A 72,089-nucleotide genomic window follows, 5' to 3' on the forward strand; every position below is an offset into this window, starting at 1 on the left:
GTTTCTCCAATCTCTCCTCATAGCTAATGTCCTCCATACCAGGCAACATCCTGATAAATCTTTTCTGTACTCTCTCCAAAGCCTCCACATCCTTCTGGTGACCAGAATTGAACACTATATTCCAAGTGCGGCCTAACTAAGGTTCTGTAAAGCTGCAAATTTTTAAACTCAATGCCCCGGTCGATGAAGGCAAGCATGCCGTATGCCTTCTTGACTACCTTCTCCACCTGCGTTGCCACTTCCAGTGACCTGTGTACCTGTACACCCAGGTCCCTCTGCCTATCAATACTCTTCAGGGTTCTGCCATTTACTGTATATTTCCTCTCTGTATTAGACCTTCCATAATGTATTGCCTCACATTTGTCTGGATTAAACTCCATCTGCCATCTCTCTGCCCAAGTCTCCAATCAATCTATATCTTGCTGTATCCTCTGACAGTCCTTATCACTATCTGCAAATCCGCCAGCCTTTGTGTCATCCGCAAACTTACAAATCAAACTAGTTACATTTTCCTCCAAATCATTTATATATATTACAAACAGCAAAGGTCCGAGCACTGATCCCTGAGGAACGCCACTTGTCACAGTGCCAAGGTGCCCCCTGGGCATGGGCACTTTGCCTCTTGGGCAGTGCACCCCCCACCGCCCGACCCCCTGGGGGGCCCCGATTACCCCCCTTCACCCCAGAAGAGTCTCCTGTTAGTTCCCCGAAAGTGGGGAGCTACTCTAAACCCCACTGGAGTTAAATTGTACTGGTGGGGTGAGAGATGCTATCGGGCCTGGAGACTTCAGCCCCGGGCACGATAATCACATTTAATGACATTAAACTAAGATTTAAAGTACTTACCTGCTATTTCCACCGGTTTCCTGCGTGGTCCCGACTGCACCAGATTTCCATCACTGGGAGATGTGCGCACGTCGGGAACACGTGCACGAATCCCATGAATCAGTGCATGAGCGAATTTCCTGGCCCGACCCACCAAAATATTCATGGGTCGGAATGGGAGAATCGCCCCCAAGATCTTTACCAAAGCAACAATATCTCAAACGTTGGTCCTTGAAATTGAAATAATAGAATTGTCCCCTAAAGACCCTTTGCAGATATGGACTCCTGCTGAAAGCCCTTCCCCCCTTCTCCTCTTCCTTCTTCTAGAAGCTTGTTCTTCTATCCATGCCTACTCTTCATTCCCTTAGTCATGATCAGATTGAAGGGGAAGAACTACCAGGTCACCCTTGTCTAGGAGCAGCATGTTTCAGCTAAAGCTTTTAGGTGCACAGACAGTTACTTTAGCGCCTGTCAAATCACTCCTTCTGGGTTATTAAACCCTTAGGCAAGCTTCAAAAACATGTACAATTGCACCAGCAGCCACAAGAAACAATACAGGCTGATCTGTAAGTAGATTATGATCCTGTTGAGTAATGCTGGTGAGGAGGGAATACCTGATACTTTCTTACTGTTTTATTTAGTTGTACGATGTGAAGATAAAGTGTAGGCTGGAACGTGACATTTAAAAATACGTCAGTTCTCATGTCAAATCAATATTGCACACTGGCAGTTGCCCTAAATCCACCTCCTTTGCATGCTACCAGTAGTCATTAGGTGTGTGCATGTAAACCTTTTTCCCAAAATGTTGCCTGTTGCGCTTCTCATTGGAAGTGTGCAAGTGTATCCCGGATGCCATTTTCCTGCATTAGGAGCCAGTGAAAAATTTGAAGAAGACTCGTGCTAAATTAATTCATATGGATTAATATAGATTTCATATATTGCATTATTGTTTCAGTTCAAGGATATTATAAAAAATATACATTAAATCAAAGTTGACAGTGCAAATAGTTAAAAACTTACGATAGACTTCACAAAGCAGTGTAGAACCTACCTAAAAAGTATTCTTATCAAAGAGGCTGTGTCACAATACCTGAAAGGGTCAGGTGTGATACAAGGGAGAAGGTCATGAGTTCAAGCCCCGCTCCAGGGCTCAACCACATATCTGAGATGACACATCAGTGCAGCAGTTTTGCAGGAGCTGTCTTTATGATGAGATATTAAACCAATTTGCAGATATGGTGACTAGTGTTTGCCCTGGCCAATATTCAGCTCTGGACCAGCATAATTAAAATGGATTGTGGGGAAAATGTAGCCCAAAAACTGCAGTAGCTTCAGTCCTGGGAACTCTGTTTTGATACAAAATGGTGTCTATGCTGTCTGTTCAAATCATGCCTGATGTCATTTTGGGCATTAGTATGTCTGTAACAAGCATGTCTTGGAAGCATATGTGGAATAGGCAGATCATGACATCTTGTGCAAACATACCATCTCCATTGCCAGAGCTCTGCCTTAGAAATGTACAGGGTCTTGGTGCATTTCTTTGGAATTTAGTTTTCTGTAATCACAGGGGCATTAGTGTCACTTTGAAGATAACTAGGTCCCTGCTAACTTTCTGAAGGCTTTAAATTCCTCTGGTCTGAGTCATGCTAGTCCATCATGTCAGGCTAAAGCCTTTGTCCATTTTTAAAATAAAATAATTTTATAAAGGGGCCGAGAGAGGTTGGGGTCATGGGGGGAGGGAGGCCGACTTGGAGGAATGGAGAGAGGTGAGTGTGTGTGAGAGAGAGAAGTGAGTGCGTGTGTGTACGCGCGTGCGTGTTTGAGAAAGAGAGCAGTGAGTGTGTCTGTGAGAAACAAAGGGAGATGTGTATATGAATGTGTGAGTGAGAGAGGTGAGTGCCTGTGACAGAGAGGTGAGTATATATGTGTTAGAGAGAGAGACGTGTATGTATGTGTTTGTGAGAGAGGGGAGTTGTGTGTGTGAGAAAGGTGAGTGTGTGTCAGATAGGTGAGTGTGTGTGTGAAATAGGTGACTGTGTGTGTGTGTGACAGGTGAGTGTATGTGTGACAGGTGAGTGTGTGTGTGTGTGAAATAGGTGAGCGTGTGTGTGTGAGACAGGTGAGTGTGTGTGTGTGAGAGAGAGATGTGTGTGAGAGGGAGACTGTGAGAGAGATAGGAGTGTGTGTGAGAGAGGTGAGTGTGTGTTTGTGAGAGAGGGGGTAAGTGTGCGTGTGAAAGAGAGGTGGGTGTGTGTGTGAGAGGTGAGTGTGTGTGTGAGAGAGGTGAGTGCGTGTGTGTGAGAGAGGTGAGTGTGTGTGAGAGGTGAGTGTGTGTGTGACAGGTGAGTGTGTGTGTGAAATAGGTGAGCATGTGTGTGTGGGACAGGTGAGTGTGTGTGATGCGCGACAATCAAGCACGAGGTACAAGGCTTCAGCGATTGAAGGCTTTTATTGACAAACAATGGAACTGTCGAGGACCCTACACCAATCCAGACTGGAGGGGTCCCGCCTGAGCAGAGGGTCTTATACCTCTCCCCAGGAGGCGGGGCCCGACCGGGATGTGCCATAACAGCATCCACCACAGGTATATTAATCCCACAGTGTAAACATCCTAACCCAACAACAACATTATAACAACCCCACAGTGGCAACACCCTAACCCAACAGTAACATTGGAATAACCCCACAGTGGTAACCAACGATGGTTCACCACATTCACCCCTCCTTTGAAAACAAAGGCCGGCGGGGTGCGAAAACAGATTACATATATACAAAATCTACAAGTCCAGACGGTCTGGAGGACCGCACCGTCGCTGTGATCTCCTCAACACCGGTTGCGACACCGGAGCAGGTGCTTGCGGTGGCGTTCTCTCCAAAACAGCGTCCGGCTGTCCCCTCGAGGACTCACGGGCCGGTTGACCCTGGTGAAGCGGTGGTGCAGGGGATCCTGGTACTCTCTGTGGTGGCGCCGATCTCCGAGTCTCAGGCAAGCTGTACATGGGAGTATAACTGTTATGCACTGGTCCCGGTGCTGACCGCGCCACGTCTGGGGAAGAAAGAAGTGAAAGGGGGTTCGTGACAGGGGGTATAGGAGCGACAGGAGTTGCTACGTCCCCTGCGGGCGCCAGGTCTCGAATCGAGACCGTGTCCTCTCGCCCGTCAGGATATGCCACATAGGCATACTGAGGGTTGGCGTGGAGGAGTTGGACCGGTTCGACCAAGGGGTCGGACTTGCGAGCCCTCACATGTCGCCGCAGAAGGACGGGTCCTGGGTACGTCAACCAGGCTGGTAAGGAGATCCCCGAGGACGACTTCCGAGGGAATGAGAACATCCTCTCGTGGGGAGTAGCATTGGTTGCCATACACAGGAGGGAGCGAATGGAATGAAGCGCATTTGGAAGGACCTCCTGCCAACGGGAGACTGGAAGGCCCCTGGACTTCAGCGCCAATAGGACAGCCTTCCAGACTGTAGCATTCTCCCTCTCCACCTGTCCGTTACCCCTAGGGTTGTAGCTCGTAGTTCTACTAGAGGCAATCCCGTATGAGAGCAGGAATTGCCTCAAGTCGTTACTCATGAACGACGAGCCCCTGTCGCTATGTATGTAGCAGGGGTACCCGAACAGGGTAAAAAGATCACTGAATGCCTTAATCACTGTGGCAGTCGACGTGTCCGCACAGGGGACAACAAACGGGAACCGGGAGTATTCATCTATGATATTGAGAAAGTACACATTCCGGTCCGTTGAGGGAAGGGGGCCCTTAAAATCCACACTCAGCCTCTCGAAGGGGCGAGTGGCCTTGACCAATTGTGCCCGGTCCTGTCGATAAAAGTGCGGTTTGCATTCCGCGCAAATCCGACAGCTTCTCGTTACTGACCTGACATCCTCCACCGAGTAGGGCAGGTTACGGGCTTTTATGAAGTGGTAGAGCCGAGTGACTCCAGGATGGCACAGGTCATTATGGAGGGCATTCAAGCGGTCCTCCTGCATGATAGCGCATGTTCCGCGCGAGAGGGCATCCGAGGGCTCATTGAGTTTCCCTGGACGATACATAATATCGTAATTATAGGTGGAGAGCTCAATTCTCCACCGCAAGATCTTATCATTCTTGATCTTGCCCCTCTGCGTATTACTGAACATAAACGCCACGGATCGTTGATCCGTGATCAGGGTGAACCGCTTCCCCGCCAGGTAATGGCACCAGTGTCTGATGGCCTCCACAATGGCCTGAGCCTCCTTCTCCACCGCTGAATGCCGAATTTCGGGACCTTGAAGGGTGCGGGAAAAAAACGCGACGGGCCTGCCTGCCTGGTTTAGTGTGGCGGCCAGGGCGAAATCCGATGCATCACTTTCCACCTGAAAAGGGATGGATTCATCCACCGCGTGCATCGTGGCTTTCGCAATGTCGCTTTTCAAAGCCTTGAAGGCCAATTGGGGCTCCGGCGTGAGTGGGAAAGTCGTGGACTTGATGAGTGGACGGGCTTTGTCCGCGTAGTTGGGGACCCACTGCGCATAATAAGAAAAGAAGCCGAGGCATCTCCTCAGTGCTTTTGCGCTAGCGGGCAAGGGAAGTTCAGTAAGGGGGCGCATACGGTCTGGATCAGGGCCGATGACCCCGTTTTCCACCACGTATCCCAGGATGGCTAACCTGCGCGTACGGAATACACACTTCTCCCTGTTATAGGTCAGATTCAGGCGAGACGCAGTGCGCAGAAAGTTCTGGAGGTTTGTGTCATGGTCCTGCTGGTCATGGCCGCAGATGGTGACGTTATCCAGGTACGGGAAGGTAGCCCGCAACCCGTTCTGGTCCACCATTCGGTCCATAGCACGCTGGAAGACCGAGACCCCATTGGTGACACCAAATGGAACCCTAAGAAACTGATATAGATGACCATCCACCTCAAAAGCCGTGTATTGTCGGTCCTCTGGGCGGATGGGGAGTTGGTGGTAGGTGGACTTAAGGTCTATGGTGGAGAACACCCGGTACTGCGCAATCTGATTGACCATATCAGATATGCGCGGGAGAGGATACGCATCCAGCTGCGTATAACGGTTAATGGTCTGACTGTAGTCGATGACCATCCGGGGTTTGTTCCCGCTTTTAACCACCACGACCTGCGCTCTCCACGGACTAGCACTGTGCTGTATGATCCCTTCTTTGAGGAGCCGCTGAACCTCAGATCTGATAAAGATCCGGTCTTCAGCGCTGTAACGCCTACTTTTAGTAGCGATGGGCTTGCAGCCTGGTACCAGATTCTTAAATAAAGAAGGTGTGGTGATCTTTAGTGTGGAAAGATTGCACGCGGGGCGCTTTGGGCAATTTGGAGGCTGCGGCTGATTCCCTACTGCCAGCGAAGGGAGTGGCCCACCGTACTGTAGGATCACACTCTTCATGTGGACCATAAAGTTTAGTCCGAGGAGAATTGGCGCGCAAAGGTGCGGCAACACAAGGAGCCTGTATCGCTCGTAAATTGTGCCCTGCACCTCTAGGGTTACCATACAACGTCCTTGGATCGGTACAGACCGGGACCGTGATGCCATAGAAATTATCTGTTTGGCAGGTAGAACCCGGAGTCCACACCTTTTTGCAGTCTCAGGGTGAATAAAATTCTCGGTGCTCCCACTGTCAAACAGACAATACACAGTACGACCATTTACCTTGATGTTCATCATCGAACAGTCAAGCCTGTGATGCTTTGTCTGGTCCAGAGAGATCGACGCCACCGTTGGCCCTTGGGCGTCACTGCATGCAGCCGAGGTTGATACTGAGGACCCCTGCTGGTCGCTCCTGGTCGTCGTCGACCACGATGGCCGCCCCCATGAATCGCACGTGGGTGAGGGCGCCAAGCGTAGCGACTCCTGGTGGTCATCCTCCTCCTCCGTCAGCCACGATGGCGCCGTCCTGGATTCGCACGTGGTCGGACCTCGTGGGTACTGCGACGCCAAAGGAGATTGTCTCCGCTCTGGAGGGTCACAGGCTGCACTGCCGTTCTTGGGCTTCGATCTGCAGACTTTCGCGTAGTGCCCCTTTTTACCGCACTGACTGCAGATCACCGTTTTAGCTGGACACTGTTGCCGTGGATGCTTGGCTCATCCGCAAAAATAGCACCGCTGGCCGCCTGGAGCTGCCGCCGTCGTCGGGTCGATATGGGAGTGCGAGCCCGTGGGGCGAGGAGGGATTTGTGCTTGCTCCTGCCACGTTGTCTCCACGTGGTCTTTGGGGTACAGAGCCAAGCTTTTCGACGCTGCCTCCAGCATCTCAGCCATCTCCATCGCTTGGGTCAAGTTGAGGTTCCCTTTCTCCAATAGCTTAAGCCGGATGTACGAGGACCCTACCCCTGCTACAAACGCATCTCGGGCAAGGTCGTACATGTACTGCTCAGCCGACACAGCTTTGCAGTCGCAGCCCCTGGCAAGCTGCAAGAGCTCATTGGCGTAGTCCTCCATGGTTTCGCCCGACTGCCGACGTCGTGTAGCGAGGAGGTAACGAGCGTGAATCTCGTTGGGTGGTCTCGTGTATCGTTTTTTCAAGAGCTCGATGGCCCTCGGGTAAGTGGTGGCCGCACGAATCGCGAGATAGACCGTGTCGCTTACCCTCGCGTGGAGGACCTGGAGTCTGTCGTCATCCGTAGTAACTGCTGCAGAGGCTGCCAGGTAGTCCTCGAAACACTTCAGCCAGTGGTCGAAGGTGTTAGAGGCACCGACCGCACGTGGGTCCAGCGTCAGACGCTCTGGTTTCAGCATTTGCTCCATACTCTCTTTACTGTTGTGAGTTTTGTGTTTGTCAATAAAATTGATGCGCGACAATCAAGCACGAGGTACAAGGCTTCAGCGATTGAAGGCTTTTATTGACAAACAATGGAACTATCTAACACGAGTACACCAATCCAGACTGGAGGGGTCCCGCCTGAGCAGAGGGTCTTATACCTCTCCCCAGGAGGCGGGGCCCGACCGGGATGTGCCATAACAGCATCCACCACAGGTATATTAATCCCACAGTGTAAACACCCTAACCCAACAACAACATTATAACAACCCCACAGTGGCAACACCCTAACCCAACAGCAACATTGGAATAACCCCACAGTGGTAACCAACGATGGTTCACCACAGTGTGTGTGTGAGAGAGAGATGTGTGTGAGAGGGAGACTGTGAGAGAGATAGGAGTGTGTGTGAGAGAGAGGTGAGTGTGTGTTTGTGAGAGAGGGTGTAAGTGTGCGTGTGAAAGAGAGGTGGGTGTGTGTGTGAGAGAGGTGAGTGTGTGTGTGAGAGAGGTGAGTGCGTGTGTGTGAGAGAGGTGAGTGTGTGTGTGTGTGAGAGGTGAGTGTGTGTGTGTGAGAGAGAGGTGAGTGTGTGTGAGAGAGGTGAGTGTGTATGTGTGAGAGAAATGAGTGTGTGTGAGAGAGGTGAGCGTGTGTGAGAGAGAGGTGAGCGTGTGTGTGAGAGAGGTGAGCCTGTGTGTGAGAGAGGTGAGCGTGTGTGAGAGGTGAGCGTGTGTGAGAGAGAGGTGAGTGCGTGTGTGTGAGTGAGATGAGTATGTGTGAGAGAGAGGTGAGCGTGTGTGTGAGAGAGAGGTGAGTGCGTGTGTGTGTGAGGTGAGTATGTGTGTGAGAGAGGTGAGCGTGTGTGAGAGAGAGGTGAGCGTGTGTGAGAGAGAGGTGAGCGTGTGTGTGAGAGAGGTGAGTATGTGTGTGAGAGAGGTGAGTGTGTGTGTGAGTGAGGTGAGTGTGTGTGTGAGTGAGGTGAGTATGTGTGTGAGAGAGGTGAGCGTGTGTGAGAGAGAGGTGAGCGTGTGTGAGAGAGAGGTGAGCGTGTGTGTGAGAGAGAGGTGAGTGCGTGTGTGTGAGTGAGGTGAGTATGTGTGTGAGAGAGGTGAGTGTGTGTGTAAGTGAGGTGAGTGTGTGTGTGAGAGAGGTGAGTGTGTGTGTGAGAGAGATGAGTGTGTGCGTGTGTGAGATGTGAGTGTGTGTGTGAGAGAGGTGAGTGTATGTGTGAAAAGAGTGTGAGAAAGAGGTGAGTGTGAGTGAGAGGTGAATGTGTACATGAGAGAGAGGTGAGTGTGTGAGAGAGATAAGTGTGTGTGTGAGCGAGAGAGTGCATATATGTGTGTGAAAGAGGTGAGTGTGTGAGAGAGAGGTGAGTATGCCCTATCCCCATAACCCAATGCATTTACCCAACTCGTCCCCCTGACACTAAGGGGCAATTTAGCATGGCTAATTCACCTAACCTGCACATCTTTGGACTGTGAGAGGAGACCGGAGAACCTGGAGGAAACCCACGTAGACACGGGGAGAATGTCCATACTCAAGCTACCCAAGCCGGGAATCGACCCTAGTTCCCTGGTGCTGTGAGGCAGCAGTGCTAACCACTGTGCCACCGTGCCACCCATATGATGGATTGGTCATGCTAAATTGCCCCTTTGTGTCAGGGGAACGAGCAGGGTAAATATGTGGTTACAAGGATGAGGCCCGGTTAGTGCAGGCTCGATGGGCTGAATGGCCTCCTTCTGTACTGTAGGGATTCTATTCTATTCTGTCATGTTTCTGCTGTCTCATCAGTTAGCTGCACACTCCAAAGTTACAACATATTTAGTCTTATTGCAAGTCAGACACTTCTCCAAACATTCCCAGCTCTTGATGCCGGTAGAACACACCTCCCTTCCCATTTAAGTGACGCAACTGACTTTAAATGACCCCAGTGTCACAAAACATGCCCCTCCCCCATTGAGGCACGCATCAGCACTTAGTTGCGCAGTAAGCACTGCGCTCTGTCCCACGTTAAAATTATTTAAATTAGCAGGTAACACAGAATTTAAAGGCTGCAGGCACCACTTTAAATGGATGTGGGTTAATTGCGTATCACGATCCCAGTGCCTGTTTTCAAACCTCATCTAATTTCCCCCCCCCCCCCCATTTTCCTGTCATGTACATCATTGCTGTTTGTAGGAACTTGCTGGGTGCGATTTAGCTGTCATGTTTCCGATATTACAACTTCAAAAAGTACTTCTTTGGTTGTAATGCGTTTTGGGAAATGCTGAGCTTGTGAAACGGGTTATATAGATGCAAGTTCTTTCTTTATTCAGTCTAGATTTGCAGATGTGGCGACTGTGCAAAGTTGCAACGTGAGTTTTACAATCGCACATTTTGTGTATCTTAAATAGATTTCGCTGTACAACAAAGGAAAGCTGTTAAAAGTAATGAACCAACGGGACAATTAAAGGCCCGAGATTGGTCACAAACTGTGAGAATTAAAATGGATTGATTTCTACGGATTAACTGTAAACTGTGCGGTGAGCAGTGCATTGTTTCAACCTTTGTACTCAGCATCCTAGCACAATAGAGTTTCAGTGTGCTTCATGCTAGGTGTGTGAGCAATACTATTCTCATCTGAAGGGAGAGGATAAACACTGCATTTATGGGCATATTATAAATTAACCACAGGTGCTTAAAAGATGATTTATAACTTGTTTGCAAATGCATTAATGAAAATAATAAAATTGATTTGATTTATGATTTATAATGTCCTCAAACTCTCTGGCAACTATTATTTTACTCCTCATAGACTCTCTGAAATATATAAAGAATTATTTGAATACAGAACCCATAGTCTTCATGCTGTGAAAAATGTGCCGTAATTGAATTCTTAAGATAAAAAATTGAGCTTGTGTCAGGTTATTCACTGCCTAGCATTTATATATACTAAAGCATTTTAATAATATATATGCTGACCAAGAGGGCACCAGGTTTGATTCTCAGTCTTTGCTGAATATCACCTGAACCAGTAACAGGAATTGACCTCACGACTCTTGCATGGATAGGGGAAATTCAGACCATTCACCTCTTATTTCTGCACAGCAATCACTACAATGATGAACGTGTTGTTAGCAGGTGAAGACAGCATCAGACTTGGCTGGGATGCCTCTTGCAGTTGAGCAGCCATTTAGGATCTCACGGTCATGAATAATGACTATTAGGGGAAGTAAATAAAGACCACCAGAACCTGCGCAAACTCCAGCAAATGGTCAATAATTTCAGTAAGAAGTTTAACAACACCAGGTTAAAGTCCAACAGGTTTACTTGGTAGCAAAAGTCACACTGGTGTTGTTAAACTTCTTACTGTGTTTACCCCAGTCCAACGCCGGCATCTCCACACAATAATTTCAGGACAGGGATTGCTTGGGGAAACAGAGAAAAGTGTTGGGAGGAAATAAGCCAAAAAGGCAAACAATCTGTACATAATTTGAGATAAAAAGGATCAGACAAGTATCTTGCATGAATGCCAGAACACACCAGTACCTGACACTTTCAGGACCATGGGAAGAGATTTGTACCAAAAACAACCTTCACAATTTTCCAGCTGACTCAAAACTAAACCGAAAGCAAAATCCTCAAGGCTGACTGTGTCTAAACTTTTGGGAGAGTTGCCAGTTCTTTGGAACTTACTCTACTGAAGGCAGCCTTTCAATTTGGAGCCACTATTTGTACAACCTTAACTTTAGCTCAGATCACAATGTAAAGGGCATCTCATTGACAGCGGTAATGACAGCTATCTGTTACCCAATTGTTCCACCTGTCCTGTCGCAAGAGGCTGCATGTTCAGATGTGTCCTTAAAGTGTGAGGCATAAGTGAAGAAAACGTTTACATTTTCCTCCTGTTTCATAGAATCATAGAAACCCTACAGTGCAGAAAGAGTCCATTTGGCCCATCGAGTCTGCACCGACCACAATCCCACCCAGGCCCTACCCCCATATCCCTACATATTTTACCCACTAATCCCTCTAATCTACGCATCTCAGGACTCTAAGAGGCAATTTTAGCATAGCCAATCAACCTAACCCGTACATCTTTGGACTGTGGGAGGAAACCGGAGCACCCAGAGAAACCTTACATCATAGTAGATATTAATTGCAGAGATCCCTAACGATATGTACTTTCACACATGTTCTGAAACAAGAATAAAATATATTGGCAACAAACAAAAAGTCAGTCAGCCACAAACATTTTAGTGTCTATGTTAAATGCGAACCCTTCTTTAAAACTAAAAAATCCCATCATGTCATATTTCCCAAACTTCCCACAGCCTTATAGATGTTTACATATTCCTTGCTTTGATAAAAACGTTTTTAATTGTTTGACTGATAAGATCTGTTGTACCTTGTCTCCTTATAATTCCTATGTGTATCACCCTCCCCTTTACTTATTGTACTGTTAAGCCTGCTTCTTATTTACAGTCTTAAAGAAAAATGTAAACATGGCTGCTCTCTCCAGAGTCATGACTGACCTGCTGTGTATATACTGTGTTTTGTGTTCTGGTTTCAGATTTTCAGGATCGAAAAGATTGTGCCTTGTCCTATTTCCATGCATGTACTCAATGCGCTAGGTAGCGGACTCTAATTTTACAATTTATAAGGTTTTCATTGAGGGAGCCAGCCTACCACAGATGAGCATTCAAAAAAAATGTAACTTACATTTCAATTTTTCACTTATGCGCCGAATGATATTGCCTCAGTAAAAGGGAATATATAACATGCGTTTTGGTTTTACATCCAGTTTCCAGAGTGAAATAGTGCCATTCAGGATTACAGTGGGTGTTCACTTGTAACTTGCAGACAGCTATCAGGCTGAATTTAATTTTTAGGATAGCGGATTCAAGAATATATGCTCCGAACCATTCTTGAATGATAGAAGATCTGTTTTGGCTGTTTAAATTTATTGCATACTGGATCTATAATCGTGAATTTGTTTTACACACATTGATTTAAGGAAGAGATCTACAGATAGATTAGAAGCCTGTATTACAAATGTTGAACAGCAATACTTGGACACTGTTTTAAAGGTTACGTATGGGCTCTATATTATATCCTTCATTCCACAAGAGAAAATGTGAAGTTCTGAAGATGTGCAGTGAAGTTTGGAGAGCAGGAAGCGCTTAGAGTGCCATTTTTTGCAGGCTTATGTGCCATCAGCAGATTTACTGCCAACGCTACTGCTTTGTGTATGTTGTCTGGGGACTTCGTTTGCGCAGGACTTGGGAGAGGCTGCTCACCTCCAAATGGGAAAACATGCATCAAAGCTGCTCTCACTTCCATAGCGTATTTTAATAAATATCTCAACTTTCTGACAGAGAAAGCTATAGATGACTTAGGTTCCAATACTTACGCGCTATCTATAGATTTGTCCCATAATGTGAAACACTTCGACTAATTTCTGCATACATAGTAACTTAGTTTTGGACAATTGAAATTATACACTATACTCTTTCGCAATCAATTCCTGTCAGGCGTAAAATAAATGAGACCTGGTTTATCTAAAGAAAAACAAGGGCTGTGAGAATAACAGGAATTCTTTTCTCTCTCCCTTCTGGTTTATAGCATGGCTCTGCACCTCTTCAACACATCAAAACAAGGAAGAAACTCTTAGAGAATTTGGCCTGCCTTGTGTTAAGATGGTGTATCTCTGCGCACTGTGACATGGGTTCACTTCTGCTTGCTGGTTATCTGCTTATACTCTCAGGTCTCTTGACTGTAGTAATCACATCCCACACACATTCTGACAGCAACCATGACTCCAGCCAACTTTCAGAGACACAGCCAAGCCTGCAAAAAGATGTCAATGTTCCAAGAGTACAGATGGCATGTTTTAATTAACCCTTTGAGGCTTAGCGGAGTATTTTTAGTACATGCTAAAATATACAAAGGTGTGACTTTTGATTTATTTAAGAAAGTACCCAGGTCAAAACTTAATCTAACACCCAGATTTATCTCCCATCCTTCTCAGTAACACAGTACCATTGCAATTTAACAATAATTCCTTATGAATATCAGATGACAGCACCTATTCATATCTTTGGAAGAAATTCAACGTCATGCATACAATTGCCATGTGCCACAATTGTTCGACTTCACCTAGACTAGAGTAAAGCAAGAGAAACCTGCCACTGTGAGCTGTAAATCACAGTGAATTTGTCTTCCTAAATATCCAAGCTCTATTCTTTAGTGGACCAAAATGGAATCACAGGCTTGTAATGTTTCAAGACTTCATCTTGGAAAAAGCAAGTGTGACAGGGAACTGTGAATTTTTAAGACCTAAGTTCACCTTTCTGTAGTCACAATATTTTCATAGAATCCCTACAGTGCAGAAGGAGGCCATTCAGCCCACCAACTCTGCACCAACAATAATCACACCCAGGCCCCATCCCTGTAATCCCACATATTTACCCTGCTGATCCCTCTAACCTACACTTCCTGGGAGTCTAAGGGGCAATTTAGCATGGCCATTGCACCTAACCCGCACATCTTTGGACTGTGGGAGGAAACCGCAGCACCCGGAGGAAACCCACGCAGACACGTGACCCAAGCCGGGAATCAAACCCAGGTCCCTGGAGCTGTGAGACAGCAGTGCTAACCACTGTGCCACCGTGCCACCCTTTTTCTTGAGTATGTGTGTGCATGTGTATGTGTGTACGTCTGTGTAAGTGTGCAAGTGGGTGTGATTGCAAGTACATTTGTGTGTTGATATAAACATTTATCATCCTTCTTAAAACTTATGAGAGAATCTATCATTTGTGTGTGCTTGACAGTTACAGCATTCAATGGGTTAAAACATTTTCTATTTTCAAACACATCTCTCTTTGGTCAGTCAAGAGGTAGGAAAAGGGGGAACCATCCTTATTGTCTCTCCAATAGTAGAATATTCCTTCCATTACTGTTTCTTCCAGATTATCCATTTCAGAAGCAATGGTCCCTTTTTTAGGTTCCCGCTAATAGGAGTAACCTATTTCTAAGTCTTTACCAATGCAATTCTGAGCCAATTACTAGAAGTGCCCTTTACTTAAAAAAAACTATTTCTTATCAAAGAATCAAAATGTATCCAAATCCTGAACTCATCCACTGTTCCTAGCATGATTCATTACTGTGAGAATATCCAACAGCAAATCAATTATGAATAAAATACATGCAGCACTCAAGGGGTTAAAATATATTTGTAATGTAGATATACCTTTTTATAACATTAACATTTACATTGCCATATTTTAGATCCTTGCAACAGACCATGAGAAGGTCAACTGATGGGCTTAGTCGTGCGGCTCAGAATAAAGCAAGCAGCAAACAGATGGACAAAGTGTAGTTTATTTGATCCGCTACTGTTTGCAAGGAAGTAATTGTCTTATAACCTGGAGAAAACAGAGTGCTACCAGGGGACAAACAAATTAAACACTGCTGGCTGGAACACATATGACTCTGTTTGTGTAATGTAACATGGGCTCTAATCCCAGTAGTCTTTGTTCTCAGTAAACTTTACATTTACCATATGTAACAGACAGTGCAGATGGATTACATTGCTATTGCAACACAATTAGCTAATTTGAGGATGCATCATTTTTTGGAACATTTATTCAGTGTCTTACAATTCATGAGGGTGTGATTTTCTGTATTTGAAATGTTCTGCTTTAAAAACAGTCCCTTCTCCATCTTACCCCGAGATTTTATGGGAAGTGAAAAACAAAAACTACTAGAAATATTCAGTGGGTCAGGCAGCATCTGTGGACTGAGATAGAGTGAACAGTTCTGATGAATGTTTTTGGACCAAACTTTCATGATAAACTTGGGAGTTGCGAGTTGAGCCATTTCCCAGCATTGCTTTTCCGAGTTCTAAATGAACCCATGCGCACATGTTATTTTCCCTCTGAGGAGTTGGGGATGGGGGTTTCTGGGCTTGCCACCTCCTAAAACAGACTCAAGGTGGAAACAGAGGTGGGCAGATGTTGAAGCCAGCAGGTTAGAAGGCCTGCCTTTGTATACTGGGATATTTACCTAGTTTTGTAGATGACTGCTAGGCCACCTAGCCCTCATCAATCAACCTCTAACTCTCCCCACACCCATCCCTCTGTCCTCTCCATATCCCCATGCACCCTCAATGCCCCTTTGCCTCCTCCAGAATGCCAAGCTTCCTTCATGCCCTCTCCCTACCACTCATATCTTCCTTGCCCCCTTCATGTCTCACATGCATCATCCATATCCACTCACCAAGAATCCACTATGGATAGAATTCATGGACCCTATAATATCACAGCAAAGTATTTGAAATGCTCATAAAATAAACAGTCACCAATTCAAACCCCATTTGAAAAAAATCCCACTACCTTTAAGTGCTGATAAATCTGTCAACATAAGAAACAGTCAAAGAGAATCCTCTTCAAAATTCTTTAATCCTATTGATGGGTCATAAAATAGTCAATCAAACAAAGCTCACAGCACCTTCACATCTGTGTAAACAACCTCTGCTCAGCTAAATCCATTAGTTGGGCTTGGAGCTCAGCCAAGCATTGCACAACTGTATAAACAAACCCTCCATAGCTCAATACAATGGCATCTTTGAAGTTGCCTGAACAGATGACTCACCATCAATTCATTTGTCTCAAAGGTTCAACAACAGAAGTCAATTCAGTTATTTCACAGGCTCAACAAACGTCTGGATTTTAAATGAATGGAAAATAAAACTCCAGGGTCTAGATGACACATCAATATCTGATTTTCACTGGAAAAAATACTCTAATGCATCTGAACGCCTGCACAATGTTGGTCAATTTAGCGGTCATTTATCTTTTAAGAACAGAACCCTATGATCAATCACTGAATTAAAAACATACTTAATTTATCATACAGCACCTAATTATGAAATTTGAAATGGGAAAGACCTTTTAAACTCACCTGCCAAAAGATTCCACAACCGGCTTCCCCTAAGTCAGAAGCTGACTGACTGGATGTGTCTTTTTGATTTGATTTGATTTACTATTGTCACATGTATTGTTTCTTGCGTGCTAAACCGACAAAGCATACCGTACATAGAGAAGGAAAGGAGAGGGTGCAGAATGCAGTGTTACAGTCATAGCTAGGGTGTTGAGAAAGATAGAGGGCGGGATTTTACAGCCTTGCTCAAGCAATACTGGAAATCCCCGCCCGAGGTCAATGGACCTTTCCGTTGTCCACCCCTTGCCCTCTCCGATTCCAAGGCGGGCGAGGCGGTAGAATTTGGATGGGAGAGTTTAAAAGAGTTAGAATAGAGTTTTAGAAGCATAGAATGAGAGTAGAAGATAGAATTAGAGGGAACGCTGCGCACAGCTTGCAAGAAGTTGCCACGCTCCGACGCCATCTTGGATCAGTCACATAGCCTTCAGGAATGCATCTGCCATGCTAAAGATCTCAACCTCAGGGAAATTCAAAATTGAGACCATCATTTAAAAGGCTGAACCAGATGTCACTTTGAGAATACATGGGGTCACACCCTGCCATACTTCCCGTGCTGGTCAAAATGGTGTCCAACAGGAATCAGGTGAGAAATTTGAATTTCCGAGCTCCCCACCTCCATTTTCAACCACCCAATTTAGGCTTGCCCAGTGTTGGGAGGGCAACATGTGGCCTATTTAGCCACAGATGCTGCCAGACCTGCTGAATATTTCCAGTATTTATTTTTAATTCAGATTTGTTTTGTTTTTGATGTTACTAGAAGTAGATTCTAACACGTAATATTGCATCTAAATTATAACCGTTGTGATTCAATGCACAGATTGATTAAGTCATCAGAATATTGAATGCCCTTACAATGTTAAAACACAACACCATCTTCTCTGTGATTGATTTTCAATATATTTCTCTGCAATGTAAAATGTACAGTACATATATGAAAAGTTACAGATAGGCTCAAGTAACCAGAACTGTGATGTAATACCTAATTTATATGATTTTCTAACAGACTGTTTGCAATGAATCCTTTACTAAAACTTTCCAAGACAAAAAAATTCCATTTATTTTTCACACTACTGACCTTAGTTGACTAGAACAATGATGTAAGATGAAAAGTTATTAATATATGTGTTAGTACTGTGCATAAGGGCAGCACAGTGGCACAGTGGTTAGTACTGCTGCCTCACAGTGCCAGGGACCCGGGTTCAATTCTGGCCTCGGGTCACTGTCTGTGCGGAGTTTGCACGTTCTCCCGGTGTCTACATGGGATTCCTCCAGGTGCTCTGGTTTCCTCCCACAGTCGGGTTAAGTCAATAGGCCATGCTAAATTGCCCCTTAGTTTCAGGGTAAATTAGCAGGGTAAATACGTGAGGTTATGGGGATAGGGCCTGGTTGGGATTGTTATTGATGCAGACTCGATAGGCTGAATGGTCTGTAGGGATTCTATGATCATCTAAAGATGATCCTTTTGAAAGAATGCTGCACAAATTTCTCAATTTTAAATCAATGTTAAATCAAAGAACAGATGAAGAATAGATGACACATTAATATTTGATTTTCACTGGAGAAAGTACTCAGATGCATCTGAACACTTATACAATGTTAGTCAATTTGGTAGTCACATATCTTTTAAGAACAGAGCCCTGATAATTAAACGCTGAATTAAAAACATTCTTAACTCATCACGCAGCTCAAACAAAGAACAAAGAACAATACAGCACAGGAACAGGCCCTTTGGCCCTCCAAGCCTGCGCCGCTCATGTGCCCATTAGACCATTCTTTTGTATCCTTCTATTCCCAGTCTGTTCATGTGGCTATCTAGATAAGTCTTAAACGATCCCAGCGTGTCCGCCTCAATCACCTTGCTTGGCAGTGCATTCCAGGCCCCCACCACCCTCTGTGTAAAATACGTCCCCCTGACATCTGTGTTGAACTTTGCCCCCCTCACCTTGAACCCGTGACCCCTTGTGTTCGTCACCTCTGACCTGGGAAAAAGTTTCCCACTGTTCACCCTATCGATGCCCTTCATAATTTTATACACCTCTATTAGGTCGCCCCTCATCCTCCGTCTTTCCAGGGAGAACAACCCCAGTTTACCCAATCTCTCCTCATAGCTAAGACCCTCCATACCAGGCAACAGCCTGGTAAACCTTCTCTGTACTCTCTCCAAAGCCTCCACGTCCTTCTGGTAGTGTGGCGACCAGAACTGGACGCAGTATTCCAAATGTGGCCTAACCATCACTCTATACAGCCGCAACATCATATGCCAACTTTTATATTCTATGCCCCGTCCAATAAAGGCAAGCATGCCATATGCCTTCTTCACCACCCTCTCCACCTGTGCTGCCACCTTTAAGGATCTGTGGACTTGTACACCCAGGTCCCTCTGTGTGTCTATACTCCTGATGGTTCTGCCATTTATTGTATAGCTCCCCCTTACATTAGGTCTACCGAAATGCATCACTTCGCATTTATCTGGATTAAATTCCATCTGCCATTTCTCCGCCCAATGTTCCAGGCTATCTATATCCTGCTGTATTCTCTGACAATGTTCATCACTATCCGCAACTCCAGCAATCTTCATGTTGTCCACAAACTTACTGATCACACCAGTTACATCTTCCTCCAAATTATTTATATATATCACAAACAGCAGAGATCCCAGTACAGAGCCCTGCGGAACACCACTAGTCATGATGTGGAGATGCCGGTGTTGGACTGGGGTAAACACAGTAAGAAATTTAACAACACCAGGTTAAACTCCAACAGGTTTATTTGGTAGCAAAAGCCACACAAGCTTTCGGAGCTCCAAGCCCCTTCTTCAGGTGAGTGGGAATTCTGTTCACAAACAGAGCATATAAAGACACAAACTCAATTTACATGAATAATGGTTGGAATGCGAATACTTACAACTAATCAAGTCTTTAAGAAACTTGCTTTGTTTCTTAAAGACTTGATTAGTTGTAAGTATTCGCATTCCAACCATTATTCATGTAAATTGAGTTTGTGTCTTTATATGCTCTGTTTGTGAACAGAATTCCCACTCACCTGAAGAAGGGGCTTGGAGCTCCGAAAGCTTGTGTGGCTTTTGCTACCAAATAAACCTGTTGGACTTTAACCTGGTGTTGTTAAACTTCTTACTGTGAACACCACTAGTCACAGATCTCCAACCGGAAAAAGACCCCTCCACTGCTACCCTCTGTCTTCTATGGCTAAGCCAGTTCTCCACCCATCTAGCTAGCTCACCTTTTATCCCGTGAGATTTAACCTTTTGCACCAGCCTGCCATGAAGGACCTTCTCAAACGCTTTACTAAAATCCATATAGATGACATCCACGGCCCTTCCTTCGTCAATCATTTTTGTCACCTCCTCAAAAAACTCAACCAAATTTGTGAGGCATATCCTCCCTCGTACAAAACCATGCTGTCTATCGCTAATGAGATTATTCAGTTCTAAATGCGCATATATCCTATCTCTAAGAATCTTCTCCAACAACTTCCCTACCACGGACGTCAAGCTCACCGGCCTATAATTACCCGGGTTATCCTTGCTACCCTTCTTAAATAACGGGATCAGATTTGCTATCCTCCAATCCTCTGGGACCTCACCTGTGTCCAGTGAAGAGACAAAGATTTCTGTTAGAGGCCCAGCAATTACATCTCTCGCCTCCCTGAGGAGTCTAGGATAGATGCCATCCGGCCCTGGGGATTTGTCTGTCTTAATGTTTCCTAAAAAACCTAACACTTCCTCCCTTGTAATTGAGACTTTTTCTAACGAGTCAACACATCTCTCTGAGACAATACCAGTCAACATGTCCCTCTCCTTTGTGAATACTGATGCAAAGTATTTATTTAGGATCTCACCTACTTCCTTTGGTTCTAAGCATAATTCCCTCCTTTGTCCCTGAGAGGTCCGATTCTTTCCCAAACAACCCTCTTGTTCCTAACGTATGTATAAAATGCCTTAGGATTCTCCTTAATCCTGTCTGCCAAGAACATTTCGTGACCCCTTTTTGCCCTTCTAAATCTGTGTTTGAGTTCTTTTCTACTTTCTCTGTATTCTTCCAGTGCTCCATCTGTTTTTAGCTGCCTGGACCTCATGTATGCCTCTTTTTTCTTTTTGATTAGACCCACAATTTCACTGGTTATCCACAGCTCTCGAATCCTACCTTTCCTATCCTTCCTCTTTACAGGCACATGCCTGTCCTGCAGTCCTATCAACTGCTCCTTAAAAGACTCTCACATGCCAGATGTGGATTTACCCTCGAACAGCCTCTCCCAATCAACAGCCACCAAATCCTGCCTAATTCGGCTGTAGTTAGCCTTCCCCCAATTCAGTACCTTACCCATAGGACAACACTCATCTTTTTCCATTACTATCCTAAAGTTTACAGAATTGTGGTCACTATTTGCTACATGTTCCCCTACTGCAACTTTGATGACCTGACCGGGCTCATTCCCCAGTACTAGGTCCAGTATAGCCCCCTCTCTAGTTGGACTGTCAACATATTGTTCCAAAGAACCTTCCTGTACACATTTTATAAATTCTTCCCCGTCCAGGCTCCCAGCCCTAAGCGATTTCCAGTCTATGTGAGGGAAATTCAAATCTCCCACTACAACAACCCTATTTTTTCTGCACCTGTCCTGAATCTCCTTACATATCCGTTCCTCAACTTCCCGTGGGCTGTTGGGAGGCCTGTAGTATACCCCCAGCATAGTGACTGCGCCCATCCTGTTTCTGAGCTCCACCCACAGTGATTCGTTACCTGACCCTTCCACATTGTTCACTCTCTGTACCGCTGTAATATGCTCCCTAACCGGCATTGCTACTCCCCCACCTCTCCTCGCCCCTCCTCTGTCTCGCCTAAAACTTATACCCCGGAATATTCAGCTGCCAGTCCTGTCCTTCTTTTAACCAAGTCTCCGTCACTGCAACCACATCCAAGTTCCGCGCAAGCATTAAGGCTCTAAGCTCGTCTGTCTTGCCCGTGACGCTCCTTGCATTGAAGCAGATGCACTCCAGACCTCCAGGCCCACTGAGCTCCAACAGTATTAAAAAGCTCAACACCACCTAGGAAAGAGCAGGCCACTTGATTGGTGCCCTGCCCACCCCCTTAAACATTCGCTCCCTTCTCCAAAGGTGCATCGTGCCAGTAGAATGTACCAACTGCAAGATACACTGCAGCACATCACCAAAGTTCCTTCCAAACCTGCCTATTCCTGTTCCTGGAAGGACAAAGGCAGCACATGTGTCAGAACGCCACAAGTACACCCCCAAGTCACACGTTTTGGAACCATATCGCTGTTCCTTCATTATAACAGGATCAAAATCCTGGAACTCCCTCCCTAACAGCACTTTGGATGTACCCACACCACATGGACTGCAGTGGTTCATGGAGGAGGCTCACCATCACCTTCTGAAGGGCAACCAGGGATGGGCAATGAATTCTGGCCTAGCCAGTGACACTCGCATCACAGGAAAGAATAAAAATAAACAAATCTTTGTTGGCTAATTTTAGGGTAGTATAATGTTGTTGCAGCACTGCCAGCTTCCGGAAGTATGAGCCTTGGGCAGCCAGCTGCAAATCAAATGTAAAAATGCTGGAACTCAATGGGGTGACTGAGCCAGAAGATGTGCTAAAAATTACATCAGGTTGGCTCAGTTAGTAACATTCCAGCGTAAAAGTCTGAACTTGTTAATTGAAGCCATTCAGCTCATAACATTCATTGCAGTACTGAAGGATTGCTATGCTGTTGATGGGGTTGTCTTTTGGAATAGATGTTAAAGCTAGATCCCATCTGTTTCTTCTGGACATCAAAGATCTCTTAACATTAACGCTTAACATTAACTCTTAATGGGCGGCACAGTGGGGCAATGATTAGCACTGGATTAAAGCAAATTATTGCGGATGCTGGAATCTGAAACCAAAAGAGAAATTGCTGGAAAATCTCAGCAGGTCTGGCAGCATCTGTAAGGAGAGACTCTTGACAAAGGGTCACCTGGACTTGAAACATCAGCTCTTTTCTTTCCTTACAGATGCTGCCAGACATGCTGAGATTTTCCAGCATTTTCTCTTTTGGTTTCAGTGGTTAGCACTGCTGCCTCACAGCACCAGGGACATGGGCTTGGGTCACTGTCTGTGCGGAGTCTGCGCGTTCTCCCCATGTCTGTGTGGGTTTCCTCTGGGTGCTCCGGTTTCCTCCCATAGTCCGAAAAACGTGCTGGTTAGGTGCATTGGCCATGCTAAATTCTCCCTCGGTGTACCTGAACAGGCGCCAGAGTGTGGCGACTCGGGGATTTTCACAGTAACTTCATTGCAGTGTTAATGTAAGCCTATTTATGACACTAATAAACAAATGAGTGCAAGAAGAACAATCAATTCTCCCAGTGTCCTGGCCAATGTTTCCCACTTAACCAATAGCACATTGCCCCTTTTTTAAATTTCAATTACTGTTTATGAACCTTGGTCTGCACAGATTGGCTGCTAAATTTACCTACATATGAACAGGAATGCACTTTAAAAGCAATTAGTTGCTTGTAGATCGCAAGGGGAAATAATCAGTTACTATATGGATGCAAGATCATTTTTTCTTTCTTGGCACTGTGCCTGATTGAGTTGAGGCAGTTTAAATTTGGCTTGCAAGATAGCTGTCTGGGACCCAATCTTTCGGACCGCGATTGCACCAGCACAGATCTCACACAATATAAAAATCCCTTTTAAATTTATAAAACATACAGGCGTAGATAGCATTGTCAGCAGTGTTATCATATAGATGCTTAACATTCTGTCATCAAATGCCTCAGTTTCATTTGAAGAGAGACATTAACACAATCAAAACAAGGAGGATAATGCCTCCAATAAAACAGCAGAGAGAAGGACGTGATTTGAGTAGGTTAAGCTTTTGTACAGCAACATTGCCGGTGATAACTTAAGCACAACAGAAAGCAGATCTGCAGTTACCACTATCAATAATATTCCATATGCATAACTCACTTGCAACATCATGCACACATTTCCAAAATGTCACTAACTGATACTTGGCATTTGTAAAAGTTGGGAATTGTTACTGAAGATAAAAAAAGTGAGTGATGTGATTATATATTTCATTTGATATTAATCTGATTTGGTAACCCTGCAAAACAGGTTTTCAAATTCTATAAACAGCAGTAAGTAATGCAATGGATGTTAAAACACAGCATTTAGTAAGCTAATGCTCAGTACCCACAGCAGGAGGTTCAAGCAGGCTTTTGATGAGAAATGAATTGCTGGAAGCAAGGTTTTAATGGCAACTAATTTTACAGATTTGATACTCAGCTCAGCCAACTATCATTTAACTCAACCATGACAAGACAATGAAGATTCTTTCACTAAGTCTTAGAGTTCTTTAATCTAGGACGCAAGCAGAATGCTTCGGGCTACACTGAACTTATGGGTCTTTGAGCTTTCAGCTTCTGTTCTTAACAGAAAGAAAGCTCTTTCTGCACTAACGTAACTTTCATCTGTTAACTCTTTGCTTTGGTGTCAGGATTCCAACTGAAAAGATCACGATTGTCTGTACTTTATTATGGAGTCCATATTAAAGCACATCAAAGGCCATTCAGCCCAATGAGTCCATGCTTGCTCTCAGTAGAACATTCCTGTCAGTCCCTTCCAGAAGTCTATCCCTGTCCTATAGCCATACCAGTCCATTTCCCTCAAGTGCCTATTCAATTTCCATTTGAAATCCTGGATCATTTCTGCTTCCCCCACCTTTGTCAGCAATGATTTTGAACTCATTCCCACTCTGTAAAAATGTTTTTCCGCATATCCTCCCAGCAACTCTATCCCAAAGCATAATTCTGGGCAGAATTTTCCACATCTCCCATCTCCTCGCGGCAGCAGAGGTGGCCCACTATTGGCTGATGATGGGATATTCCAGTCTTGCCGTTGTCAACAGTATTTCTCATTGTTTGCAACCTTGGTGGTGGGGAGTCGCTGTCGGTGGAATCGGAGAATCCTGCTGGTGGGAATGGCTGGAAAATGCCACCCTCTGTGTCCCCTGGTCCTCAGACATTCATCTAATGTGAACAGCTTTCAACTGTCCAGCATAACTTGTTGTGGGGCGGAATCTTACCAAATGAAAACGGCAAAATGTCAGAATCTGACTGAAAACCGACATCTTTCTCTCCAGAGCAACAGGCAGGTTTTCTCGACAGATCTTATGGCATTATTTCAAGGGGTGGGGCCTGAATACGCCAGCAAAGCCAGCTGCACTGATCAAAGGAGAAAAGTAACCTTTTCCCCTCACCCCACCCCTGCAATCAAAGCCGGCATCTCTCCCCTCTGCGATCAATGCCGGCATCATCCCCTCTCTCCCTGCCCCTTCACCCCCCCCCCCGCCTTTCCCCCCCAAAAAAATTATCTTCGGGATCAGAACCCTTTTCCCCCCTCTCAAAACCAGCACTGTTGGCCCCACCATTCCCAAGTCCACTTCTCGCCACCACCATAAATAAATGAGTCAACACCCTTCCCCTCCCCCCCCCACATGAAGCTCCCACTAGGGTCCGCCCCTAGCACTGCTCCCTGGCTCAGGTTGGCACTGCCAGGTTAACATGGTGCCAAATCCTGCTAGGAGGCAGTGCCAGGGCACTGTCTGGTCATGTCCCTCTCCCCTGGGGGCCAGGCTCACCTTTACGCCTCCAGGGGGATCCCCACGACAGGTTCATGTCTGGGTCAATCTATTGTAAACTTCGCCAGCCTGCTGTCACTTCAGACGAGCACCCTTGAAAGGAAGACTTTTATTCAGTGTAATTCTGTCAAGACAATGGCAGCTGCTAACCACAGTAAGAAGTTTAACAACACCAGGTTAAAGTCCAACAGGTTTATTTGGTAGCAAAAGCCACACAAGCTTTCGGAGCTCCAAAAGCTTGTGTGGCTTTTGCTACCAAATAAACCTGTTGGACTTTAACCTGGTGTTGTTAAACTTCTTACTGTGTTTACCCCAGTCCAACGCCGGCATCTCCACATCATAGCTGCTAACCAAACAGATATACCCAAAACCCCTTGTGGAGGACAAAATCATCCCATCTCTTCAACAAAAACAGAAAAATGCTGGAAAATCTCAGCAGGTCTGACAGCATCTGTGGAGAGAGAATAGAGCCAATATTTCGAGTATAGATGACCTTTCATCAGAGTTGAGAGGAGAGAGTCAGCAGAGATTTATACCATGAGGGCAAGGCGGGCTGGTGGAATTGTTCAAGGGGAATGTAAATGAGCATGCAGAAGGCTGAGAGAGTGTTGAAAGTATCCATGAAGTGATCAGAATGTGTGAACGGCAAAACAAAGGCACAGCTTGGTAAAGGACTGCCTGAGGAATGTGGCAGCTGACCTGAAGAAGGAGGGGTGGTGGGGGGAGGGTGGAAAGAAGCAGAGTGATAAAATGGAGAATGAGATGAAATGAAATGAAATAAAATAAATGAAAATGGGAGGCGGGGGGGAGAGTTCATACTCTGAAGTGGTTGAACTCAATGTTCAGTCCGGAAAGCTGTAAAGTGCCTGATCGGAAGATGAGGTGCTGTTTCTCCAGTTTGCGGTGTGGTTTGCTAGAACATTGCAAAAGGAATCTGCAGTATTTTGCGTTTATCACCCGTCTCTTGTTGCTTTCTTATATCTTGGAATGTGTCAAAAGTTTCTGAGATGAGAGATCTAAAATGTGATTACTTGTTCTACAGCAATAACTGCAAGACATGTTAATTAAATTTCTTTCTTGGAACTTACAGACATGAGGTTTAAGAACCGGTTTACTCAGCTCAGAGAAGACGTCAAAGTCATCTGGAAAAACTGCTGAAGAAAGCAATAAGGAATTTCTCTCTCTCTCTCTCTCTCTCTCAGAAGCTAAAACTGTCTCCAGCAAAAAAGCAGTTATCTGAATTTGCCAGGATTTGAAAGGAAATCAGCTAATTTCAAATGCTTACAATGTTCAAGGCCTCAAGGACAAGCTGAGGATTTAATTGTATGGTTCTTTTGAGTTTTATTTGGACTCTAGTTTTTCTTACTTCTAAGATCTGTGTGTATGTGTTGCATCCATTATTTTGTTTCTCGGGTTTAATAATGAATAGAGTTACTTTTTCTTTGACTAAGGAAAATCTTGTTTGATTGGCTCCTTATTAAAAAGTAAATACATCTGGATATGAACAGGCATTTGCAGGGAAAATAAATTTTGGGAAAATAAATTTTGAAAAAATCTTTGTTGTGAGTAACCAAAGTGGCTGAATAAAAAGGAGGGGGGGGGGGGGGCGGGAGCAATTCACACCTGGTTGTAAGAAAAATTGATAGAGATGTTTTACGCAGCTAATAATATCGTTGATGATGCTGATTATCCAGCTGTTAATCAGTGGGGGAAGGAAAAGAGTGATTTTTTTTCCAGAAGCAGGTTCATAGAAACATAGAAACAAAGAAGATTGAAGCAGGAGGAGGCCATTTGGCCCTTCGAGCCTGCTCCGCCATTCATTACAATCATGACTGATTATCCAACTCAATAGCTTTCTCCCAATAACCTTTGATCCCATTTGCCCCAAGTGCTATATCCAGCCACCTTTTGAATGCATTCAATGTTTTGGCATCAACTACTTCCTGTGGTAATTAATTCATCATTCTTTGGGTGAAGAAATGTCTCCTCACCTCTGTCCTAAAAATTCAGCAGTGTTTGAAACACTCAAGAATTTGTTCAGCTCTCCTAAGCTAAGTGACTGCTGGTGGACGTTTTGGCCGGAATTCACCAATTTCGTATGCCCACTACCACTGCCAGAGAATTGGCGCTCAGCCAAATCTCCGTTCACTGCAGCAGGACCAGAAAATCCCAGCTGTTGACATAAGAACATAAGAACTAGGAGCAGGAGGAGGCCATTTGGCCCCTCAAGCCTGCTCCGCCATTCAATAAGATCATGGCTGATCTTTTTGTGGACTCAGCTCCACTTACCCGCCCGCTCACCATAACCCTTAATTCCTTTACTGTTCAAAAATTTATCTATCCTTGCCTTAAAAACATTCAATGAGGTAGCCTCAACTGCTTCATTGGGCAGGGAATTCCACAGATTCACAACCCTTTGTGTGAAGAAACTCCTCCTCAACTCAGTCCTAAATCTGCTCCCCCTTATTTTGAGGCTATGTCCCCTAGTTCTAGTTTCACCCGCCAGTGGAAACAACATCCCTGCTTCTCTCTTATCTATTCCCTTCATAATCTTATATTTCTATAAGATATCCTCTCATTCTTCTGAATTCCAATAAGAATAGCCCCAGTCTACTCAGTCTCTCCTCATAAGCCAACTTCTCAACTCTGGAATCAACCTATGAATCTCCTCTGCACGCCCTCCAGTGCCAGTATACCCTTTCTCAAGTAAGGAGACCAAAACTGTACACAGTACTCCAGGTGTGACCTCACCAGCACCTTATACAACTGCAACATAATCTCACTGTTTTTAAACTCCATCCCTCTAGCAATGAAGGACAAAATTCCATTTGCCTTCTTAATTACCTGCTGCACCTGCAAACCAACTCCTTGAGATTCCTGCACAAGGACACCCAGGTCTCTCTGCACAGCAGCATGCTGCAATTTTTTACCATTTAAATAATAGTCCATTTTGCTGTTATTCCTACCAAAATGGATGACCTCACATTTACCAACATTGTACTCCATCTGCCCGCTCACTTAGATTATCTATATCCCTTTGCAGACTTTCTTCGTCCTCTGCACACTTTGCTCTTCCAGCCATCTTAGTGTCATCTACGAATTTTGACACACTACACTTGGTCCCCAACTCCAAATCATCTATGTAAATCGTAAACAATTGCGGTCCCAACACTGATCCCTGAGGCACACCACTAGTCATTGATCGCCAACCAGAAAAACACCCATTTACCCCCACTCTTTGCTTTCTGTTAGTTAACCAATCCTCTTTCCATGCTAATACATTACCCGTAACACTGTGCACCTTTATCTTATGTAGCAGTCTTTGGTGCAGCACCTTGTCAAATGCCTTCTGGAAATCCAGATACATCACATCCACAGGTTCGCCATTGTCCACTGCCCATCCCCATGTTCTCAAAGAATTCCACCAAATTAGTCAAACATGACCTGACCTTCATGAACCCATGCTGCGTCTTACCAATGGGACAATTTATATCCAGATGTCTCACTATTGGGGCGGCACGGTAGCACAGTGGTTAGCACTGCTGCTTCACAGCTCCAGGGTCCCGGGTTCGATTCCCGGCTCGGGTCACTGTCTGTGTGGAGTTTGCACATTCTCCTCGTGTCTGCGTGGGTTTCCTCCGGGTGCTCCGGTTTCCTCCCACAGTCCAAAGATGTGCGGGTTAGGTTGATTGGCCAGGTTAAAAATTGTCCCTTAGAGTCCTGGGATGCGTAGGTTAGAGGGATTAGCAGGTAAAATATGTGGGGGGAGGGCCTGGGTGGGATTGTGGTCGGTGCAGACTCGATGGGCCGAATGGCCTCCTTCTGCACTGTAGGGTTTCTATGTTTCTATGTTTCTATGTTATTTCTTCCTTGATGATAGATTCAAGCATTTTCCTTACTACAGAAGTTAAGCTAACCGGCCTATAGTTACCTGCCTTTTGTCTACCTCCTTTTTTAAACAGTGGCGTCACATTTGCTGTTTTCCAATCTGCGGGAACTACCCCAGAGTCCAGCGAATTTTGGTAAATTACCACTAGTGCATTTGCTATTTCCCCTGCCATCTCTTTTAGTACCCTGGGATGCATTCCATCAGGGCCAGGAGACTTGTCTACCTTTAGCCCCATTAACTTGCCCAACACTACCTCTTTCGTGATAATGATAGTTTCTAGGTTCTCACCTGTCATAGCCTTCCTGCCATCAATTTTTGGCATGTTATTTGTGTTTTCCACTGTGAAGACCAACACAAAATACTTGTTCATTGCCTCAGCCATTTTCTCATTTCCAGTTATTACATCCCCCTTCTCGTCCTCTAAAGGACCAATGTTTACTTTCGCCACTCTTTTTCGTTTTATATATTTGTAGAAACTTTTACTATCTGTTTTTATATTCTGAGCTAGTTTACTCTCATAATCCATCTTACTTTTCTTTATAGCTTTTTTCATGGCTTTCTGCTGACCTTTAAAGATTTCCCAATTCTCTAGGTTCCCACTAATCTTTGCCACTTTGTGTGCATTTTCTTTCAATTTGATACCCTCCTTTATTTCCTTAGATATCCATGGCTGATTATCTCTTTTTCTACAGTCCTTCCTTATCACTGGTATATACTTTTGCTGAGCTCTGTGAAAGATCGATCTGAAAGTCCTCCACTGTTCCTCAATTATCTCACCATAAAGTTTTTGCTCCCAGTCTACCTCAGCCAACTCCTCCCTCATCCTTTTATAGTCACCTTTGTTTAAGCACAAGACACTGGTATTGGATTTTACCTTCTCACGCTCTGTCTGTATTTTAAATTCAACCATACTGTGATCACTTCTTCCAAGAGGATCCCTAACTGCAAGATCATTAATTATTCCCTTCTCATTACACAGGACCAGATCTAGGATAGCTTGCTCCCTTGTCGGTTCCATTACACACTGTTCAAGGAAGCTATCGCGGATACATTCTGTGAACGCCTCCTCAAGGCTGCCTTGATCGACCTGGTTTGACCAATTGATATGTAGATTAAAATCCCCCATGATAATTGCTGTACCATTTTTAGATGCATCAGTTATTTCTTTGTTTATTCCTCACCCCACCATGATGTCATTATTTGGTGGCCTATAGACTACGCCTATCAGCGACTTTTTCTCCTTACTATTTCTAATTTCCACCCAAATGGATTCGACCTTTTTTTCCATAGAACCTATATCATCTCTCACTACCGCCCTGATATCATCCTTAAATATCAGAGCTACACCACGTCCCTTACCTTCCTGTCGGTCCCTCCGAACAGGTTGATACCCCTGGATATTCAACTCCCAGTCGTGACCATCCTGCAACCATGTCTCTGTAATGGCCACCAAATCGTACTCGTTCGCAATGATTTGTGCTGTCAACTCATTTACCTTGTTTCGAATGCTATGAGCACTCAGATAAAGTGCCCTTATGCTAGTTTTTGTACCTTCTTTTTGAATTCTAACACTTCCATTAATAACATCTCCTGAGTTCTCCTTCCTTTTAACTTTTTTCCTGATTTTTGATGTAGCTGAAACCTTCTCCCCACATTTTGTCCTTGCTCCCTCCCTCTCAGACTCCTTACATAGGTTCCCATCCCCCTGGCATATTAGTTTAAACCCTCCCCAACCGCTCTAGCAAACACTCCCTCCAGGACATCAGTCCCAGTCCTGCCCAGGTGTAACCCGTCCAATTTGTACAGGTCCCACCTCCCCCAGAATCGGTTCCAATGCCCCAGGAATCTGAAACCCTCCCCCTGACACCATCTCTTCAGCCACGTATTTGTCCGATATATCCTCTCATTTCTACTCTGACTAGCACATGGCACCGTTGACGAGGTTGGAGAATTCCGGTCTCTGTGTACGAGCCTGAGCAGTGTCAAAATCCCAAGCCATTGGAGATTGCTGTTGGTTTGGAACCAGAAACCAGTTGCCAGTGAGGACGAGATGGCACAGTGGCACAGTGGTTAGCACTGCTGCCTCACAGTGCCAGGACCCAGATTCGATTCTATGTGGAGTTTGCACATTGTCCCCGTGTCTGCGTGGGTTTCCCCCACAGTCTGAAAGACGTGCTGGTTAGGTAGTTACTGCACACGATTGTCAAAACAGCAGCAGGTCGAGAGGAGTCGGTTAAGATCCAAATGATCTGAAGCAAAAAATATCCATTGTCATTCAAGTAGCATTGGCTGATAAACATGGAAGACAACTCGGATACATCAGTTCGCATGATTTCTGAATCATTATACCGTCACAATGTGAGTCAGCTTTAGCTGGAGAAATCACACACAAAATTACAAAGCTAAGGAGAAGAGTGTTTTGCCTCCAGGCTTATCAATAAGTCCAGGATCATGGCCCCCACATTTCAGACCAAAGACAATGATAATAGAAACCCTAGTAACTTTGCTGTGAGCTGTAGGGTAGGGGGCTGGTGGCCCCTGACTGGCTCTAGATCCCAGACGGGCTGGCCGCTCCTAGGTATGGCTGGTCATCAAAGGCTTTTCTGCACTCCTAAGCTCTAAAGAATATAGCTAGCAAATTACCAGGAAAGAGTCACAACCAGGTTTCCATCCTCTGCTGCGATGCTAAAATTCAGTCTGGTGTTTCAAAATCAAATGACATGGTGAAGACTGCAGGGACCAGTAGATTGATTTGTATAGACTTGCCATGAAGATGAACCAACAAATCCCTCATAAACTGATGATCCTGTAACAAACACACCACTTCACATTGAAGGCCTTTCGTCGACGGAAAGCAGAAAGGGCCCAAGTTGAAATGTAAAGTCCCAGTTAATCAATTAAACTAAATGGTAAGCCAATTAGATTAGAAACAAACATAATTTAAAATCATTATTTGTTAGTGCTTTATTTGTTTTATAAATGATTTCAATGTTTTTGCCAAAAAGAAATCTGCTCCATCGCTAATCTGCTTCTTCACAATAATTACTAAATAGAAAAAGTAAATAGCTGCCTTTACATCCAAAGTACAGGCAAGCAACCATTGATTTCACATTGATTGCTAATGGTTTTCTCGTACGCCTGCCAAGATGGTGCTGGATCTTCAGAGATGTCACATTCACCTGAGCCTATATACACTGGCAAACACTTCACTGTTGTAATGCTGATTAAGATGAAGCTGCATGATTAATCTACCCAGCCTCACTCTGCTTAAATATCTATTATACAGGACAGCATCTTTATACATGTCGCCCTTTCAAAGTGATGGAGCTGCTTTCTATGTTTTTCAGCATCCCTGGTAAATTGTACAGCTTGTTTTTTTTTAAATTGCGTGGCAGACCTCTTTACTTTTACTGGATATGAATTTCATGTGTATTTGCTATCGCAACCATTTTTATATATTTACCTCCGGCAAACACTACATGTGCTTCATTTTTGCTCATCCTATTTATTTCATTTGTAGCTCTGTTTTATTGAGTGGGTTAGCTCATCCTCTGTGTTACCTTGGTACAAAAGTAGGAATCAACGTTGGCTTGGGTTTGTGATACTCTGTACATTTTGCAGATGGTTAGAGTTAAGGAGCAACGCTTCTGCAAAACTAGATTTTTCTCTTAATTCTTGCAGAAAATATCAATCCTTTTTGCAGCGTTTTCCTGCAAACCTGCTCTCATGACTTCTCTGATACAGTGCACTGCAGCATATTAAAACTGTGCCTGTGATTTCCCACACAGTGAGGTCCAGATTTCAAATGTGCCACCTCAGGTGATTGCCATCTGGAGGCCAGGCATTTGAACATGGGGGTGGGATGGGGGGGAGGGGGTGTGCGGGGGGTGCAGGAAATAGGGGGGTGGTGGGTGGGGAACTACGAGACTGATAGCTTTTGGTCCTATAGGAAGCAATGGTGAATTAGAATTCTGGCAAAATCCCACAGGTAGTGTGAATGGAAGCCCAGAAATTTACAGAGCAGCAAATCTACCAAGGGCCACATGTGAAGGGAAGCAGGTCAAACAAAAGCTCAGGCCCATGTTATAGAAACATAGAAACAAGAGGCACGAGTAGATCATTCAGCCCTTCAAGCTGTTTTGATCATATCTGTTCATCAAATTCAATATCCTGATTCCACCTTCCCCCTATATCCCTTGATCCCTTTAGCCCCAAGAGCTATATCTAATTTCTTCTTGAAATATTGGCATCAACTATTTTCTGTGGTAGTGAATTCCACAGATTCACCACCCTCTGCGTGAAGAAATTTCTCCTCACCTCAGTCCTAAAAGGTTTACCCCTTACCCTCAAACTATGATCCCGAGTTCTGGACTTCCCCACCATCAGGAACATTCTTTCTGAATCTACTCTGTCTAATCCTGAGATTTATATTCGCACAGAAGATGACGCAGGACAAAAATAGTGAGAATTATTCTTTAAAACAGGAATTCTTGGAGCGTCTGCACCTCATAATGAACAGCTCTATGTCCAAGTCCCATTGCAGGGCTTCACAGCCACAGGAAGTTTGTTCGTAATGTAGCCAAAGGATTGTTTATCAACCTGTAAATCCTCCCAATATGCCCATGGCAATTAGTAAGACCAGGAGAGTCTCCTGGTCAGCCGTGCTTGATGTGGAATGGTGCCCCTTGAGCTATAGCCTCTGGCAATAGGCTAGCAACCTGCTCCAGCAAAAACTAGCAATGGAAACAGACATAAACATGTGCTTTCTATGTCTCCAGGCATGGGAGGAGAAACATGAAGAAGATCCTTTAAAAGAGGGAAAGTAGCTTGAAAAAGAACAAAGTTCACTGCTGATGCGAACTTTTAAAAATTTAACAACATAGTATAAGTAATTAAATATACTTATTCCCTTGTGCATGCTCTCTAATTTCCTCAAACACATCTGGCAGCAGTATTGAAGGGTCGGTTTAGAATTTTCCAGCTGCATTGCAGCAGCCTATATGTGCACATTGCTTTAGTTAGTGAGATTATGATGTAATGGGGAATAAATTGAAATGGTGTTTGATTAGGTTCTGCTATTTCTTTCTTAAACTTGGCCACATTGCAGCCAAGCTTTGCTACATTCCCAACTAACCAACATCAACATTTGTCCCATTACGCCATTGTGAATGATGAAAACCAGCACACAGTACGAAAACATCCAAATTCAGCCTAACAGCCGACCTCATGCCAATCCTACTCTATAAAAACATTGGCTGGAATTCTCTGGCCGTTCACACCCCGCCACCTCTGCCAGTGCGAACGGTGAAATTGGCGCTCAGCCAAATCTCCACTCACTGTAGCGGGACCGGAAAATCCCAGCTGGCAAGAGAATCCTGCCCATCATCTCAACAGAGTTCCAGTCAATGATTGACTGGAATTATGTGTAGGTTTATACAGGACAGTTCACAAAAGAAATTCTTTCAGGCAGTTGATGGGGTTTGAAAGAAAATGTAAATCATATGTAAATATTTTGTTGCATTGATCTTTAAATAATAAATACTTGTCCAATGTTGATGTCTCCTTTAATTTTAAGTTTATCTTGGATGATTTTTAACTGCTGATTGGATTTAAATGAGGCCTTGGAGTTAATATGCCCCAGGCCTCATCTTTGGAACAGCTGAGGACTTAACTCGTACCACGCAAACCAGTTAAAATCAGGGGCTATGTCTGGAAATGTGAGTGTAAATATGAATTAACAGATAACTTGGGATGAATCAATTCCTAGGCGTGCCGCCTTCAGATTCGGGTTAAGCAAAGTTAGGCGAGGGGGCCCAATTTGCTGCACACTTTTATGTAACACAAGAGGCCTAACAATGCAATCTGTACTATATTTTGAATCCTGCATATTGAGCCATTACAACATTCATTACTCTCTGATAAAAGCAAAATACATGCTGGTAACATGCTGTATGTGTCAGCTGACCAGCTGACCCAGTAGACAATGTAACCAATGGCAAAATGATGTGTTGGTCAGCTGACCAGGTATAAATAGAAAGCAGATGGAACTTGTGTGGCTCAGGGCGTGGCCTAAGCATTGGTGTAATGAAGTTTCTTTATTAAAACGTTGTCTTTCATTTACTTTGTGAAGTTAATTCTTTTACTGCTTGCAACTGAAGTGTCCTTATTGCCAGATGAACACGTACCAATGTGGACCATGATTGCTGGCTCTTCATCCTTCCACTTCAGGGTGCTCTGCTGCTGCTCAGTGGCATCCTTGACGTTGACAACAGGGAGCAAACACGTTGGGTGGGATTCTCTGCTGCCCTCTCCCTCTCTGCGCCCCCGGAGTGTATTTCTCTGGCCCCAAACTCCCGCTCTTCTTGCTGCTTTGAGAGGCCTGAACACCAATCCTTTCTTCCTTCTGAATTCCAATTCTTCCTTGCTACTTTTAAGACCCCTAACTCCCAATCTCTCGCTTTTAAGGTCCGGAACTTCTACTCTCTCATCCTGCTTTTATGCACCCAAATAAATTCCACCAACTGAAGTAGTTAGATTTGAACACATGCCCCTGAACATTAGCCTGGGCCACTGGATTACTAGTCCAGTGACATTAAGTTTAAAATTCATTTATTAGTCACAAGTCAGCTTACATTAACACTACAATGAAGTTACTGTGAAAATCCCCTAGTTGCCACACTCTGACGCCTGTTCGGGTACACTGAGGGAGAATTTAGCATTGCCAATTCACCTAACGTGCATATCTTTGGACTGTGGGAGGAAACCGGAGCACCTGGAGGAAGCCCACACAGACACAGGGAGAACGTGCAAACTCCACACAGAGAGTCACTCAAGCCAGGAATCGAACCCGGGTCCCTGGCACTGTGAGGCAGCAGTGTATCACAACAGTGTATCACCATGCCACATTGCCACTGAGACTAAATGTTTAAACAAAGTTATGCAAGAAAACAATAGAAACATGAAATACTGTTCCTATTGGAAATAATTCTTTAAAATCATTTGACATTTAAGATAATTTTAGATGAGTGTTTTTGTACGTAGGTTGATTTAATAAGATACACTATGATATAAAAATATTAAAGAGGTTTGGATGGGATGATTTGTGAACAAAGCATATTTCAATGATACACGCAGGGCTTATTTCTTGCACTCATTCAAAGTCAACAGGTAGAAAATCAAGCTTACTGGCTCTCGGATGGGTACAGTTGCATAAGAAATATATAATGTACCATGTGGATCCTATGCATTGAAGTAATTCCAAATCATAGAAATCATAGAAATCATAGAAACCCTACAGTGCAGAAGGAGGCCATTCGGCCCATCGAGTCTGCACCGACCACAATCCCACCCAGGCCCTACCCCCACATATTTTACCCGCTAATCCCTCTAATCTACGCATCCCAGGACTCTAAGGGGCAATTTTTAACCTGGCCAATCAACCTAACCCGCACATCTTTGGACTGTGGGAGGAAACCGGAGCACCCGGAGGAAACCCACGCAGGCACGAGGAGAATGTGCAAACTCCACACAGACAGTGACCCGAGCCAGGAATCGAACCTGGGACCCTGGAGCTGTGAAGCTGCAGTGCTAACCACTGTGCTACCGTGCCGCCCTGTCAGAAGGTTTTAAGATTGCAAGGGAGACACAACTAAGCATGGGTATTTGGTCCATTTAGCTCATCCATATTGAACAGGTTCCCCAATAATGCAATTGAATTGGTTCCTCGCTTAAAGAAAATAATCTCAGGGTTTGGATCTTGCCATGCTGCCCAGAAGTCAACCCCACATTTGGTCAATCTTCTGAGAAGAATTTTCTGCCGCCAGCCTTAATTTATGCATTACCGCCTCAGTTTATGCTGAGATTTACCTCTGAGATAGATGATTGTGGGTTGCAGTCTGACTATTTTCTGTTACAAAAATATACTTTGTACATAAAATAGTTGGAAGAAACACTGCAAAGCATTTCAAATTGTTATGGCGGGAAAGGGCAATGATATTCACATTTTTTTACAAAGATTAAAATGCGCTCTGAGTTGCTTCAATACAGTAATGAGAACATTACAAACATTTCAATATTTTCATTACAAAGAGTACAATGATGTTCAAATGTTTTTAAGTTTAAGTTTATTTATTAGTGTCACAAGTAGGCTGACATTAACACTGCAACTAAGTTACTGTGAAAATCACCTAGTTGCCATGCTCCGACGCCTGTTCGGGTACACTGAGGGAGAATTTCACATGGCCAGTGCACTTAACCAGCACATCTTTTGGACTGTGGGAGGAAACTGGAGCACCTGGAGCAAACCTATGCAGACACAGGGAGAACATGCAGACTCCACCCAGGCAGTGACCCAAGCTGGGAATCGAACCCGGGTCCCTGGCGCTGTGAGGCAATAGAGGAGAGACTGAATAGGTCTTTACTCATTGGAATTTAGAAGAATGAGGAGGCATCTTAGAGAAACATATAAAATTATGAAGGGAATAGATGAGATAGAAGCAGGGAAGTTGTTTCCACTGGCGGGTGAAACTAGAACGAGGGGGCATAGCCTCAAAATAAGGGGCAGCAGATTTAGAACATAGAACATTACAGCGCAGTACAGGCCCTTCGGCCCTCGATGTTGCGCCGACCAGTGAAACCAATCTAAAGCCCCTCTAATCTACACTATTCCAATATCATCCATATGTTTATCCAATAACCATTTGAATGCTCTTAATGTTGACGAGTCCACTACTGCTGCAGGCAGGGCATTCCACGCCCTTACTACTCTCTGAGTGAAGAACCTACCTCTAACATCTGTCCTATATCTCTCACCCCTCAATTTAAAGCTATGTCCCCTCGTGCTAGCCATCACCATCCGAGGAAAAAGGCTCTCACTATCCACCCTATCTAATCCTCTGATCATCTTGTATGCCTCTATTAAGTCACCTCTTAACCTTCTTCTCTCTAACAAAAACAACCTCAAGCCCCTCAGCCTTTCCTCATACGATTTTCCCACCATACCAGGCAACATCCTGGTAAATCTCCTCTGCACCCTTTCCAACACTTCCACATCTTTCCTATAATGCGGCGACCAGAACTGTACGCAATACTCCAAATGTGGCCACACCAGAGTTTTGTACAGTTGCAGCATGACCTCCTGGCTCCGAAACTCAATCCCTCTACCAATAAAAGCTAACACACCGTACGCCTTCTTAACAACCCTTTCAACCTGGGTGCCAACTTTCAGGGATCTATGCACATGGACACCCAGATCCCTCTGTTCATCCACACTACCAAGTATCTTACCATTAGCCCAGTACTCTGTATTCCTGTTACTCCTTCCAAAGTGAATCACCTCACACTTTTCCACATTAAACTCCATTTGCCACCTCTCAGCCCAGCTCTGCAGCTTATCTATGTCCCTCTGTAACCTGCCACTTCCCTCCGCACTGTCTACAACTCCACTGACTTTAGTGTTATCTGCAAATTTACTAATCCATCCTTCCACTCCCTCATCCAGGTCATTAATAAAAATGACAAACAGCAGTGGCCCCAAAACAGATCCTTGTGGTACACCACTAGTAACTGAACTCCAGGATGAATATTTCCCATCAACCACCACCCTCTGTTTTCTTACAGCTAGCCAATTCCTGATCCAACCCACTAAATCACCCTCAATCCCATGTGTCCGTATTTTCTGCAAAAGCTTACCATGGGGAATCTTATCAAATGCTTTGCTGAAATCCATATACACCACACCAACCGCTTTACCCTCATCTACCTCTTTGGTCACCTTCTCAAAGAACTCAATAAGGTTTGTGAGGCATGACCTACCCTTCACAAAACCGTGCTGACTATCTCTATCAAATTATTCCTTTCTAGGTGATTATAAATCCTATCTCTTATAATCCTTTCCAATACTTTGCCCACAACAGAAATAAGGCTCACCGGTCTATAATTACCAGGGTTGTCCCTACTCCCCTTCTTGAATGAGGGGACAACATTTGCTATCCTCCAGTCTTCTGGCACTGTTCCTGTAGACAATGATGACACAAAGGTCAAAGCCAAAGGCTCTGCAATCTCCTCTCTAGCCTCCCAGAGAATCCTAGGATAAATCCCATCCGGCCCAGGGGACTTATCTATTTTTACCCTTTCCAGAATTGCTAACCCCTCCTCCTTATGAACATCAATCCCATCCAGTCCAACAACCTGCATCTCAGTACTCCCCTCGACAACACTGTCCCTCTCCAGTGAGAATACCGACGAAAAATATTCATTTAGTGCCTAGGACTATAGACATAGGACTGAGTTGAGGAGGAACTTCTTCACCCAAAGGGTTGTGAATCTATGGAATTCTCTGTCCAGTGAAGCAGTTGAGGCTACCTCGTTGAACATTTTTAAGGCAAAGATAGATAGATTTTTGAACAGTAAAGGAATTAAGGGTAATGGTGAGCGAGTGGGTAAGTGGAGCTGAGTCCACGAAAAGATCAGCCATGATCCAAAGATGTGCGGGTTAGGTTGATTGGCCAGGTTAAAAATTGCCCCTTAGAGTCCTGAGATGTGTAGGTTAGAGGGATTAGTGGGTAAAATGTGTGGGGGTAGGGCCTGGGTGGGATTGTGGTCGGTGCAGACTCGATGGGCCAAATGGCCTCCTTCTGCACTGTAGGGTTTCTATGATTTCTATGATTCTATGATCTTATTGAATGGCGGAGCAGGCTCAAGGGCCAGTTAGCCTACTCCTGCTCCTAATTCTTATGTTCTTATGTTCTAACCACTGTGCCACCGTGCCACCCGGTGGCAAATGATATACATAGGTGATATTGCACTTTGATGCGCCTCAACACAGTTGAATTTATTATATATAGTGAACAATAAGCTTACAATCCAAGGGGTTCCACAACATTACTAGCACCTTGGTCTAAATTGGCTGAAAGGCTTTACTCTTTTCCCATCTTGTCTTGGGAGTGGCTGCACCAAGCTTGAGTGCACCCCTCAGCACGTGGTCCTGGGCTTTGGAATGTGCCAGTCTGCAACACTCAGTCAGGGACAACTCCTTGCACTGCAAGGCCAACATGTTTTGGGCAGACCAAAGAGCGTCTTTCACTGAGTCGATGATCCTCCAGCAACAGCCGATGTTTGTCTTGGAGCGTATCCCTAGGAACAGCCTGTAGAGTACAGAGTCCTGCGTCACAGAGCTGCTCGGGATGAACCTTGACAAAAATTATCTCATGTCTCTCCAGACGTTCTTTGCAAAGGTACATTCCACAAGGAGGTGACACCATTCTCTTCCCCACCATAGTCACTTCGAGGGCAACATGCAGGTGGGGTGAGTCAGAGCATGCAGCAGAGATCTGATGGGGAGGACCTTTCTCATCAGCAGCCCAACTTGATTTTAATGCTTGTCTGAAAATTCTGGCGATGAAGCATTCTGCCAAATGACTTTGATAGTCTGCTCAGGAACCATCCAACCATCTCCTTTTCCCATGGGGCCTCAAGGATGTTATTGCAGACCACTGACTGATGGACTTCTGGTCAAAGATGTTTCACTGCATAAATTTTTCAACAAGAGTACAGCACGGTTGAACTACACAGAGCGTTCTGCAGCAGCGAGGCCAGCCCCATCCTTCACAACACCGGGGACAGGTAGAACTGCAATACATAGTGACACATCAGGTGGAATTTTCCCATCCCCTCTGCCATAGGAATCGTAGTGGAAGTACACAGTCCGTTAACCTCGGGCGGGATTTTTTGGACTTAGGGATGAGCACGGCCAGAAAATCCCACCCATAGTATTTGCACATCGAGGATCTATGCACAGTTTAATGCAGCCATACACAAAGGTGGCCATGAGGATTAGGATGATGCTGGGCATGGTTTTCTGAGTTGCAGCTTGATGGAAGCATATATAACCTAGGCTTCATTACTGTACTAGAGAGGGTTGCATTGTTGGAGATGTTAAACTAAGGTCATAAATTCCTATTCGGGTAGATGCAAAAATCCCAAACGCAGCATTTGATGACACATTCTCCCGGTGTTGCGGTCAACATACATCATTCTACTAACATTCTGATTAAACAGACTAATTGGTAATTTATCTTAATAGCATTTGCTGGGACCTTGTTTGGTGCTTATTTTCTGTATTTGCCTTTATAAGAAAAAGTGATCATTCAAAGGTAATTTGTTGGCTGTGAAGTGCTTTGGGACACCCTGAGGATTAAAAAGAACAATATAAATTTAAATACTGCATGCCCAAATAGATTTGGGCTACCTTGTATTAATTCATATAGGACCCTGAGTGCACTCATCTTCAGCACACATCTTGTTGTGAATCATGTAAAATGAAGGAGAGGTCTGAATTTAATTTAAATGAGGACAATTCAAATTTACCACATTATCCATGTATGCAAATAAGCCTTTAGTTCCGGAGTGATTTTAACACGAGGCTATCTCGGAAACTCAGTGCTCATTATGCAGTATCCACTGGCATACCCTGTGAATCAGGATGAACAAGTTTACACCAGTAACTGAGCCTGCTAACTCTTCCTCAGGAAACATCAAACCACACTCCCATCAGAGCATGTTAAAAAAAAACTACACAGACACTCAGAGCAAGAATGAAACTCTTGCCCCAGATTATGAATTACCTGAAAATGCCAGCCTGTCATCTTTGGTGCTGTAGGCCCTCGATAATTCTAACCACAGCGTTGTCAAGATCTATGCTGATTTGGCCATATTTGCAGCCCTGACAACTGAAGCATGAATCTGTCAAACTAAATAAGGCGATTGCAGACATTCATTTCAAGGTCAAGGCATTATCAGATCTGTGAATTTGTAAGCAACATAAGTGTGATAGTGTCTGGCACCTTTCAAAGATATAGCAAGGTGATTGCTTACTGACAAAGAGAAGGAAAGCTTTAGAACATGGAATAACAGTCTACAAATCACTTCAGAGTGACTGCTGTGTGTAATAGCACGATTGTCGATTGAGACACGTAGTTACTCTCCCTGAAAGATTCTCAGCCAGTCGAGTTCCAGTGCAAAAGCAGAATATACTTTTGCAAGAAGCAATATACTGTTTCAAAAACCATGTTCGTAATTGTTTCTTATAGATCCGTTTTTACTGTATGCTCGTATCTAAGATAATACCACGAATCCACTTTGCAACCTACTGATACGTGAAGGTAATAATAAGCATGCTATTAATGCATGAATATATAATTAACTGAAAATATGGCATGATATATACTCTTTTGTACGATTTTTAACTTCAAACTTCACTCATGTTCCATGTTAAAATCTAATTAGACAGCAGTGAATGAGAAAGTATGTATCATGGCACAACCATTTGTTACTGCTTTGTTACTTGCCCTTTCCGAACACCCTCATTTTTTTTTAGATTTATTCTTTCATGGGATGTGACAATTGTTGCCCATCCCTAACTGCCCTTGAATAGAGTGGCTTATTTGGCCATTTCAGAGGGCAACATTATCAGGGCCAACATTATATAGGCCAATCCATGCAGATTTCTTTCACTTAAGGAGAGCAATTGAACTAGATGGGTTTTAACAACAGTCAATGATGGTTCCATGCTCATGGTCGCCATTACTGAGACGAGCTTCATGGTCCAGATTTATTAATTGAATTTAAATTCCACCAGCTGCAATTGTGGGATTGAAACCCATACCCCCAAGGTTCTGTATTACAAAGCAAGAAGTCTCACAACACCAGGTTAAAGTCCTTTAATCTGGTCTTTAACCTGGTGTTGTGAGACTTCTTACTGTGTTTAACCCAGTCCAACGCCGGCATCTCCACATCTGTATTACAAAGCCAGTGATATTAGCAGTATACGGCCATTTTCCCCTATGGATTCCTTATTTCTTTTCCTCCATTTATGATACACTTTGATGTTATTGTCATTTTTCAACATCAGATAAATTCTTACATTCTATACTGATTAAACTAAAGAGAATATAACTTACCATCATTCTGGACTAGTTTGATGCAGCAAAATCTTAATGTTATTTCAGGATTGAAATTTAATGGGACTTATTTTTAATTAATTCCTGGGACATGGGCGTCGCTGGCTGGCCAGTATTTATTATCCATCCCCAGTTGTCCTTGAACTGAATGGCTTGCTAGGCCATTTCAGAGGGCAATTGAGAGTCAACCACATTGCTGTGGCTCTGGAGTCACGTGTAGGCCAGGCCAGGTAAGGACGGCAGATTTCCTTCCCTAAAGGACATTAGTGAACCAGATGGGTTTTTCCAACAATGGTTTCGTGGTCATCAGTAGATTCTTAATTCCAGATATTTTTTATTTAATTCAAATTCCACCATCTGCTGTGGTAGAATTCGAGCCCAGGTCCCCAGAACATTAGCTGAATTCCTGGATTAATAGTTGAGTGATAGTACCACTCGACCATCAGCTCCCTTTGAATTGACTTGAATCGAATTACTATTATAGTTTCACACTGGTATTATGTGTCTCATTCAAGAGAACAGTTAGAATGTACTGCATGGTGTGTACTTTGTGTCATAAACTACAAATACCATAATCGGAAAAATGAAATTTGAGAACCAAATCTCACAGTGGTTACCTTATTCTATACTGGAACTGAAATATGCATTTAATATTTAGTGAGCCATTTCACAAATGCTGAGATAGATAGAGATGGAAAGTGAAGAAACAGTTGCTCTGGAAATGTGAGCACATTGTGTGCACAGAGAGCAATCCTGAATGAATAGGCCTGAAATGCATGCGATTGTGGGCCTCAGGCCTACACCATGCAACATGGCATCGTCAGGCACCGAAGAAAGATTCAAGATCAGGTCACTGTGGCGGTTGAGTGTGGGGGGGGGGCGAGTGTGGGGGGCTCAAAATCCCAATGGTCTTCCAAATCACAGTGGGGGCCGAGGGGAGATCAAGGTCATAATGAGGGAGCTTATGATTTTATTTATTATTGTCACATGAATTGGGATACAGTGAAAAGTATTGTTTCTTGCGTGCTATACAGACAAAGCATACCGTTCATATAGTACATAGAAGAAAAGAAATGGAGGCTGCAGAATATAGTATCACAGTCTACTAGGGTGCAGAGAAAGATCAGCTTAATATAAGGTAGGTCCATTCAAAACTCTGACGGCAGCAGGGAAGATGCTGTTCTTTAGTCAGTTGGTGGATGATATCAGACTCTTGTATCTTTTTCTTAATGGAAGAAGGTGGACGAGAGAATGTCCGGGATGCGTAGGGTTCTTGATTAAACTGGCTGCTTTTTCCGAGGCAGCGGGAAGTGGAGGCTGGTGGACTGGGCTATGTTCACGACTCTTTGCAGTTTCTTGCGGTCTTGGCCAGAGCAGGAGCCATACCAAGCTGTGATACACAATGGCAAAAACACAATTTTGCCCAGTAATAGCCTTTGTGATTTGCACATGAGGTTACTGAGAGGAGAACTTCTGGTCCTCCTGGCTCTGCATTCAGTTAAGTATACTTTTAAAGCTTACCTTGTTGGTTGCGTGCAGTAAGAAGCGTCTGTTCAGCCATATGTAGACCTGTTTTTCCTGAATGTAATTGGCCCCATGGCATGGACTCTGGCTGCTGATATTTTTTCTCAGCACCAATTGCCTCATTGATCCTAAGCTTTCTGCTGGCCAATATTGGTGGCTTATGAGTCCTAAGGAGGTCAGAAAAACAAATACCCCATCCTTAAATTTCTAAGACAAAAAGAGACCTGGACGCCACTAAAGTAAAGAGGTTAGGACTTCAGAGTCTCAGCTTCAGCCCTGTTTTGAACCCAGGGTATACTTCCACTTTGGGAAAGATTATTTGGTTCTTGATTCAGCCGTTAGATTAATGGCACAAAAACAAAGCTTTGTGAAAGAATGAAGAAATGCAACATTTCAAAGATTCGTGCTACTTTAAACATCTATTAAACTATGAATGCATAATACACTTAGCGATAGAAATCCAATAAAATTTTTCTTTAAGAATTGTGCATTTTTACAAAATTAAATATTTGATTCGCTGAATGTTTGTACACTGGGTATCAGTACAGCTAGTTCAGCAACAAAGTTTAGCAGCCAAAAGAATGTCATGGAAAGGCCCTCAGAGCTAGTGAAATATTCTTTTCACTGCTAAAATACTTTGTATTATATCATAAAAGCAAAATACTGCTGGTGCTGGAGATCTGAAATCGAAACAGCAAATGCTGGGAAAACTCAGCAGGTCTGGCAGCATCTGAGGAGAGATAAACAGAGTTTTAAGTCCAATGTGACTCTTCTTCAGAAGTGAAATTATACCATAAAGTTGATACCAGATGCCGTATTTGAGAATTTTCTAAGCTGTGATATAAGTCAGCCAACGTCCAGTAGGTGGTGCTCATTTGTGTTCCAGTGTCGGACACAATTAAAAATTAAAACACACCTCACAAGAGAAAAAAGGAATCTAACTTCATTAATTAACTCTTTGATTGGTCTAGTCTATTTATAGGAACAGCCATTGATTAGTGATGCCCATATTTGAAGGCTCCAAATTTGCTTTTCTTTTCAAACGGACATTTTCCATCATCTTGCTGAAATTTTCATTGTGCTACATCTGGTTCACAGATGCTTTTATTGACAGACTGCTGCACAGGAGTAGGGGAAGCAAATATACATTTGGGCTGTTGAAAGGATGAAAGATTCCGTGTATGATAAATGCACAGGTCAAGCAGAGTCTCTCTAAATGGAGTGATTAATTTTAGCATTACTGCACAATCATTCACAAAAGGGATGATCAGCAAACTGTTTAATCGTGGAGGCTAACTGGAAAACTGGACTTGCTTTGAGTGTCCTCAACTCCAAGTAGGGAGGCGATGGCCTAATGGTAATATTGCTAGACTTTTAATCCAGAAATTCCACCAAATTTTCTCGGGACCCAGGTTCGAATCCTGCCATGGCAGATGGTAGAATTTGAATTCAATAAAAAAAATGTGGAATTAAGAATCAACTGATGACCATGAAATCATTGTCGGAAAAACCCATCTGGTTCACTAACGTCTTTTAGAGAAGGAAATCTGCCATCCTTACCTGGTCTGGCTTACATGTGACTCCAAAGCCACAGCAATGTGGTTGACTCTCAACTGCCCTCAGGCAACTGGGGATGGACAACAAATGCTGGCCAGCCAGCGACGCCCATGTCCCATGAATTAGTAAAAAAAAAAATTTTAAATGATGAGCATGAAATCATTGTCGAATGTTGGAAAAACCTATTTGGTTCGCTAATGCCCTTTAGGGAAGGAAATCTGCCATCTTTACCTGGTCTGGCCTACATGTGACTCGAGGGCCACAGCAATTTTTTTGACCCTCAACTGCCCTCCAATGGCAACCGGGGATGGGCAATAAATGCTGGCCAGCCAGCGATGCCCATGTTCCAGGAATGAATAAAAAGAAGGTGGAATTCTGAGAGAAATGTCTAACAACCAGTGATATACTTTGCAAGATGATAAGATTTTTAAACCAAAAGAAAGATCCAGAGTGCCTTCATGTTTCTCTTTCATGCTCATTTAGGCTACAGTTATCTTCACTAACTCAGATGTATACTTTAGAATGGTGTTTATGTCTGTTATCAGCAGAAATGGGGAGTTAAAAGTATGAAGGGGTAAATGCGCAGGAGTGAACCTGACACCAAGCACTTTGCAATGTTTCCCTGTGGCATGTCACTTTGAAATACATCAGGAAAATTTGGATTGATATCCTTAGCTTTCCCCTCCAGCTATATGGAGAGACACCTCACCTCTCCTCGGGGAACGATCTTACCGGCCATTCACACCATGCTTCCGCTGCAGCGAGCTCGGAGAATTTGGCGCCCAGCCAAATCACCGTTCACTGCAGCGGGATGGGAAAATCATGCCGGCATAAACGGTGGTAACATTCCAGCTGAGGAATCTTTCATATTAGCCTGATTGAGGTCAGGGGTTAAGAGAGGGAAAAATACAGGTGTAAATCCTTAATTCTACCACTCAGAGGCCCAGTGTTACAACCCAGTGTTACACCAATGAACTTAATTACTGCCCTCCTGCCTAATGAGTTTCCTCTGAAATTGTGAAAGTGTAACAGAAAAAGAATTCAACCTTAAAATCTAATTTACTTCTCTCATGACTCTTCTGGAGGGCTTGCCCTTTAATGATGTCAGAAGATAATTTCAGCCACGGTAGGTACATCAACAGCTTCATCAAATTAAATGGTTTGACAAGAGGGAGGCAGCATCACAATATGAGATATGGATCTGTGATTTTCATCACTGGGTTTTAATAAGGAACCCATTAGCAATGAGATTGTCATAAACTTGGGATTCACTTTAAAGGTAAACATAGAACATCACGGAATAAACACTTCAAAGTACATTTGGTGTTTTCACCCACCTGGGCATGAAATAAAACGGCTAGAGAATTATCCTGTTTGTAGTTAATTAATCTGGTTTTGCTCCAAGGATTCATCCAGTAAGGAAACTCAGAGCTGAATAGAGCCATAGTGGTCATGAGCTAATGCTTGTACTGTATGCTGCGCAGTTTCTTTAACCCATTTGTTTTATTCGTGTTTTTATGTTAAATTTTTCAAAAATGTAGTGCATTGTGCACAGGATTTGTGCCTCATTAACCACACATTATAACTATCTACTGGAAACAACTATTCATTCAGATAATCAAAGTACAGTAGTTGTGGTGTGACAGTTACAGATTTCTGGATATATTATAATATTATTATAATATTATTACAATAGCATATATTGTAATATATTATTATAACATTATTGTTGCAATAGTCACTTGCCCCTTCTATACATGAGTATGTGATTTAATAACATCTACCATGGTCCAGTCATTATGCCCTTAACTGTACCTTATTTAATGTGTTCAACCTGTTTAGTGGAATTTGAATTAAACCAAAGATAAGCCATGATAACCCGAACAAGCTAGTTCTTTTCCATCCTTATTTTAAATACACTGTGGTTCCTGTCTATAAAATTAACTGCAAGGTTATTTTTAAAAAACATTTGACTGCAAGCAGTACAGAGAAGGGGCTTAATTTACACATTTTTTTATTGATGCAATCCTAACATTGCACAGTATAATCTGAAGTTGGAGGAAGGGGGCAGATGTACTTCCAGTAGCTGCTGTTCAGTGAAGCATTTTTAGTGTTAATTTAATAAATAAGGATTATTTGACAATCTTGCGAATGATTTTTCTTTTCGTTGACAAGGGTGTTGAATAAAAGTATAAGTAGATTAATAAGTCAAGGCTGCTGACCTCACATCTCGGTACGTTTACTAAATGATGATCATTGAGTCAGTATTATTTAGGCAGGAGGGCTTTTGCTATGAAAACCAAGTTGTACTAGTTTTTTTTAATCGAATGAGCAAACATATGAATGTATGAAAATGATGGACAGGAAAAGGCCAAGTTATCCATCGAGTCAGTAAAGCGACTGGCCTGGATGGGGTATCCAGATGAGCACTCAGATCCTGTGCAGACCAGCTGGCGGGGGTATTCGCAGACCCCTTTAACTTCTCCTTACTCCAATCTGAGTTGCCTACTGCTTCAAGAAGATGATCATCAACCCTGTACCAAAGAAAAGCCAGGCAGCGTGTCTTAATGACTATTGTCCGGTGGCTCTGACATCCATCATCATGAAATGCTTCAGCAGTTCAGCAGCTATCCATTGTAGGCAGTGTCAGCAGGAACAGTGGCTACTCCCAGCAATGCACCCACCAAAGGACCAGAGTTGGTGAGATATGGCAGGCACAGACATGTTGCAAAATCTAGCTTATACTCTAATGTTCTTAGTAAGTACACAGGCCATGTAAATCAATAGGCAAACTGCGGTCAGACACTCCATACTCTGAAACCAAGCGACAGATGCCTCCCAAAACAACTTTTATGCATTTCACGTTAACTCCCCCTCCCCAAGATGTTTGACACACCAGGAGCCAATTGGTCTCACAGAAGCTCTGTCTTTAACTTGGCCTTGGAATTTCCTCCGAAAAATATGCTTTCACTTGGACATGTTCAACATAGATCCACCTCCAGGGTCTCAACCTCTCCTTCAGATATTCCAGTCCCTTGGATCACAACATTCATTCAAGCTTCATCTTCCACTCTCTTTCAGACACTCAGCCATGCCAACAGAACTCCACTGCTTCATAAGTAAGGAGTCACCAACCTCTGGCTGTGTCCATGGATCTTCTGGCTTTTTGCAAGCCTATTTTGCTTTACGTCTGCTTCCTGCAGTTCTATCTTTCACCTTGGAGCCTTTTCCGCGGCTCCTTGTTCTTTAATTCACTTAATGGGACCTTTACCAAATTCCTGTTCTTTCCCTTTGACTACAAGGTCTTCTTGGGCCCTTTCTCCTGATTCATTCCCTGGTTTTGGCTTTTTCTATAGTTTGGGATATGCTATCTGTCAGATAGCAGATTTCCTTCCCTAAAGGATATTAGTGAACCTAATGGGATTTTCCAACAATCAGCAATGCTTTCATGATCATCAGTAGATTCTGAATTCCAGATATTTAATTGAATTTAAATTCCACCATTTCCCGTGGTGGGATTCGAACCGGGGTCCCCAGAACATCAGCTGAGTTTCTGGATTAATAATCTAGCGATAATACCTCTAAGCCATCGCCTGTGTACCTGCAGGGCTGGTTGGCCACATGCAACCTTGTACAACATAACTATTGCATTAACTGAAGCTATGAATCTCAGAATGAATATAACTCAGAAATTCCAACTTTGTGGGAAGAGCTGTCACATTGACAGGTGACAGTTTAAAAGATATAATTAAAACAAAATTGAAAAGATCTATTAAGTCGCCTGTCATGCAATTTTTCTTTAAAGCGTCAACAATCATAAATCATATTTCTTTTTAAAAATGAAACAAAAATCAGAAAAATAAGTAAGAAAAAAAATCCTGCATTTATATAGTACCTTAAGACCTCTGTAGGGTCCAAAAGGCTTTACATGCAATAAATTCCAGCGATGATTATTGCTTTGGTAAAAGAAAGAGCTATTTTACATAAAGCAGGATCCTACTAATAGCCAGTTAATCTGTGTTTAGTTGAGGAAAGAATGATGTGAAGGACTTTGTGAGAACTCCCTGCGCTTCTTCAAATAGTGCCATGAAATCATTAACTTTGTTTTCAGGAGGCAGATGAGACTTCAGTTTAAAGTCTCATCCAATAACAGCATCTCTAAAAGATCTAGTACGCCATCTGTGCTCCACCGAATTGTTAGTCCAGGTATAAGCTCAAGTCCTGGAGTGGGGCTTGAAGTGGAGATGCCGGCGTTGGACTGGGGTAAACACAGTAAGAAGTCTCACAACACCAGGTTAAAGTCCAACAGGTTTATTTGGTAGCAAAATCCACGAGCTTTCGGAGCGCTGCCCCTTCTTCAGGTGAGTGGGAGTTTTGTTCACAAACAGGGCATATAAAGACACAAACTCAATTTACAAAATAATGATTGGAATGCGAGTGTTTATAGGTAATCAAGTCTTAAAGGTACAAACAATGTGAGTGGAGAGAGCATTAAGCACAGGTTAAAGAGATGTGTATTGTCTCCAGACAGGACAGTTAGTGAGATTTTGCAAACCCAGGCAAGTCGTTATGGGGGGTTACAGATAGTGTGACATGAACCCAAGATCCCGGTTGAGGCCGTCCTCATGTGTGCGGAACTTGGCTATCAGTCTCTGCTCAGCGACTCTGCGCTGTCGTGTGTCGTGAAGGCGGCCTTGGAGGACGCTTACCCGAAGATCAGAGGCCGAATGCCCGTGACCGCTGAAGTGTTCCCCAACAGGAAGAGAACACTCTTGCCTGGTGATTGTCGAGCAGTGTTCATTCATCCGTTGTCATAGCGTCTGTATGGTCTCCCCAATGTCCCATGCCTCGGGACATCCTTTCCTGCAGCATAACAGGTAGACAACGTTGGCCGAGTTGCAAGAGTATGTACCGTGTACCTGGTGGATGGTGTTCTCACGGGAGATGATGGCATCCATGTCAATGATCTGGCATGTCTTGCAGAGGTTGCTGTGGCAGGGTTGTGTGGTGTCGTGGTCACTGTTCTCCTGAAGGCTGGGTAGGTTGCTGTGGACAATGGTCTGTTTGAGGTTGTGCAGCTGTTTGAAAGCAAGAAGTGGGGGTGTGGGGATAGCCTTGGCGAGATGTTCGTCTTCATTAATGACATGTTGAAGGCTACGGAGAAGATGTTGTAGCTTCTCCGTTCTGGGGAAGTACTGGACGACGAAGGGGACTCTGTTCACTGTGACCTGTGTTTGTCTTCTGAGGAGGTCGGTGCGGTTTTTTGCTGTGGCGCGTCGGAACTGTCGATCGATGAGTCGAGTGCCATATCCTGTTCTTATGAGGGCATCTTTCAGCGTCTGGAGGTGTCTGTTGCGATCCTCCACATCCGAGCAGATCCTGTGTTTACGGAGGGCTTGTCCGTAGGGGCTTCTTTAACGTGTTTAGGGTGGAAGCTGGAGAAGTGGAGCATCGTGAGGTTATCCGTGGGCTTGCGGTACAGTGAGGTGCTGAGGTGACCGTCCTTAATGGAGATGCGTGTGTCCAAGAATGCAACGTTGTCTACCTGATACGCTGCAGGAAAGGATGTCCCGAGGCAGGGTACATTGGGGAGACCATGCAGACGCTACGACAACGGATGACTGAACACCGCTCGACAATCACCAGGCAAGAGTGTTCTCTTCCTGTTGGGGAACACTTCAGCGGTCACAGGCATTCGGCCTCTGATCTTCGGGTAAGCGTCCTCCAAGGCGGCCTTCACGACACACGACAGTGCAGAGTCGCTGAGCAGAAACTGATAGCCAAGTTCCGCACACATGAGGGTGACCTCAACCGGGATCTTGGGTTCATGTCACACTATCTGTAACCCCCATGACTTGCCTGGGCTTACAAAATCTCACTAACTGTCCTGTCTGGAGACAATACACATCTCTTTAACCTGTGCTTAACACTCTCTCCACTCACATTGCGTCTGTATCTTTAAGACTTGATTACCTGTAAACGCTCGCATTCCAATCATTATTTTGTAAATTGAGTTTGTGTCTTTATATGCCCTGTTTGTGAACAGAACTCCCACTCACCTGACGAAGGGGCAGCGCTCCGAAAGCTTGTGGATTTTGCTCTCAAATAAACCTGTTGGACTTTAACCGGGTGTTGTGAGACTTCTTACTGTGGGGCTTGAACCCTTGTTTTTCTAACACAAAGGCCAAAGCACGACCAATTGACACTTTGATGTTTGTAAACAGCTGTAAACCAACATGTCCCATCGATTTGGCATTCACTGGAGTGTGTTGCAATGCAGTAGCACACTGAAGTGCTAAATTGATATAACAAACTGTAAAAACAAAGAATCAAGTCGTTTATTGGCATCATTTAAAGCTACATGCTACATTCCTTGAAACACAATGAGGAATGTATCATGCTTGAAAATGTGAGGGTGTAACCCGTATAACGGTGATACGAAGTGATGCTCCTCGATGCATTAATATTCCGCGGTGAGAATCCCTGACGGTGATTTCTTGTGATATTTTGCCATTTCCTGCATGGGAATCACCGTTAATTTCTGATGACTATTTTTGTGAACTTGAAGTCATGCTCTCTCGGGTTTTACCATCTTATCAAGCTCTTATTTACAAGATATTGTAATGTCATTATTTTGGCGGAGGGAACTTTACACTATATTACTGCTCAATATTAATGCCCTTTGTCTCTTCTGTGTAAAGATTACCGTCCTGACATAATATCAGGTATTTTTTTTGTATGAAAAGGACTGGAGGTTCAGCAAAGAAAGAGCAGTATTTAATTTGCTTGCTTTTACAATTACAGCACTTTTTTTTAATTAGAAGAAAATCCTGCACTGCATGCGAAAAGAAGTCAATTTTAATTAATATGCACTGATGCAAATTGTACATTGACAGCTTTCATGTGGAGTTTGTCTCCATCTCCACACAGACATAACACAGCACCACGGTGGACAGGTGTAGTAATCAACAAGCGAGCCCTGCCAGAAGCTTTTGTTTCTCCTTCAGTCTTTATCCCCAAGCAACTCATTTAAATGCAGACAAACCACAAAAGCCCTGGCACAACAATGGCTGGGCATTTCTGGAGCAGCCATAGCCTGGAGGTATGTGGAGACAGGTGGTCCTTTATTTCCTGCCCCTTTTTCCTCATGTAATAAAACTGAGTGAGGATTCAGACGCAAATCCTGATGCGCCGCAGGAGTTCAAAGAGTCACTGAGGTTACAACAACATTGCTGAAAAGAAGAAGAAAAATGATCTGCTTAATGATGCTACAAATGTTAAGGAGGCGGGTCTCTCTGAAGCGTGTACCTGCTGATAACCTCTGAGGAGGGAGAAGCCTGGAGTGTCTGCCGCTGATTGTTCTAATTCTCTCAAATGACTCCAGAACACATCCTGTTCCAATTTTCCTTTCACAGTGCAATCGGTGTACAGCTTTCTGCAGTCGGTGCGGGGAAACCGTATGTTACTGCAGCGAGGCAAGAGATGGTGGGAATGATCAGTAAAACACTTCAGCTAATAGTATTCTTAAAGGGGCTGAGCGTGGTGCTTGGGTCAGCCACACAATGGTTCATATAGAATCTAGAGCAGCATTGTGAGGCTTTTTCAAATGCCTGCCAGAACTTGGGTGGAAGAGCTGTGGGAAGCCAATGGAAGTAACACCACATTGATGGTGTTAAACACCACAAACATCATGTAGGTGGCTCTTCCAGGTTACACAGCTTTTCACCAAAGTTACAGTGGGCGAGTGACAGAAACACCTCAGAAAAATACGGTAAAAATAAAAACGTTTCTGAGAGCAATTTCGGCAGCAAACACATGCTTTGAGTTTGTAATTCCTACTGGTGGATCCTAAAAGGAAGATGATTGTAGAACCACAGAATCCCTATAGTGCAGAATAAGGCCATTTGGCCCATCGAGTCTGCAGCGACCACAATCCCAACCAAGCCCCATTCCCTTAACCCCACGTAATTACGCTACTTATCCCCTGAAACTAAAGGACAATTTAGCATGGCCTATTAACCTAGCCTGCACATCCTTGGACTGTGGGAGGAAACCGGAGCACCCAGAGGAAATCTACTCAGACACGGAGAGAATGTGCAATCTCCACACGACAGTGACCTGAGGCCGGAATTGAACCCCAGTCCCTGGCGCTGTGAGGCAGCAGTGCTAACCACTGTGCTACCGTGCCACCCCATTATTTGTGACACTAATAAATAAACTAAATAAACAATATAACCTGCACATTTCTGGACTGTGGGAGGAAACTGGAGCACCTGGAAGAAACCCACTCAGATCACGGGCAGAAACTGCCTCACAAATGTGAGTTTTAAAATTTATTCATTCAACATGAGTGTCTCTGGCTGGCCAGTATTTATTGTAAGAAGTCTCACAACACCAGGTTAAAGTCCAACAGGTTTATTTGGTAGCAAATACCATGGTATTTGCTACCAAATAAACCTGTTGGACTTTAACCTGGTGTTGTGAGACTTCTTACTGTGCTTACCCCAGTCCAATGCCGGCATCTCCACATCAGTATTTATTGGCCATCCCTAGTTGCCCTTGTTCAGAGGGCAGTTTGAGACTCAACCACATTGCTGTGGCTCTGGAGTCAAATGTAGGCCAGACCAGGTCAGGACAGCAGATTTCCTTCCCTAAAGGACATTCGTGAACCAGATGGGTTTTTCCGACAATCGACAATGGTTTCATGGTCATCAGTAGATTGTTAAATCCAGATATTTTTCATATTGAATTCAAATTCCACCATCTGCCATGGCGGGATTTGAACCCAGGTCCCCAGAACATTAGCTGAGTTTTCGGATTAATAGTCTAGCAATAATACCACTAGGCCATTACCTCCCCTAATTGAACTTTTTGGGGAGGTGACCAGGTGTGTAGATGAGGATAGTGCAGTCAATGTAGTTTATGTGGATTTCAGCAAAGTCTTTGACGTGGTCCCACATGGGAGACTTGTAAAGAAGGTAAATTCACATGGGATACAGGGTAATTTGATAAAGTGGATTTAAACTTGGCTCAGTTGTAAGAGAGAGAGGGTGATGACAGAAGGTTGCTTTCGTGACTGGAAGCCAGTGTCCAGTGGCTTACACAGGGATCTGTGTTGGGCCCCCTATTATTCATCACTTATATAAATGACATTGATGACTATGTGAGAGAGTAGGATTAGTAAATTTGCAGATGACACATAGATTGGCCGGGTGGTTAACAGTGAGGCAGTGTGTCTTTGGCTTCAAGAAGATATAGATGGAATGGTCAAATGTGCAGATAAGTGGCAGATGAAATTTAACCCTGAAAAGTGTGAGGTAATACACTTTGGAAGGAGAAATTTGACAAGAAAGTATTCAATGAATGGCAGCACACTCGGGAGGTTCTGTGGAACAAAGGGACCTTAGCGTGTTTATCCACAGATCTCTGAAGGCAGAAGGACATGTTAGTAGTGTGTCAAAAGGGCAAATGGGACATTTATCTTTATCAATCGAGGCATAGATTACAAAAGCAGGGAAGTCATGCTGGAGTTGTAATGAACTTTGATGAAGCCATAGTTAGAGTACTGTGTGCAGTTTTGGTCACCACATTATCAGAAGGATGTGATTATACTGGAGACGGTGCAGAGGAGATTCACCAGGATGCTGCCTCGGATGGAACATTTAATTTATTGAGAGAGGTTGGGTAGACTTGGGTTGTTTCCGTTGGAGCAGAGAAGGCTGAAGGGCGACCTGATCAAGGTGTACAAGATTGAGGGACATGGACAGAGTGGATAAGGAGCAGCTGTTCCCATTAGTTAAAGGGTCAGTCACGAGGGGACATAGGTTCAAGGTGAGGGGCAGGAGGTTTAGGGGGGATGTGAAGAAAAACTTTTTTACCCAGAGGGTGGTGATGGTCTGGAATGCACTGCCTGAGAGGGTGGTAGAGGTGAGTTGTCCTTTAAAAAGTATCTGGATGAGAATTTGGCACATCATAACATTCAGGGCTATGGACCAAGTACTGGCAGATGGGATTAGGTGGGAGTTTAGGTGTTTCCAATGTGTTGGTGCAGACCCGATGGGCTGAAGGGCCTCTTCTGCACTGTATGGTCCTATGATTTTAACTCCATGCAGACAGCCACCCAAGGCTGAAATCGAATCCAGGTCTGTGGCACTGGGAGGCAGCAGTGCCAACCACTGGGCCACCGTGCCACTTCAGTTGTATTCAGTACTTCATTCAAAAATGTAAGTGGAATACATTTCTGCAGGGCTTCTCATGGTAGGGGAGTCTAAAACTAGAGGGCATAGGTTTAAGGTGAGTGGGGAGAGATACAAAAGGGTCCAGAGGGACAATCTTTTCACTCAGAGGGTGGTGAGTGTCGGGAACAAGCTGCCAGAGGTAGTAGTAGAGGCGGGTTCAATTTTGTCCTTTAAAAAGCATTTAGACAGTTACATGGGTAAGATGGGTATAGAGGGGTGTGGGCCAAAAGCGGGCGACTGGGATTAGCTTTGTGGTTAAAAAAAGGGCGGCATGGACAAGTTGGGCCAAAGGGCCTTTTTCCATGCTGTAACCTTTATGACGTGATGGCTTTGCGGGAGAGTTGCACAAAGATGGCATAGCACAAGATTTCTGGGATTTACCTGACTCTTCCCAGCCTGGAAAATTCATTTGCCGAGGTTTTCATTGCTCTTTGCTGAATTTACGGCAAATACATCCCCAAAACTTTTCTGTTACTGCCATCGTGGAATTTATGGGTCATTATAACCTCACTGTTACTAAGCTGATCTGCAGGAAGTACTTATAAGACTGAGGTCATTGTAACTTGTACATGTTACAGACTTGTTGACTTTCCAAAGACAGTAAAGACAGTTACCAGTACAAGCTGTGAATGGCGAGCTCATTATTAACTTTAAGCCTAAATTAAAAATGATTAATTCTTCTCACCCTGAGACATAGCACAAAGCACTGGGGCTTCAATGCCTTGTGCTGCAGAATGGCAGGTAGTATTTGCCAAAAAATGTCTTCAGGTGATAAAAAAGTGCTATTTGGTCCATTATAACTCATCCATCTTGATGACAACAACTTGTACTTATATAGCTCCCTCAACATTGGGAATGGGAAATCTCCACTGCTGGTGAGTTGGAATGCGAAGGGGAGGCATGTAAAATCCAATGGGTGGCCCACAGCTCACTCACCCAACTCCAACCTGATTAAATTCTATTGGGAGGCATCGGGCAGCCCTCCCATCCTTGGGCCTTTTGAGGTCCTTAAGAGGGAGGGGAGAGAGACTGTGAGGCTCTAGAGAAAATTATCATAGGGAGTGAGAAGGTATTGGAGGTATTGGCGGACTTAAAAGTGGACAAATCTCCAGGTCCGGATGAATTATGTCCCAGGCTGTGTGGGAGGCAAGGGAGGAAATTGCAAGGGCTCTGACCCAAATATTTAATTCCTCCCTGGTCACCGGGGAGGTGCCAGAGGCCTGGAGAACAACTAATGTGGTCCCACTGTTTAAAAAAGGTTGTAGAGTCAAGCCAGGGAACTACAGACCAGTGAGTCTCTACAGACCAGTGAGTCTCTTGTCTGTGGTTGGGAAACTACTGGAGAAGATTCTGAAGGAGAGAATCTCTCTCCATTTGGAGAGGCAAGGTTTGATCAGAGATAGTCAGCATGATTTTGTCAGAGGGAGGTCATGCCCAACAAATTTGATTGAATTTTCTGAGCGTGTAACCAAGTGTGTGGATGAGGGTATTGCAGTTGATGTGATTTACATGGATTTCAGCAAAGCCTTTGACAAAGTCCCACATGGGAAACATATTAAGGAGGCAAATGCACATGGGATACAGGGTGATCTGATAAGGTGGATTGATAATTGGCTTAGCGGTAGGAGACAGAGGGTGACGACAGATGGCTGCTTTAGTGACTGGAGGCCAGTGATCAGTGGCGTACCACAGGGATCTGTGCTGGGCCCCCTATTGTTCATCATTTATATAAATGACAGAGATGACTATGTGGGGGGTAGGATCAGTAAGTTTGCCAATGACACAAAGATTGGCCGGGTGGTTAATACTGATGTTGAATGTCTTGGGTTACAGGATGATATGGAGGGAATGGTCAAATGGTGGATAAGTGGCAGGTAGAATTTAACCCTAAAAAGTGTGAGGTGAGGAAGGAGTAATTTGACAAGGAAGTATACTATGAAAGATCTGACACTGGGAAGTTACGAAGGAACCTTGGCGTGTTTGTCCATAGATCTCTGAAGGCGGAAAGACAGGTTAATAGGGTGGTCAAAAAGACATATGGCACACTCGCTTTTACCAATCTGGGTATAGATTACAAAGTAAGAAGTTTAACAACACCAGGTTAAAGTCCAACAGGTTTATTTGGTAGCAAAAGCCACACAAGCTTTCGGAGCTCCAACGCCGGCATCTCCACATATAGATTACAAATGCAGAGATGTCATTATGGAGTTGTATAGAACTTTGATGAGGCCATAGCCAAAGTACTGTGTGTAGTTCTGGTTGCCACATTATAGGAAGGATGAGAAATGGATGAACATTTAAATTATAAAGAGAGGTTGGATAGGCTTGGGTTGTTTTCTCTGGAGCAGAGAAGACTGAGGGGCGGCTTGATTCAGGTGTTCAAGATTATGAGGGATATGGACAGGTAGGATAGGGAGCAGCTGTTCTCCTTAGTTGAAGGGTCAGTTACGAGGGGACAGAGGTTAAAAGTGAGGGGTGGGAGGTTTAGGGGGGAATTGAGGAAAAACCTTTTTACTCAGAGGGTGGTGACGGTCTGGAATGCACATCTGGAAGCAATGCCAGGAAGCAGGATTTTCACCATCTTGTGGATGGGATGGGATGGTCTAGAATGAGGCCTTTTCAGGTACAGAAGCAGGCTAATGCTGAGGTGGCCAGGTTAAAAAGCCCTTCTATGTTTGCAGAAAATGGTTCAGTTCTACACATCAGTGTAAATTCCCCATCACTCCTCTATCCCACCATTCCCCTCACTCCCCTCCAGCACATCCCTCCTGTCTCCAACCCCTTTCCTATCCCTGACACCCTCTTATGTCTGCTTTACTCTGCATCTCCCCCAAATCTTTATCCTAACTGTATATATACATCCTCCTACATCCCCCCCTACAGTCTCAGACTTGCACAGCATCATGGAAGCAGTCATCTAATCACTGAAGAGAATTTATGCAGCACATGCATTCCTGACTTTGTAGTGTCAGACAACTTGTTAATGAATTATTCCAAAATTTTGCGAAAGGAATATGGAATATGTTGGTCTCTGAAGTGCCTTGACCAATCTCCCTGATCTTGTTCTAATCTCTTTCTGAGGTCGAGGATATTCAAAACTCTCCCTTCCGTCATTCTGAGAGTTCTTCTCCTGGGTAATTGTAGAGCTTGTCTGGTTTCTTTTTCTTCGTTACTATTAGGATCTGAATATTAAGTCCACATTTCAATTGGATTTCTTTCCTAGGATATTAAGGCACTGTAGTATCTCCTTATATATTCCTGATCCATCTCAATCCTGTAAGATCCTTGTTGCGGAGTTTCTCTGATATTATGCCTTCCTTCTGTTGGTCTGGTATCCATACTCTCCCATTGAGCAGCAGCATTGTTAATTTTCGTACTCTATGTTTGAAGTTAAAGTTATAAGCCTGTGTGTGTTGTTCTTCCTTTTGCTGTTTCACCCTCTCGCAGTCATTCTAGGTGATAGTAGGTTTTAGTTTCCTTTGCAGAGCTGGAAGTTGTGTTCTCAACCTCCTTCCCATTAACAACTGATGGTGAGAAACCATTTTGTAGTGGTGGTGTTTGGTATCTCAGTGAAGAGCTAAGATAAGATCTTCATTCTTCTTTGTGAAGTCTTTAATGGCTCATACACCACTCTTAGCTTCCCCATTTGCTGGAGGATAACAAGGTGAGCCAGCCTGCTGAATGAATTTATGTTCCTTTTGCAAAATTTTGGAATAATTCATTAACGAATTGTCTGACACTAAAAAGTCAGGAATGACATGTCTTACATAAATTCTCTTCAGTGATTAGATGACTGCTTCCATGATGCTGTGCAATCATTCCACTTCAATAGTCATACTACCTTCAGACAATAAAGAATATCTTGCCTTTAAAATCAAATAAATCGATTCCCAAGCACTCCCACAGCTTTGATAGAAAAGTAAACAGTGATAGTGTTTTTTTTGGACTTGGTTGATCACTGCACAAGTTAAACAATTACAAAAAAATTTCTTCTATGTAACAAGTAATACCTAACTACAAGACAGATTGCCGGGCTATTGTACAACATTTTTCTATCCCTCAGGAACTTTGGTGAGCCCTTTGAAGAACATCAAGCTGAAGTATTCTTGGAATGACTACTCTGTCATTAAGAAATAAGAGATCATTAATGATTGCTGGTGCTTTTGCTGTTTGAAGTATCACTACAGTACTGGGTTGTTACAAGTATAGTCTGGCTATCCTACCGAGCAGCGAGTGAAATTTTCCCATCCTGGGGCCACGTCCTGTAGCAGGGTGGGAATGTGAAGTGTTTCCTGCTGGGGAGACCGGCGGGACAACATGGGAATATACCAGCCCCAACCTCATTTATTATGCAACCGGGTGTTTTGCATTGTATTCCATGGTGGTGCAGCCCTGATGGCACGTAGTTTGCCATCCTATTCGGGCACCATATTGAGAAGATGTCCAACATCATTGATCCATTATTGAAGAAAGAAGATGGACCTCTTGAAAATGAAGAGGGATTTCCAGGAATATTCTAAGGCTGGAAGATAGACCTCTTCCAGGACACTGCCTCTGGAAGATCCACCTGCAGATGCTCCCCCACCCACTGCTGTAGTGTTCTGGAGTTGGCTGTACCTCTAACCTGAACTCCAGAGACAGCCTCAGACATTGTTCAGGTGAGTCCTTACATCTGAATGTCACCTTATTCCAAATGTGTTTTGCACTGGCGTGTTTTCCCACTGACGCTACAGAGAATGCGGTGTGGGTGGTCAGGTCTTCATCCGCATCCCATTAATAGGATTCAAATGAGTTTCATGCTCACCTCCAGTGGGTTTCTCAATCCACCATGTTGGGCACCAGTGGTAGATCCTGTGGGAAATGTTTGGGTCTCCTGCCGAATTCCTCCCCCCATCCGCCATTGAACCTGTTGGCAGGTCATGGGAAAATTCTGCCAATATTTTCATATGTGGGCGGCACAGTGGCACAGTGGTTAGTACTGCTGCCTCACAGTGCCAGGAACTAGGTTCAATTTCAGCCTTGGGTGGCTGTCTGTGTAGAGTTTGCACATTCTCCCCGTGTCTGGGTGTGTTTCCTCTGGGTGTCTGGTTTCCTCCCACAGTTCAAAGATGTGTGAGTTAGGTTGATTGGTCATACTAAATTGCTCCTTAGTGTCAGGGGGACTATTAGGGTAAATACATGGGGTTAGGGGGCTAGGGCCTGGGTGGAATTTTTGTTGTTGCAAGCTCGATGGGCCAAATGGCCTCTTTCTGTAGTGTAGGGATTCTGTGATTCTGTTCTCTGATTCTATAATTATCTGAATGAATACCTTGCTGCTGTACTTGTTTTATCTCCTCCAACTTCTCTACAGAGAAGTTGAGTAATGAGTGATGTATGCACTTCCAACCCATCGATGAAATGCAAATCCTCTAGATTGGTTCCATCAACTGGTGTCCTCAATAGTGCATCAACTGTCATCTGCTACTTCCTTTGAACGTACTCTGTTATGGAGTCATATTTCACTAATTTTAAACTGAACTGTTGGATTCTAGGTGGCATTTTTGCAAATCTCTCTTGTGTTCAGAAGAGTGTTTAGAGGCCTGTGGTCTATTCCAATTTTGAACAGCAATCCTATCATGTAGTCTGAGAATTTCTCACACACTCATGTTGCTACCAATGCTTTCTTCTCATTGGAGCATATCTTTTCTCTGTGTATGTGAGAGATCGGTTTTGTATACTGCAAACAGTTTGATGAAACCCTCTCACCCTCTACTCCACCTGCATCTCCAACATCTTAAGATAAAAGCAAATTACTGTGGATATTGAAATCTGAAACAAAAACAGAAAATGCTGGAAAATCTCAGCAGGCCTGAAACATTGGCTCCGTTCTCTCTCCACAGATGTTGTCAGACCCGCTGAGATATTCCAGCATTTTCTGTTTTTACTTCTCACCATCTGTTGTTTTTCTCAATTCCCTGAGCCCACCAGGCCAAACGTCTGCTAAGATTTCCTTTCTGCTCCAGAGCTGAACTCACATTTTGAGCTGCATTAGCTGTCAGTGTAAACAGCGACATAGGCCCAAAATCGCACAAGTGTTAGAAAACAAGATTCTCGCTGGCTAAATCTTGTTTTCCAATTTTCCACGCCCCTCGCTGGTGACTTTACAAGGTTCCCACCCATTGCAATAAATTATAATAAATTTAAATATAATTAAAGGCCTTCCCCGCAATGTTTCATCCCCTCTGAATATTCATACCTCGCCAACGTGATGTCATGTTGCCGAGGTTTACAACAAATATTTTAAAACTTGAAGATGTTGAGGGGAACATGCCAGGAATGAAAAAGTGAGTATAGCCCATAGTGGGAGAAGGATATGTCCAGGCAGTGTCCTGGTACTGCCCCTCGCAGTGCCAACCTAGCAATGCCAACCTGGGACTGTCTCTGTCCGTGTCAATTAGCTTGAGGTGGGGTGGATTCATGGAGGGGTGGAGGGAGTTAATCTCAAATGCCACCTTTAAAGGGAGCCCTGTTCTCAGTGGAGCCGGTGTTGCCGGCTCTATCACCAGAGTGACGGCAGCAACCACGCCCCCAGATTCTCTCTGCACAGAGTGACAGAGAATCTGGGGTGGAAACTCGGCTGTGGAGCTGGTGAGCTACACGCCAGTTTTCTCACTGAAACCGACAGGCTGACAATTTATCGCAAGATTCTGCCCCACAGTTTTCTTGAGTTTCTTCCCCACCTCCCGTCACGCCTCTCCACTGCTCATTTTGTTCATGGGACACCTCTTGTATTTTCCAACTCTATTTTCACTAAGCTATCAGCACCCAATTTCCCTTCCTGGCTCCCATATCTGCTGATTTTTAAAAACAATTCTTGCTCCTCAGATGCTCTTCTCCATCAAATCAGTTGTCATCACCCCCTCCTCAAAGAAAGCAACCCTTGACCTTTCTGTCTGTGGAACAGCATTTACTGCCTTAAAGGCGAGATGTCTGCTCCTTACTCAGGAGGTGAGATGCCAGTCAATCAGAGGTCTGACAGCTCTGTCGTCCCACAGCACCAGCTGGGAGGGGTGGCCACTACTGGGACTACAGGCAACCCCACAAGTAGGAGCCCAAGTAGGTCTGCAGCCGGAGTTCTCAGTGAGGTGGGCAAGGAGCAGATTTAAAGGAGGAATAGCCCTGAGCCCAGCATTGGGCCTGGAGAACACCCAAAGGAGTCCGCAACCTCCCCCCACTTCCCGGGACACCAGGTGTGTGGCTAAACCTGGGGGCTTTCCCATAAGGTCTAGGTCTACCCCCATCACAGCAGTGGGATGGGTCACAGAATCACTACAGTGCAGAAGAGGCCCTTCAGTCCATCACATCTGCACCAATGCATGAAAGGCCCTGATCTGCCCACCTAATCCCACTTGCCACACTTGGCCCATAGCCTTGAATGCTATGGCATGCCATGTACTCACTCAGGTACTTTCTTAAAGGAAGTGAAGCATCCCACCTCCACCACCATCCTGCCTCCTGGCATTGCTGGCATGGAAGCAGGACCGCAAGGTCTGGAAAATTCCCGACTCCCGATTCCCAACTCCAAGATAAACATTTGGCTCCTAGTGATTCATCCACACGTTTCCAAGAAAGTGTTAGTGTACAGAGATAGAACAATTAATAAACTATTAATAAAGGCCAAGAGACTTTGTTCTTTTTAGTATAGAGGCACTGAGCACAGGAGTAAAAATGTAATGACAAATTTATAGCAAATATTGCATTGATCACAGTGGGAAACTGATGCTTTGGCACACTGTTATAGAAAATGATGTGGAGATGCTGGTGTTGGACTGGGGGGACAAGATGAGAGGTCAGCTTCAAGGGAGCTTCAGTATTTTGACCCAGCCATAGAGAAGGAACAGCAATATATTTCCAAGTCAGGATGGTGAGTGACTTGGAGGGAAACTTGCAGGAGGTAGTTGTTCATTAGTGACAGACAGCATGGTTTTGTAAGAGGGAGGTCGTGCCTTACAAATTTGGTGGAGTTTTTTGAGGAAGTGACAAAAACGGTTGATGAAGGAAGGGCCGTGGATGTCGTCTATATGAATTTCAGTAAGGCATTTGACAAAGTCCCACATGGCAGGTTGGTTAAGAAGGTTAAGGCTCATGGGATACAAGGAGAAGTGGCTCGATGGGTGGAGAACTGGCTTGGCCATAGGAGACAGAGGGTAGTGGTCGAAGGGTCTTTTTCAGGCTGGAGGTCTGTGACCAGTGGTGTTCCGCAGGGCTCTGTACTGGGACCTCTGCTATTTGTGATATATATAAATGATTTGGAAGAAGGTGTAACTGGTGTAATCAGCAAGTTTGCGGATGACACGAAGATGGCTGGACTTGCGGATAGCGAAGAGCATTGTCGGGCAATACAGCAGGATATAGATAGGCTGGAAAATTGGGCGGAGAGGTGGCAGATGGAGTTTAATCCGGATAAATGCGAAGTGATGCATTTTGGAAGAAATAATGTAGGGAGGAGTTATACAATAAATGGCAGAGTCATCAGGAGTATAGAAACACAGAGGGACCTAGGTGTGCAAGTCCACAAATCCTTGAAGGTGGCAACACAGGTGGAGAAGGTGGTGAAGAAGGCATATGGTATGCTTGCCTTTATAGGACGGGGTATAGAGTATAAAAGCTGGAGTCTGATGATGCAGCTGTATAGAACGCTGGTTAGGCCGCATTTGGAGTACTGCGTCCAGTTCTGGTCGCCGCACTACCAGAAGGACGTGGAGGCATTGGAGAGAGTGCAGAGAAGGTTTACCAGGATGTTGCCTGGTATGGAGGGTCTTAGCTATGAGGAGAGATTGGGTAGACTGGGGTTGTTCTCCTTGGAAAGACGGAGAATGAGGGGAGATCTAATAGAGGTGTACAAGATTATGAAGGGTATAGATAGGGTGAACAGTGGGAAGCTTTTTCCCAGGTCGGAGGTGACGATCACGAGGGGTCACGGGTTCAAGCTGAGAGGGGCGAAGTATAACTCAGACATCAGAGGGACGTTTTTTACACAGAGGGTGGTGGGGGCCTGGAATGCGCTGCCAAGTAGGGTGGTGGAGGCAGGCACGCTGACATCGTTTAAGACTTACCTGGATAGTCACATGAGCAGCCTGGGAATGGAGGGATACAAACGATTGGTCTAGTTGGACCAAGGAGCGGCACAGGCTTGGAGGGCCGAAGGGCCTGTTTCCTGTGCTGTACTGTTTTTTGTTCTTTGTTCTTTGTTCTCATCCATCTGCTGCCTTTCTAGTTGATAGCAATTTGCAAGGAGCCTTGGTGAGTTGCTTGTAGATGGTACACACTGTTGCTAAAGTTTGTCAGTGGTGGAGGGAGTGAATGTTTGTGGATGGGGTAACAAACAAGTAGGCTGCGTTGTTTTGGATGGTGTCGAGCGTCTTGGGTATTGTTGGAGCAGCATTCATCCAGGCAAGTGGAGAGTATTCAATCACTCTCCTGAGTGTGACTTGATGGACGGGCTTTGGGGAGTCACGAGATGAGTTACTCTCCTCAGAATTCCCAGCCTCTGATCTGCTGTTGCAGCCACAGGATTTATATGGCTAGTCTAGTTTAGTTTCTGGTCAATGGTAACCTTCAGGATGTTGATAGCAGGAATTCAACAATGGTCATGCCATTGAATGTCAAAGGTCAATGGTTAGATGCTGTTGTGTTGGAGATGGCCATTGCCTGGCACCTGTGTGACATTAATGCTACTTGCCACCTGTCAGACCAAGCCTGGATACTGTCCAGGTCTTGCTGCACTTGGATATGGGCTGCTCCAGTATTTGTGGAGTCATGAATGGTATTGAACATTGTGAAATCATCAGCGAACATCCGCACTTCTGACTTTATGATGGAAGGAAGATCATTGATGAATCAGTTGAAGGTGGTTGGGCCTTGGACACTATCCTGAGGAACTCCTGCAGTGATGTCCTGGAGCTGAGCTGATTGACTTCCAACCATCAAAACCATCTTCCTTTGTGCCAGGTATGATTCCAACCAGTGCAGAGTTTTCCCCTGATTCCCATTGACTCCAGTTTTTCTCGGCCTCACTGATACCATACTCAGTCAAATGCTGCCTTGATGTCAAGGGCAGTAATTCACTTTTAAGGGAAAATACTGCCAATTTGTAAACAGCAAGGTCCCACAAACAGCAATGTCATCCAGATTATCTGTTTTTATGGTGTTGGTTGCGGGATAAATAGTTGTCAGGTCATCAGGAATAACTCCCCCACCCCACCCCTCCCTTTCTGAATGCTGGCATGGGATCTTTTATGTCCACCTGATAGGTCAGGCGGAGTCCCAGTTTATTGCTTACACATTTTTGTAGAAAAGCAAAATACAAGATTATGAAAAGAACAGAACTGCGGTGTTTGTTTTGCTTTGTTCCAGAACAAACTCAGCACAAACATGAGAGGACAAATATTCCCCCTCATTGTAAACTCCTATTGTTCTAAGTGCATTAAAAAAAAAACTCAGCACATCTGCTGAGTCGAATAAAAAGTGCAGAGATTACATGCAGAGTCAGGAAAACACCTGGTTGTATGGGTACCCAGCAGGAAGATATCCTCGGAAAAAGCATAGGTTGGAAATACCAGTTCTCCATTGCAGCCCTTTCACAAACAGGACCAGTGTATCCTGACAATTCTACTTCACCCAGTTATGTATAAGGTACCAGGAGGAGGCGTATGGAGGGGTAGGGGGGATGCAGGAGTGGGAGATTTTATTAATTTGGCTGAACTCTTCAGGACGAGAATTCCCAGCACGGTAGCAGTGCTCAGGAGCAATGCGTCTTGGAAAATCACTGACTGTGTCCTATGAATTTCGGACAGGAACACAAAATAGAATCAAGGTGATGAACAGAGATAGAGGGTGGAGGCCAGGCCCAGCTAGAATCCTTAGATGTAGAAACATATTCAGAGCTTGTGGTGAACCATAGTTGGTTACCACTATGAGTGCTGAGCCATGGATGGTCAGCACTATGGGTGTTTGTAGATATGTTACTGTTGTCACTGTTGGGGTTAGGGTTGGGCTGTTCTACCTGTTGATATTGTTCTGTGGTACACTCCAGTTGGCTCCGCCTACCTGGGGAAGTATAAAGGTCACTGCACTGCCTGGAGACCCTTTAGTCTGGGATTGTATTGTATATAGTGTGCTCCATTCTTGTCAGTAATAAAAGCTTTTATTTCACGGGTACAATCTAGCCTCCCGAGTGATTTAATCACGCATCAGAGCTGCAATTTAAAAGGTTACAAGAATTGTTTTCATTCTGCATAAAGATTAAACGACTAAAAGAAGCAGGAGTGTAAAACAAGTGGGGAAAAAGCACCTTGCTGAATTAGTGCTCTGATTTTAGAGTGTGCCATAAACATAATAGTTCAGAGAAGAATATTCTGCTCATGGTGCCTGTATCCATGCTACCTCTTCCACTAGAGCTCCCTATTTTAAGTGTCAATCATAACTTACTAGTTAACAGCCTTGTTTTAAAGTTGCAGGTTCAAGCACTAGGGGTAGGATTTTCTGGCCATGCTCACCCCAAAACCGGAAAATCCCGCCTGTGGTCAACAGATCTTTGCAAGGTTCACCCCACTCCTGCCCGCTACAATTCCCATGGCGGGCAGGACAGAAAAATTCCCCCCCTAGCCTCCAGAGAATTGAACATAGAAGCCAAGATTTTCCTGTCCCACCACAGTGGGTTCCCCATCGATGAAGGCCTGAGTGTCAATCAGGCATGCTGCCTCCGCTGTTGGAAAACCCACTGCAGGGGAGCCGGAAAATCCCAGTCAGGATTATAGATTACCAATTCATTACAACCTTTTCAGCAATGCTGTCTTTCAGATGTGACGTTAGGTTAGACTGAAACCTTCTCAAGTGTGTGTAATAATTCTACAGCACTATATTGAATAGGAGCAATGGTGCCAATCCTCAATGAACTTCATTATCTCTCAATGGCCATCACTAAAATAGCTTATGTGACTATTTATTTTCTGTTTCTGCTTGCTGGGTACAAATTGCTATCATCTGTGCCATTGTTACACTTCAAGAATAGTGTGTTGACCGTGAAGTGCAAAAAGCATGTTTTCTCTTTACTCAAATCTTGTTTCCTTTCCTTGTATCTTTGTATATTTTTTCTTTTTCAAGTATCTCTCCATTTCCATCTGTCTATCTGATAATGTAATGTTTGTTGCCTTCTCATTAATCTTAAGTTTAGCTATTAGTCTCGCAAGTAGGCTTACATTAACTCTGCAGCAAAGTTACATGTGAATGTTCCCTAGTCGCCACACTCTGGCACTTGTTCAGGTACACTGAGGGAGAATTTAGCTTGGCCAATGCACCTAACCAGCACATCTCTCAGACTATTAGAACAATTAGAGCAGCTGAGCAGTTCATTTGCTTGGATTGCTATAATAACAACTTGTATTTATATAGCACCATTCAAGCATCAAACCATCCCAAATTAAAGTTTTAGTGAAGGAATTCCAGAGATCAGAGTTAGGGAGCTGAAGTCACAGCTAACTATATTGAGCAATTAAAATCAAGGATTCACAAGAGGCCAGAATTTGAAGAATAATACGATCTTGGCCCATTGTAAGGATGGAGGAGGTTACAGAGAGAGGGAGAGGCAAAGCCATGGAGGAGTTTTAAAGCAAGGATGAGAATTTTTAAATGGAGCCATTTCCAGACTGGGAGTCAGTGTAGATCAGCGAGCATAGGGTTGATGGGTGAATGGTACTTAATGTGAGTTAGGATCAAGCAACATCATTTAGCATGGCTTCAGATTCAGGAAGGTGGAAGGTATTACTGAAAAAAAGGCATTTTGTCTAGCATTCATCAGGACAATCGCAATGTTTGTTGTTGAGTGAACGCTGATTGATAGAAATATTGCCATTGAGAATGCATCAGTTGATGGTGACTGGCAGTTAACTGCCATGTAAGAAGTCTCACAACACCAGGTTAAAGTCCAACAGGTTATTTGGTTTATATCGACACAGACATCAAGTTCCTTGCTACCAAATAAATCTGTTGGACTTTAACCTGGTGTTGTGAGACTTCCTACTGTGTTTGCTCCAGTCCAACACCGGCATCTCCACATCAAGTTAACTGCCAAGCATTGTTTGAAATTTAAACCCTGCAGCTTGACTCTGACTTGTAACGGCATTGCCTTGAGAAATGAACCAGCAAATGGCTATCACTTATTTTGTTCGGCTGAAAAGGATGCAATGTGTGTACATGTCTTTTCTCTCTATAAATAGAATCCTGTGTATAAATATCTGTAGCTTCCAGTACATGCAAATGTGTCACATTCCGAGCCTGACTGACAATCTTAAATTGGCTATCAGGGTAACTTTTAGCACACTGAGGATTATTAAGGTGGGAGTCCAGCCAGAAAAGCATTAAAGTAGTTAAGTCTAGAGATAACAAAGGCACTATGAGGTTTGCAGCAGCAGCTGAGTTGACCAATGATACAAAGGTAGCAAGTGGCATTCTTGAGATTGTCTACTCCATCATCATCCCATATAGCACCAACATTGTGAACCTACAAGTTCAGCTTCAAGTAGTAACCAGAGAGGGATGGAGTTGGTGGCTAGAGAGTGGAGTTTGATGTGGGGAGTAAAGATAAGATTGCACATGATCCTCTGACTATGACTGGATAGCTAAGAATGGAACGGGGTGAGGCAGTCCCACCCATCTAGCACAGGAAACAGGCCCTTCGGCCCTCCAAGATCTGGATGATGATGGAAAGGTGTTGGTGGAGGCTGGCATGGCAAATGTGTAAAAGGCAGCACTCAGACCACAAAGGAAAAGGGGAGTTGGTTTACCATTTTCGCAGTCACGTAATCTGTTACCTGTGACTTTAACCAAGGCCGTTCCAGTACTGCGGTGCAGCAGAAATCTGATTTGAGGGATTCTAATGCAGTTGCAACTCTGTACATCAGAATCATTAAAGATCAAATTATTTTATGAATAGAATGCCTTCCCTGTAATGTGGTTGTTGTACTTGAGTAGTCTCCTGAGGTGCACAGTACCTGCTTCGAGACTTGAGATGGATGGAAACATTAGATGAAGTTCATGACAAGAAGGAAAATGTTTATACCTGGATGGCTGTCACTTTCCAGTGTAACCACACTTTAATTTGCTATTTCTATTCTTTAGCTCCAAAGACAAAACAATGAAAAGCATCATTGTGCTCGGAGCCAGTCATCCCCATAACCCAGCCCTTTGATACTATTCCCATTTCTAAAGATTTTGGGAAACTATGGTTACAATCATCCTCTACTATTTTTTCCTGAACTTTCTTCGACATTCTGAAATGTATGCCATCTGCATCTGATAAATATTTTTGCTCCTATTAACATTTTGAACACAGTGTCCTTTTGAATGTTTATCACCATTAATAGATCATCCACGCCTTCCCCAGATACTCCGACCTTCCTCTGTAAACACTAAGGTGAAAACTTCCGAAGTACACTACTTCCATCATTTTCTCAATCTCAAATTCAAATGGTGGCCCGAAGTTCTCACAGTGGTCCTATCCCTTCCTCTATTATACTGTTATTTCTTATGGGCTCTTTGTTGGGCACCATCTTTTATTTATATTCTCTCAGCCTCTATTCAATCAGCTTTATTGAATCCGTTCTATACTTGGTGTATTTCTCATCATTTTATTCTGTATTATTCCAATCAATATTTTTTATCATAGAATCATGGAATCCCTACAGTGCAGAAAGAGGCCATTTGGTCCATTGAACCTGTACCGACAAGAATCCCACTCAATCCCTATCCTGGTAACCCCACATATTTACCCTATTAATCTCCCTGACACTAAGAGGCAATTTAGCATGGCCAGTCAAGCTAACCAATACATCATTGGAGTGTGGGAGGAAACCGGAGCTCCTGGAGGAAACCCACGCAGACACAGGGAGAACGTGCAGACTCCAGACAGACGGTGACCCCAGGCTGGAATTGAATCCTGGTCCCTGGCGCTGTAAGGCATCTTACAACACCAGGTTAAAGTCCAAGTTTATTTGGTGGCAAAATCCACTAGCTTTCGGAGCGCTGCCCCTTCGTCAGGTGAGTGGGAGTTCTGTTCACAAACAGGGCATATAAAGACACAAAATCAATTTACAAAATAATGATTGGAATGTGAGTCTTTACAGGTAATCAAGTCTTAAGGTACAGACAATGTGAGTGGAGAGAGCGTTAAGCACAGGTTAAAGAGATGTGTATTGTCTCCAGACAGGACAGTTAGTGAGATTTTGCAAGTCCAGGCAAGTCGTGGGGGTTACAGATAGTGTGACATGAATCCAAGATCCCGGGGTTGAGGCCATCCTCATGTGTGCGGAACTTGGCTATCAGTCTCTGCTCAGCGACTCTGCGCTGTTGTGTAGGCCGCCTTGGAGAACGCTTACCCGAAGATCAGAGGCCGAATGCCCGTGACTGCTGAAGTGTTCCCCAACAGGAAGAGAACACTCTTGCCTGGTGATTGTCGGGCGGTGTTCATTCATCCGTTGTCGTAGCGTCTGCATGGTCTCCCCAATGTACCATGCCTCGGGACATCCTTTCCTGCAGCGTATCAGGTAGACAACGTTGGCCGAGTTGCAAGAGTATGTACCGTGTACCTGGTGGACGGTGTTCTCATGTGAGATGATGGCATCCGTGTCGATGATCCGGCACGTCTTGCA

Source organism: Mustelus asterias, chromosome 7 (assembly GCF_964213995.1).
Source record: "Mustelus asterias chromosome 7, sMusAst1.hap1.1, whole genome shotgun sequence".
Lineage (NCBI taxonomy): Eukaryota > Metazoa > Chordata > Chondrichthyes > Carcharhiniformes > Triakidae > Mustelus > Mustelus asterias.